Source organism: Quercus lobata, chromosome 1 (assembly GCF_001633185.2).
Source record: "Quercus lobata isolate SW786 chromosome 1, ValleyOak3.0 Primary Assembly, whole genome shotgun sequence".
NCBI classification, from domain to species: Eukaryota; Viridiplantae; Streptophyta; class Magnoliopsida; order Fagales; family Fagaceae; genus Quercus; species Quercus lobata.
Window position 1 is genome coordinate 3,576,570 of NC_044904.1, and position 51,914 is coordinate 3,628,483.

General features: G+C 35.4%; 3 protein-coding genes across 3 annotated transcripts; 1 reads left to right on the forward strand and 2 right to left on the reverse strand.

The window, feature by feature from the left end:
• Positions 1-14,937: 14,937 nt before the first annotated feature.
• On the reverse strand, positions 14,938-19,011 carry LOC115974918. The gene is made up of 2 exons (XM_031095495.1): positions 17,894-19,011; positions 14,938-15,346 (listed from the first exon to the last, which is right to left on the reverse strand). The coding sequence occupies exons 1-2, from the start codon at positions 18,235-18,237 to the stop codon at positions 15,283-15,285; spliced, it is 408 nt and encodes a 135-aa protein (XP_030951355.1). The 5' UTR covers positions 18,238-19,011; the 3' UTR covers positions 14,938-15,282.
• Positions 19,012-21,691: 2,680 nt separating this feature from the next.
• LOC115974926 (lysine--tRNA ligase, chloroplastic/mitochondrial) lies at positions 21,692-32,565 on the reverse strand. Its single transcript, XM_031095506.1, has 14 exons — positions 32,245-32,565; positions 31,691-31,909; positions 30,990-31,101; positions 30,085-30,193; positions 29,273-29,330; positions 28,367-28,435; positions 28,154-28,261; positions 26,893-26,985; positions 26,609-26,713; positions 25,911-26,117; positions 25,402-25,496; positions 24,251-24,341; positions 23,469-23,645; positions 21,692-22,151 (listed from the first exon to the last, which is right to left on the reverse strand). The coding sequence occupies exons 1-14, from the start codon at positions 32,473-32,475 to the stop codon at positions 22,059-22,061; spliced, it is 1,767 nt and encodes a 588-aa protein (XP_030951366.1). The 5' UTR covers positions 32,476-32,565; the 3' UTR covers positions 21,692-22,058.
• Positions 32,566-36,781: 4,216 nt separating this feature from the next.
• On the forward strand, positions 36,782-39,465 carry LOC115974934. Its single transcript, XM_031095518.1, has 2 exons — positions 36,782-37,227; positions 38,999-39,465. Exon 1 carries the CDS (start codon positions 36,888-36,890, stop codon positions 37,197-37,199), a length of 312 nt encoding a protein of 103 aa, XP_030951378.1. The 5' UTR covers positions 36,782-36,887; the 3' UTR covers positions 37,200-37,227; positions 38,999-39,465.
• The last annotated feature ends 12,449 nt before the right edge of the window (positions 39,466-51,914 follow it).

A 51,914-nucleotide genomic window follows, 5' to 3' on the forward strand; every position in this document is an offset into this window, starting at 1 on the left:
TCGACGGTTAGATCCAAATCGAACGGTAGGGGGCTTCTCTTGTTCTGTGAGCGGGAATTTCGCCGCTCACAATCTTCACATGACTATAAAGGCGTTCCCAGATTAAACCTGTACCTTACCCTTAATGGTTACGCGGTTCCAAGGCCTATACACTGAACCTGCCTTCTTCCTGTCTTCACTGTTCTCCTGGCGACTACAAATAACCGTACGTTGTCCGAGGCTCTTCCTTTGAACCTGTAAGTCCTCTCGAAGCTTTTACCATTTTTATTCAAAATCAAAAAGTTTTTTCTCTACTAAGTTTCTTTAGAAAAAAAGAAAAAGAAAAAATGGGGAAGCAGAGGAATCCCTTTCGGTGTCTCGTCGACTCCGAGGAGGGTATTAGAAACTTCCGCATGAAGTACAGTATCCCACCAACGGTAGGGATGAGGTATGCGGCCCAAGGGGAGTGGGTTGACGCCAGGCAAACTGGGGAAGTGGTTATCCCCATGATCGCCTTTATTGAAGGAGGGATGACCATCCCCATGGGTAGTATCACCAGGGGTTACCTTAATTTCTTTAGGCTATCCCCCACCCAATGTGCCCCCAATATGCTTAGGATTCTGGGAAGTATAGACGCTCTGAATCAGAGAATGGGTCTAGATCTATCCCATCACGACGTGAATTGGGTGTACAGCCTTCACCGCTTAGCTGACCAGGACTACTATCTCAAGTCGAGATATCCTGAAGTAAGGTTGATTCAGTGCCTTCCTACTTCAAATAAGCACCTAAAAGAAGATTTCCTCATTTTTTCTGGGGAATGGCATGATGGTCTATCTTGCCCGACTGTGGAGGGAACGCCAGGTGGGTGCGAAGTTATAGACCTATGCTACTTAGCTCATAATCACATTTTAATCACCTTTACTATTTTCGCGTCTCGCAACTTTTAACTTTAAAATCAACGGTCTTGCAGATAGACGCTACACAAAGCCCAATCTCAGATTGGTCAATAAAGCGAGCCTAGACAGATTATTGAGAGCTGAAATATACGTGAACGAGGCTGATGGTCAATTACGAGCAGCACATTTAATTCTCGGATATACCCCCCTTTCTTTTGGCTTTCAGGCGCCGAAGTGCGTGATTAGGGCACGCGATCCTCGGCTTCGCCGTATCAGTGTTGCCTACGAAGGATTCATTGTCCCCGAGGGTATTCCACTTCCCGAACACACACCTCTCACAGAACCTCTTTCCGTGGCCAGCGTCTCAGCGGGGCTTTCTTTACCCTCACCTTCCCTCAAGAAAAGGGGCACCAATAGGAGAAGGAAAAGGGAAAAAAGCAAGCAAACCGTTGTAACAGTATCGGAATCTACGGACAATTTTGAGATTTTCGATCAGCCCACAAACCCCGAGGAAAGTTCTGACGAGATAGGGGTAAAAAGGATACCCCAAAAAAGCCTAATGGAGCTGATAGGAGGTCAACAGGGAAAGTCTGCACCTGCCCAAACAGTACCATCCCAGGTTTCATCTCTTCCAGCCAGGTCTCCTCCTCCAGTCACCCGCCACCCTCCTCAATCATCCTCGCAAACAGCACCGCCAAGCATTGCCGAGCCAGAGAAGCGCAGAGAGCAAAAAAGTAAGGGGGTGGCAGATGCGAGCAGATCCCGCCCCACTCGAGAGGAAGATGTCCAACGAGCGGCGAAACAGCAGAAAACCAAACAATCTTCTACGCGGGGCCAAGAGAAATCCGATTCCCCACATCCCGATTCACAAGCATGGCTGCCAGTTCCTATGCTCGGTGGGGAACCCCTGCGAAACGACGCCTCTGTAAGGGATTATAACGGCGGCATAGGGTGTCATGTGGCCTCGGCCATAGAGGAGGCCTTGTTGCTCCCAAAGGATATGGCTGAGCTAAAGAATGTGAGGAAGAATCAACTCATCCTTGACAATAAACGATATTTGGGCATGGTGGGAAGCTATCTTTTATACTGCTTCATTCTGTGACTGCTACTCGCTAATGCGTATTTTTCATTAACTATAACACTAACTCACCCCCCCCTTTTTATTTTTTACAGATCATCCAAAATACCTTCAAGCTAGATGAGATGCTTAATGCTTGTTCTAACCAGCTAGATGGTGAAAGGAAAAGAAGGGTAATGGCTGTTCAGACCTTGTCCAAATCTGAACAGGATCTAACCGTCGCAAGGAAAAAGCTACTGGTCGAGGAAGAAGCTCGCAAGAATGCTGAATCGTCATCAGAAGGCTACCAGAAGCAGGCCGAGGAACAGGCCAAGCTTCTGCGCGAGGCGAATGCCGAGCTGAAGAAGACTCAGGAGCAAGTTCTTGTTTTTAAGAAGCATCTAGAAGAAACTCAGAGGTTAAGGGAGAGAGCTGAAAAGCTTAAAGAACAAGCCGAGAAAGCAAAAATCGAGTCTGAGAAGGCAAAGGATGAAGCCGAGCAGAGGGGCTACGAAATCGGGATAGCTGAAACTGAGAAAGCGTTAAGAGCCGAAGTTCCAGAGGTTTGCCGTACTTTCTGTGCGAGAACCTGGAGCGAGGCTCTTAACCGCGCTGGGGTTGAAGCCTCATCTGAACTACGTAAGCCAGAGAACGTATACTACCCCGAAGCGATACGCCCCTCCGCTCCTCAACCACACCAAGCTGATATTCCAGCCCCAGCCATTAACCCCGGCGAGGAGGTTTTACCTCACACCTCCTCTCCAGGAGCTTCCCCAAGCAAATCCATCACTGCTTCGAAGACCTATACGGTCTCACAGGGTTTTCAACAAGAATTGGACTCTACAGTTCAATCGGCTGGGGGCATCATCAAAAAGTAAAAAGATAGAAACTGCTTTGTAATTTTAGTTTAGACACTTAATGGAGGACTTTCTTGCTTACTTTCTTATCATTCTAATGGTTCTAAGTTATCTTTACACTTACTTACTTTGTCGTCGTAATTTTGGATGGATTTATTTCAGACGCCTCTTTCATTGTACGCCAATCTTGCATTTGAAGCTCTCTCTTTCTGACTCCTTAACGAATGTTCATAAGGCATTACTTTTACTAGGATTATGATTTAGAAAAACTCATCACCACTTTTTCTGCCGTTTAATAATTCAATGCACAACTTAACAGGTAGGTTTCTACCGAATTAGTGGTCTAAGAATTTGACATAACATAGTTTCTGTTTAGCAATTCAGTATGAATGACAGGATGTTAATTTCCACTAAGTTTGCGGTCCTGGGACCTGGCATAACTCGGTTTCTGTTTAACGATTAAGTATGAATGATAGGATGTTAATTTCCACTAAGTTTGCGATCCAAGGACCTGGCATAACTCAGTTTCTGTTTAACAATTCAATATGAATGATAGGATGTTAATTTCCACTAAGTTTGCGATCCAAGGACCTGGCATAACTCAGTTTCTGTTTAACAATTCAGTATGATAGGATGTTAATTTCCACTAAGTTTTGCGATCCGAGGACCCGGCATAACTCAGTTTCTGTTTAACAATTCAGTATGATAGGATGTTAATTTCCACTAAGTTTTGCGATCCGAGGACCCGGCATAACTCAGTTTCTGTTTAACAATTCAGTATGATAGGATGTTAATTTCCACTAAGTTTTGCGATCCGAGGACCCGGCATAACTCAGTTTCTGTTTAACAATTCAGTATGATAGGATGTTAATTTCCACTAAGTCTGCGATCCGAGGACCTGGCATAACTCAGTTTCTGTTTAACAATTCAGTATGATAGGATGTTAATTTCCACTAAGTCTGCGATCCGAGGACCTGGTATAACTCAGTTTCTGTTTAACAATTCAGTATGATATGACAGGATGCGGAAATCATAGAATGCATATTTGACGTAAGTTAAAAGAGAATATTTGAATTAAAACTTCTTTACTAATAATAATACCTTCTGAGATTATTTACATTCCAAGGATGGAGTACAGGTTTTTCGTCTAGATCCTCTAGATAATAAGCCCCTATTCCAGCTACAGAAGTAATTCGATATGGTCCCTCCCAATTGGGTCCCAGTTTTCCCCAGCTTGGATTCTTAGTGGCCCCCAGGACCTTTCTTAGCACCAGGTCGCCTATGGCTAATGGCCTCATCCTCACATTGCTATCGTAGCACTGCTTGAGTTTGTGCTGGTAGTAAGCTAGCCGAACCATCGCGCTTTCCCTCTGTTCTTCAATCAGGTCTAAACTTTTTTCCAACATCGCATCATTATTACTCGAAGAGAATGCACTGGTCTTTAATGTCGGGAATCCAGTTTTCAGCGGAATAACGGCCTCGGCTCCATAGGTCATGGAGAAAGGAGTTTCTCCCGTCGAACGCCTGGGCGTTGTCCGATACGTCCAAAGCACATGTGGGAGTTCCTCCACCCATCTTCCTTTCGCGTCGTCTAGTCTCTTCTTAAGCCCATGGACAATGACTTTGTTAACAGCTTCAGCCTGCCCATTGCCTTGCGGATAAGCTGGAGTGGAATATCTGTTTCTTATTCCCAGTTCTGAACAGTAATTCCTAAAGGCATTGCTATCGAACTGGAGCCCGTTGTCCGAAACAAGAGCTCTTGGGATTCCAAATCACGTAACAATGTTCTTCCAGACAAACTTCTTCACATCTATGTCCCGGATGTTCGCCAAGGGTTCAGCCTCAACCCATTTGGTGAAGTAGTCTGTGCCGACCAGCAGGTACTTCTTGTTTCCTATAGCTTTAGGAAAAGGGCCGACGATGTCTAGCCCCCATTGTGCAAAGGGCCAAGGACTTGAGAGAGGGTTAAGAACTCCTCCAGGTTAGTGGATATTCGGAGCATATCTTTGACACTGATCGCACTTCTTAACGTACTCCTGCGCTTCTTTCTGCATATTCGGCCACCAATAACCTTGCGTCAGTGCTCGGGATGACAGGGATCTTCCTCCTGTGTGGCTTCCACAAATACCCTCATGCAATTCTTCCAGGATTAATTCTGCTGCCTCGGGAGACACGCAGAGCAAGTATGGCCCAGAGAAGGACCGTCTATATAGCTTTTTATCTTCGGATAACCAGTACCGAGGTGCACTCCTTCGTATTTTCTCAGCTTCTACCTTATCTTCGGGCAGCACATCACTGTCGAGAAATTTTAATATAGGGTCAATCCAGCACGGCGTCAAACTAGCTTGACGAACTTGGCAAATCTCCTTTTCTGGTGAAGTGGGAGTATGCAAGTCTTCCACGATAATTACCCGAGGGAAATTTCGTGCTGAGGAGGTGGCAAGGGTTGCTAAGGAGTCCGCGTGGGTATTCTCGCCTCGTGGAATATGTAATACGTCGAACGACTCGAACTCTGTTCGCATATGCCTAACCCGGTTCAGATACCCTTGCATTCTCGGGTCTCTGGCCTCCAACTCTCCAGTCACCTGGCCAACGACCAGCTTCGAGTCCGAGAACAGTTTTACTGCCTTTCCACCCATTTTACGGACCATACTCATTCCCATTATCAGAGTTTCGTACTCTGATTCATTGTTAGTAGCTGAGAACCCCAGCCTTAGCGACTTCTCAATGATGACCTCTTCGGGAGATATCAGGACCAATCCCAGTCCAGCTCCCCGTTGGTTTGCGGCCCCATCCACATATGCCCTCCATACCGGCCCTCCTGGCGCGGATATTATGCCAACCGATTTTTCATCCATGTGTTCTTGACTCCTACTAACTTCTTCAGGGCACTCAGCGAATTCCGCTACTAGATCGGCGAGTACTTGACCCTTCACAGAAGTGCGGGGCATGTATTTGATGTCAAAAGCACCCAGAATCGTTCCCCACTTGGCAATTCTGCCGGTATAGTCAGCACTTCTAAGTATGGATTTGAGAGGCAATTGGGTCAAAACAACTACAGTGTGAGCTTGAAAATAGTGTGGGAGTTTACGTGTCGCATGGACGACCGCCAGTATGGCCTTCTCCAACGACAGATATCTCACCTTCGCTTCATGGAGGGATTTACTTACATAATATACCGGCCTCTGGACGCCATTGTCTTCTCGCATCAAGACAAAACTGACCGCGTGTGGAGCTACCGCCAGATAGGCATACAATATCTCATCCACTTCAGGGCTAGACATGATCGGCGGTTTGGATAAATAATTTTTCAACTGCTGGAACGCCTCAACACACTCCTCGGTCCATTCGAATCCCTGCCACTTATGTAACAGACGGAAGAAAGGACGACACCTTTCGGCTGACCTGGAAATGAATCGGTTTAACGCAGCTGTCATCCCCGTCAACCTCTGCACTTCCTTTGGATTCCGGGGCGCTTGCAAACTGTTAATAGCCCTAATCTGATCTGGATTAACCTCAATTCCCCTATGGGTCACCATGTACCCCAAGAATTTTCCTGAGCCTACTCCAAAGGAGCACTTCGAAGCATTCAGGCGCAACCTGTGTTCTCTCAGTATCCCGAAGATGCTAGTGAGGTCCTCCACATGTTCAGTCACTACATTGCTTTTCACCACCATGTCATCAATATAAACTTCAATACTTCTGCCCAGCTGTGGCTCGAACATTTTCGTCATCATGCGTTGGTAGGTAGATCCAGCATTTTTCAGACCGAAAGGCATCACCTTGTAATGGTAGTTCCCAACCGGGGTCACGAAAGCAGTCTTTTCTTGATCATCGGTGGCTAACGGTATTTGGTGATACCCTTGAAAGGCATCCAAGAAGCTCATTCTAGGGTGGCCCACGGTCGCGTCCACCAGCTGGTCAATCTTTGGCATAGGAAATGGGTCTTTGGGACATGCCTTATTAAGATCCGTGAAATCCACGCACACTCGCCACTTCCCCGTCTTCTTCTTCACTACCACCGTATTGGCCAGCCATTGGGGGTAAAAGACTTCTTTGATAGCCCCAGCCTGTTTGAGCTTGGCAACTTCACTTCGGAATGCCTCGGCATGCTCTTTCGATGGTCGTCGAGGAGTTTGCCTTCTAGGGGGAACGGCAGGGTTTACATTGAGTCGATGACAAATAAAATTTGGGTCTACTCCTGGAGCCTCATACGGGTCCCATGCAAAGACGTCCACATTAGTTCGAAGGAACTCCAGCAAACTCGCTTTCTCTTCCAGAGGCAACTTGGCCCCAACCCGAAAGAATTTCTCTGGATCATCAGCAACGGTCACCTTCTCCAGATCTTCACACTCTACCCCATTGGTTGGTACGTCTAAACCTAATGCTGGGGTCTTTAATTGCTATGACTCATTATCGGCTGTAGCCGAGGTTTCTTCCTCAGGCCGATGCAGTATAGCCGCTACCTGGCATTGCCGAGCAACCGCTTGGTTCCCTACTATCTCCAGCACTTGGTCTCCGGACGGATACTTCACCTTCTGATGCAGGGTAGATGAAACCGCTTTAAGTGTGTGAAGCCAGGGTCTGCCCAGGATAGCCGTATACGGAGAAAAAACATCTACGACAATAAAATCCACCTCCACCACCTCCGTGCCTGACTGTACGGGCAACCTGATTAGTCCCATGGGAATGACTAATCTTCCCTCAAAACTGACCAGAGGGGAATTATAGGTTGTCAAGTCCTGCTGCTTCAAACCAAGCCCCTTGTACAAATCCGGATACATCACATCCGCTGCACTTCCCTGATCAACCATCACCCTTCGGACATCGTACCCACTGATCCTCAGCGTTACCACCAAGGCATCCTCATGGGGTTGTATGGTTCCCTCCAAATCTTCGTCTGAAAAACCCAAAACCAAGGGGACACGCTTCTTGGCTCTCTTCCATGCTTGAGAACGATCCTCAGCCGGGGATCGGGACACCGATAACACTCTGGTGGGGCAAGATCCAGTCCTCCCTGGGGCCGCAAAGATGACGTTGATTGTTCCCCGAGGGAGCCTTGATGAAGCATCCCCACGCACCTCGGAACCTGCTTGGCTCACCCTTCCACTAGAGTGATGCAAGAGCTGCCTTAATTTTCCTTCCCGGACCAATTGCTCCAAATGGTCCCATAAATTTCTGCAGTTGTCTGTCGTGTGTCCATGGTCCTGATGGTAATGGCAATACAAACTCGGGTTACGTTTTGTAGGCTCTCCTGCCATCCTGTTAGGCCATTTGAAAAATGGCTCGTCCTTTATCTTCTCCAAAACCTGCTGAACAGGCTCCCGAAATACCGCATTAACGACCTGGGCATCTGCCGAGACCGACTGGCCAACAAAGTCCCGCCTTGGTCGGTTGTTATTATAACGATCCGACCTGAAATCCCTCCTCTCCTGAGGGATCATCTTGGCCTTTCCTTTCCCCTGAAACTGATCCTCCTCTATCCTTTTGTACTTCTCTATTCTGTCCATCAGTTGGCGCACACTGGTAACAGGTTTACCCGTCAAGGATTTCCTCAAGTCGTGATCAGCTGGGAGGCCGGCTTTGAAAGTAGTTATGGCCACAGCGTCATTCTTCCCTCCTATTTCGTTGAACATCTCCCAGTACCTATCCGAATAACTCTTGAGAGTCTCGCCCTCTCGCATAGACAAGGTCAACAAGGACCCCAGCGGCAAAGGAGTCCTGCTGCATGTAATAAAACGAGCACCAAAAGCCTGGGTCAGTGCTTTGAAAGATCCAATAGAGTTGGCCCTTAAGCCATTGAACCACCTCATCGCCGTCGGACCCAAGCTCGACGGAAAAATCTTGCACATCAGGGCATCATCCCTGGAATGAATAGCCATCTTCTGGCTGTAATAGCTTACATGTTCCACCGGATCCGAATGGCCATCATACAGAGAGAACGTAGGTTGACTGAATCGCCGAGGATGGGTAGCATCATCTATGCTTCTTGTAAAGGGTGACCTGGAAATTTGACTCAAGGCTTTGTTCATGGCATCGTTTCCCACGCCCCTACTGGTTGGACTTTTACGCCTACGCCTATGGCGACGCTCCTCTTCGTAGGAGAAAGTCTCACTCCGCGGAGTTCTCGATCTCCGCCTGTAACTAGTTCCATCCGACTCCCCGGATGATAGTTCGGAGCGAGGTGGGGAACGCTCCCGCCGTGCATGACGTAACTCTCTCTTCAAGTCCGCAATTTCTCGTTGCAGATCCCCATCATGCTTCACGTGGGAAACGTGACTCTTCCCGCGTGTACGGGTTCTCGTGGTGTGAGTAGTATGTATGCTCCCCTCTTGGACCTCCCTCCGTTCGGGACTTTTTCGAGGACCATCATGCTGAGAGCCCCTTGACTCCGCCTGATGCGGGCTGATATCACCCTGATGCAGCCCCGCTGCGGGGTGAGGCAATTCCACTCCTTCCATCGAAAACGTTGTGTCGGAGGTTGTACAAGCTAACACAAGCTCTTCCCACAGACGGCGCCAATTGTAAGGACACGATTTGGTGACGAACCTAAACAGTATTGGGTTCGTACGTAAAAGGCCCAGACAATATGATTTGTAGAGCGTGGGTGTAAAGAGCTAGATTAACGGTGGTATCTACCTCCAAAATTTTCTTTCAAGCCCATACCATGTTTTCCTTCTCTTTTGTTGGTATAATCAACGTCTTTTCTTAAATCCCTAGTGTTACTCTCTCTCCTTCTCTTCTTCCTTTTTTCTCTTCAGTTTTATGTGTGTTCTCCTTTTTTTCTCGATCCCCTTCTCCATGCTCCTCTTTTAGTTTATATACTCCCCTGCGCGATCCATCTTCACCGAACACGTGTAGATTGTGCCCAGGGGATTTCTTTCTGTCCCATCTGGCGCCTCCTGGAACTTCCTATGGGCAGCTGTAAGGCTGCTTTCCTGCTGCTCAGGTATCACCTCCACATTAATGCGGCCAGAGAGTTGGTTGAGAGGTCATTAATGCGGAGGCAGCTATAGTTTTAGATATTTGTTGGCCTTATCTCTTTCATCTTTAGTCGGCTACTCTACCCCTTGAGATGACCTACTTCTGAGGTCTGATCGTGGTGATACCACGTCCTGATCGTCTTCGGACGCGATCATCCTCGGACGCATACTGCCGAGGAGGATGGCGTCCTCGGACGGGTGCACGACCTCGGATGGGCCACTGGCCCAACAATCCTCAACCAATTCTGAACCCTATGGGCCTATCGACCGAATGATCCCCACAGTTCTTTAGTTAAAATCATAATCATTTAGTTTTCTTTAATTGGACTTGTTACCATTTAATCAAACTTATTAATTTTTTCAATTTATTGTGTGCCTTTGCACATGATATATGTTGCTATTAACATCATATAGGTAGGAATTATTTTGAGCTAAAACCAATATTAAAAAACCATTGTCGAAGAATATGTAAGCTGCATTTCTGACTTTCCAAATAGGTCTACTGATTTTCTAAAAATACATTTCAAAATAATATTAAATATAACATAATGAACGATAGTCCATGTTTATTTATTCCTCATAAATTGTACATGATTTAAATTTTTATAGTAATAAAAATCATAAATTAATTTTTAGATTTTATTTTTCATAACGTGTGATACAAAAATTATTCATGTACAAAATAAATAAATAAATAAATACATAAATTTTGAGTTAAAAAAAAAAAAAAAAAAAAAAAATCAAATTTGAGTGAATCCATTGCGGGCTACTAAATTTAACAAAAATTTCAAGTTTGCTAACCTTGGGTAAGGTTTCAGGATCAGATTGGTTTTTAAGCCTCAATGGAAGTAGAAGCTTTTTACGTTTGGAGTTGACTCTGGATTCCAAGTACATATTTTTAATCACGTTGGTTGTTGTTCTATGCATTTTGTGTTTTTGTAAGAGATGAAAAAAAAATCTCCTTGAATAATCATGTGGTCAATATCAAGTCGGACTTGTAGAAGCCAACTATATAGCATAAAGTTTCAATGGAAAAAACACATATTTTGATATGTTGGGCGTACCTTGTATGTGCTAGTCTACTATTTCCAAAACATAAACTTAAATTGGAAGAGGTATTGAACAGATAAAAATAATAGTGCTATTTCATATAAGAACATTATAATTAAAACTAAAAAACTAGATATTGAAAATAATGTTTATGTTTTCTTCACACAAACATATTTATATAATCATATTTATGTTTACACATGCATTGCATATTATGTAAATTTATATACTAGTTAAAATAATTAGCTCTATGTTTACACTTTTAACCCTTACAATTTGGGCTTATTACCATTTTGAAACTTATGTTTAAAATTTTTCATTTTGCCATTCATATTTGATTCTGTTTTTATATTAGCTCTTTACATTTCAAAATTTTCATTTTGGCTCCTCATGAAAATGAAAATTTTGGAACGTAAAGGGCATATGAATACAAATTAAACATGAATACCAAAATAAAAATTTTGGAACGTAAAGGGCATATGAATACAAATTAAACATGAAAATAATCACAAATTGCAAGGGTCAAAAACATATTTTATTCAAATAATGAATTAACCTAAGATTTATTTTTCTAAAACATGTTGTGTAGCATTTAATGTTACTACACTCCTGTTGAACCATTTCATCAGCATTTTTTTATTGATTTGTTCATCTAATTTGTTGACAATATTAAATATAAGGAAAAGTTGACTAATGCTCTAAGAGTATTAGTTTAGGAAATATTTTTATAAATTTTTTATGGGAAAATAAAAAAGCAATTAATTTTTATGACATTTTTTTATATTTTCTATGAAAATAACGTCAAAACTTTCTTTAAATTGTTTATTAATAATTGGACTAAGGACATCTATTAATGAAACCCTTAAATATATTAACCAACTTCAACACATTCATCTTAGATGATTTCTTTTTCTATTAATAACTTGGGTGGTTTAACTTCATATATGGAGTACTTTGTCTTTATAAATTCATGATCTACTTTAATTTAGAAAAATCTATTTCCACACTTTTCTTTTTCTTCATTACTCTTACTTCAATTCATTGCTTCTCCCTCTCTTTTGACTCTTTCTCTACCCATTAAACCCGAATGACCATTCAGAATTGAGGTTCTTCAATAGCTACTCCCTAGGATTAAAATTTAAAATTCCACCGATTTTTTTTTCTATTAGATTTTTAAATGCCCTCTTTGTCATCTTGCCTCTCCCATTCATTGAACCAATAGAATCCTAAAGTGAGTTTCTTTCTTTTTGGTCCACTTTGGTCCATTCATTGATAAGTTGGATACTAAATTCTTTTAATTACTCAATTTTATATTTAAAATTTAAATTTATGGTAGATAAAGATGACATTTATTTATATAAATTAGAACATTTCAAGTTGTTTGCATGTTAAATAAGCCATATTATTATTATTATTATTATTATTATTATTATTATTATTATTTTGAGGGAGTTTCAACCTATTGATCTACTCTTTAATCGTGTTAAAAGCTACTCATCTATATCTATATATTACTAAAAGCTAAAGTGTGGCATTTATTGTCGTTGAACTCCTGTTGCGCCACCTCATCACCATGCCATTCACCACATAATTATTATTTATTATTTATTCCTTTTTTATTTTAAAAAAAAACATATATATATATATATATAGATTATTGACTTTACATATTCATCTTTGATGGTTTTAACATCTATATATATATATATATATATATCTTTTTTATTTCCAATTTTCCTATAATTTTTTTTACATTCACTTATTTTTTAAATATTTACACTTTCTTCAACATTTTTTCTTCCCTTACCTTTACATCTCCCCACTACCCTCTACTTTAATATTGCTATTCATATTTCCCTTCATCTTCCTTTATTTGTCTCTTCTCATCCGTTCTCTCTCTCTCTCTCTCTCTCTCTCTCTCTCTCTCTCTCTCTCTCTCTCTCTCTCTCTCTCTCTCAATGTTTTGGTGGATTTTTATTTTTTATTGCATCTCCGCTTTAGGTTGATAAATTTTTGTGTTTTTAAAAACTCTAATTTAGGTTGATACGATTTAGTTTTGTATTTTAAGTTATTATTATTATTATTTTGCTTTTTTATTGTTAAATTTTATCTGATTACATTATAAAAAATTAAAGATAGTAGATAAAAATAAAATAGTATTCCATTACATAGCATAATTTGGATAATTTAGTGTTTATTATTATATCTTTTAATTTTTCTTATTTTTTTCTTCTCTTCTATTTTACTCAATATTGAAATTCAACCACATCCTCCTATCATTATATTATTTATATTTTCTCTCTCTTTTTGTTTTAAAAAATAAAAAATGTAATATTTTACTTAAATTCAAATAAAAGAAAATTGTGCTCATCAAATTGTACTCATTTTTTTTAACATTTACACTTTCTCTAACCTTTCTCCTTCTTTTTACCTTTTCATCTCCCTAAACATTCTACCTTGATATTACTCTTCCTCTTTCCTTTTATCTTCCTTTATTTTGTTTCTTTTTATTATCATCATGTTAGTATAAATTTGTCATTCACTATTCCATTCTTTACATAATTTTTTCTCACAAAAAAGTGGTTATTTCCCACTCTTTCTCCCTTAATTTTTTGGTGGATTTTTTATTTTTTTTATGACTTTTATTGTTAAATATTATCATATTGCATTATAAATAATTGAAAATAGCATATAAGAATGTACTATTATTATATTACATAGAATTATTTGGATAAGTTAGTGTTTATTGTTACGTATTTTTTTTTTTCTCATATCATTTTATTTAACATTTAAATTCAGCCACATCCCCCATATATATCATTAAATTATTTATATTTCCACTCCTTTTTATTTTAAAATTTTTAAAATATAATATTTTTCCTAAATTAAATAAATAAAATTGTCCACATTAAGTGGAGTAATGCTAGGGAAACACTCATTCTCACACCCAATGCATCAAAGGAAGAATGAAATACAAAACAAATCAAGTTATAGAAACACTAAATTAAAAAATTAAAAAGAAAACTAATAATGCATATTTAATGTCCTAGAATCATCATCAAATTTTGGAAAATGATAGAATGCCAATGGAGAGAGAGAGAGAGAGAGAGAGATGGTAAAGAAAAAAAAATCAATACAAAGTAATAAAGAGTAGGTAAAGAAAAAAAACCAAATGTCAATTAATAATTGTTGATTGGAAAACAAAGAGGTTGTAAGGAAAAGTAAAAAATAAAATAGAGATTACCGTGTGGAGAACATTAAAAACTTTACAGTATAGTAATATAAACCGTTAAATTCACTTAAAAAATTAAATCAACAATCAACAATCAACAATTAAATACAATCATAGTACTAAATTTAAATTTAAAACTAATTAAACTCTAACTATGGAAACCATATTAATCATAACTAAAAAAGAGATGTTCTCTGATAGTAGTAGAAATTATATAAGAAATAAAGTTAGAAAATTTAAAAATTCATTTTTTGATATTTCATATAACCTTATTTATATAATATATATATATATTTATTTATATAATTTTCATACACTATTACTTTCAAAAATCTAATGAATAATGCTACCTCTCATTTATCGTCTTTATCATGCAAATCATTAGTTAGTAAATATATGATAATGGTAAGAACCGTTACAAATGAAATCACTAAAAAATATATATAAAATTAATTAGCCACTATCATTATAGAGTAGTAGTATATAATTTTACACATCAAAAAAAGTGAAATATATAAAGTTTTCTTAAAAGTATGTGTAAAAATTCACTATATTTTTTTTTTTGTGTGTGAAGGTAAAAAAAAGGTATATTTAAGGTTTTTATTAACTTAAAAACTAATGAAAAACCAATGGTTAATAACTAAAATTATAGTATTAATAAAATATTTAATGACACCGTCTTAAAAACATTATCACGCGCAACACGCAGGTATGCGACTAATTTACACTAAACACTATCATACAACATATCAATATTTTTTCATGTCAACTTTTATGTGATGCGGATTGATGTAAGGTGTTTTCATGAACCAAATTTGTTAATAGCTCTAAGAAGTGCTGTGTGTTGAAACCTTGAAATGATGAAACAGTAAGCACAAAAACGGAATAAACCATATTTTGATAAAGATTAGAGCTTCTGCGAAATTCGTAGACAGCTGAAGAAACCAATGTTGTTGTTTAAAAGAAAATAAACAATAGCTTGATATTCTTACAATAGAAAATTAACTATCTAGTGTACAGAATTTTTTTTGGAGTACTCTTGATTAGAGAGCTGATGAGGCAGCACCAAAGTAAATGAAAGTTAAATGTTGAGCCCAACATAGCTCCTTTCCAATTCCATATCCATATGATGAATATACTGAAGTTCAAAACCATTAAACTGTTTTGCCTCCCTTGTCATTGTTGTAGTTGCTGCTGAAATTGTAGAGTAGAAGTTGATTGAACAGGTTCAAAGAATAACACAAACACAGCTTTTATTGTCATCACTGTCATTATCAGTATCTTCAATTTCACTGTCGGGGAAAAAAAGAATGAAATGTAAGCAAATCACAAACACAACCGCATAATGAGCATAAAATGAATATGGATCCCTCAATTAGCAATAGCTAATGTGCAATGTTCCATTGAAAGTCCTTCTTATTGCATTAATTTAAAACATGTGCATATTCATTTAAACATATAAGTAAGCAAACGTTGACTGGCTGAAGACAATGGTGATTGAAGACAAATTTTAAAATCCATATCCCAACTAATCTAAGAAATTTTAACCAAGCTAGATTTGATTTTTATTGCACTTCAAAAAGACATAATTTACAGAAAGTTGAAGCATAATTATGAAATAACAGAAGCATCCAGATCGAGGAGAGAATGGTGTTTAACATCCACAACGCACATTCTAACTTGGATTTGGCCTTAAATACTTGGCCATTGATTGAAAATTGTATCTCAGTTTGAAGAATCAAACTTTAATTGTTATTACACTAATTCTTTGCATGTCATCCATCTCCTCACCCCCCACCACCCCCCCCCCCCCCCACCCCCAAAAAAAATAATAATAATAATAAAGAGTTCACACCTTCAACTTTTGTCAGCAACCAACTTAGCCTCATCTAACTAGTATTTTCATTTCTTCTTTGCATTATTAAGTGCTCACTTGTAATACTGATTGTTGAAATTACTATGCCAAAGGATCCAGTGTTCCCTGATCTTCCTTCTCTTTCATTACATTTTACTGATCGTTGTTAGATGTCACAGCAATGAAGACACACACTTCTACTTCACCATTCTGTTTTAACCTTTAATTCTATGAAAAACTGCCTTAATATACCCTGTCTTAAGTGAAACAAGGTAATGAGAAGAAGATGAAACTTGCTTTCCTTCATCAGCCTTGATTATCATTATGGCACACCTTTCATCGAGGGACTTCGTTTTAAACAAGAATAGTCAGTTCATTCAGAACCAATGCCCAAGGGGGAAAAAATTAAATAAAAGCTAAGCCAAAACCTGTCTCTTTTAAATCTCAGCAACATTAGTTCTGAAGCTATATTACTCCAAACTCCTTCATATTCTTCATGGCATCATCATATTCACAATGCCTTTTTGTGAATCACGAATTACTTGGAACATGTGCTAACTCACATTGAAATGCCAGTATTACCTTTATTCTGCCTTTCTTTCACATCAAAACATGTTATAGCTCACAAAATTGAATTAGTTATTTTACGTCTCTCTGAATCCAGACCAATGGATGCTTGTATGTTCTTCAATACAGTCATCCCAATACTTCTCCTATCCTTTGATCTCATCTCCAATATCTTAAAGAATGGGAAAATCTGAACTAGAAAATTCACGTGAATCCCAAACTTGCATTGAAATTCCTTTCACCCTAAGCGTTTTCACTTTTCACACTCCCTAGGATGAAGCTTCTTGCCAGAAGAGACACCAATAGGTTTAAATTAATGTAAAGGCATCATGATAGTAGTTTTTCACATCCATGCTATACATAAAAATTAATCCTACCATTCAGTGAATGAGAAATAATTTTGAAGGCCTGGCAGAAAAAAGATATATATTGAGCATTTCAATCGCAACAATTATTTCGTTCAGGCTCATAAGGAAAACAAAAAGAACAAAACATGTAAAAATGGAATGCAAAGTTACATCAATCACGTTGTCACATACAAATGATGCTTAGTACAAGATTACTCCCCTCTTAGCATTAGCAGCAGAATGTTTCATCAACACGGAAATAACAACACCCATACAGTTTTATGGCTTCAAGAGTTCAATATTATATGGTGTCCTCATGAATCTTCAAGCACATTCTTTTTGAGGATTGAAATAAATGCCTAAAAGAATCTTTTTCACTTATTATCAATATGAACCGGTTTCCATTTTACCACAATTATCTTCATTATTGAAAATATTTGCCTTCAGTTATTGATTCTCTTTCTTGGACTAGGACATCTTTGGTAGTGTAATACCTATAAAGCCACAAACTCCAATTTGATTGGGTTTTATTTTATGTTAATCATATTCTCATTTTTCTCAAACAAGCATAGCATTTTCATCTTAGCTGCTCAAAACTATTAACAATTATTATTAACTTTTCCGACGTATTTCGAGGTTTCTGCAAAAGACCAGAACATAAAAAATATGACTTTAAGCTATCCATCAAACCCCATTTCTTCTCTAGATTGACATGAACAATTCCTATTCCCTTTACTCATTCACACTACCCCTTTTCTCATAAATATGTTAGCCAATATATTTTTCAATTAATTCAAGGAACCTTATTAATAAAAGAAATACAAGACAATAAATATTCCGAATTTCTCTTAATATGAGCAATCCTCAAGTCCTGCTACTTTCTAAAGTAACAACACATCAAGAACAGTATTAAACAGATAAAGTGACAACTTTATGAATCTTTAGTACTCTATTAGCAACTAACAAAAAGTATATAGCTAATAAGAAATTCCACGCAAACAAAATTGAACAAATGAACATTGAGGCAGAAATGCAAAGGCAGATTGGAGATAGAGAAGAAGAGAGCCTACCTCAATTCAAATTCTCTAATCTGAACAAGTTCTTTTCCAATATAGTCCATCCATTGTACTTTCTTCTTCTGATCCTCTTTCACAGAACCAGACTCTGAAGTCGGCTTCCGGAGACTGCTTTTTAGGCATTTCACAACTGGTTGTTTTTTCCCACCTAAGCTCTCTTCCTTGACCTCAATGGTCTCACCGGGTAACTTATCAGAGGCTTCAGGAACTGAGACAGGTTTTGAAGGCACATGTGGAGAATTTTCCAATTTCAATGGTCCAGCAGTGTATATGTGAGGAGAGGGTTTGCAAAAGCAAATGAAGGACGGACAATGGATCTTGCAGAACAAAAACCTCATGAAATATTTGCCTGATTAACAACTGTTTGCTTCTACAATTAGCCCATCTCTTTACAACTCCAAATAGAACGCATTAATTTAAATTAAATCATGAACGCTTTGATTAAAGTGTATTCACTATTGAGAGAAAAACCAAACATGGGAATTTCACAAGCAAAGTACATTAAATGGTGAGATTTTTGTCAAGTTGGCACTCATCATATGAATATTTTATATAAAAGGACCCAAATAGGCAAGTAGCAAAATCTTACAAAAATAGAACCAAGTTAATGAAAATACTGATTAACAAAAAAATAAAAAATAAAAATAAGGCTTACATTCATTATTGTTTCAGATATTTAGGATTTGATAGAGAAAGAAAGACAAATTTTTGCAGTGAAAGAAGTGAAACCCAGAAAAGAATTTTGAATTTTGGAGGTTTCTGATAATGAAGCCCAATTCTAAGAGAAATTTGTAACTAAGAAACAAGCCTATAACTATCCAGAGACCTCTGTTTCCCCTGTTTCTTTGCAGGAAAAAGACTCCTCTTTTGTATTCTACCAGGTGAGAAACAAGTTACTCCAATGTATGGATTCTAAAAAGACTATCCTACCCTCTTTCAGGATTTCACTTTCATTGTCAATGATGATTGAAGGGAAGAAGAATCCTAATGTAATAACTAAGAAAAGAAAGAACTGAAAGAGAGGAAAACCTTAGCTGGAAGGCCTGGAAAGAGAGTGACCAAATTGGAAGTTTTGAAGACAAATCCAACTGTCCAACATTCTAAATAAGTAACTGTTTGTCCCTCCAAAATCAACTTAAATAGTAACTGCCATAAATATTCTACACTATACAATGAAAGAACTTTTGAACTTTAAAGTATATCTTTCCTTTAACCACTAACATTACTTTAAAATTTTATATAGTAGTATTTTCTTTTATTTAAATAAGGATATTATAAATAATAGCTAGAATGAGAACCTCACTACGATCACATAAGATTTGTGGTCAACGAAATGGTATAAGAAAAGAACATATGCAGAATTTTTGTACTCCATCCACATATTTAAAACCAATATGCAACCTCAACCAAAGCCATTAAAATGTCTGCTTTTTGTTTTAATAAAATTAAATTGTTAATTGTATTTGTATGAGTGATTGTATTGTGTACCTAGGAGCAGTTCTTAACCTACACCTTCAATGAGGATACCCCACTATGCAAGACTTCCCATTACCTATTGTTCCCTTAAGTACCTCATGTTTCCTTTATTTTGCATTATTAGCCACCAAGGCTTCCAAGTTGCCTCACATGTGTGCATATTCTAATGATCTTGCATGAGGATTTCAAGGAATTTGAGAAGATTTAAGCCAAAGCAACCACCTTTGATTTCTTAGGGATTTGGGGATTGACCTTTAAGGCTTTACACTAATTACTAACCCAAATTGTGTTATTCTAATCTTTCTGAACTATGAAATTGTCTGGCCTTTTCCTCAATGGAAGGTCCATCTTGGAAGACCCCACAAGCTTTTTATTTTCCTTTTTCACTTTTGGGTGAGATAACTTGATGGGTATATGACGCAACTTTTTTCTTTATTAGCAATTCTTCTTTTCCTTTTAACCTGTAAAATACCACAAATATATTCAAGATTAAATAGGTATCTCCTTTTTCTCTGTCCTCTTCTATAGGTAATATAACTAATACACGCCATCAGTCCATGCACTTTTCAAGATACTTTAACCACCATCAATCAGTTATCCCCAACTTCTGCAATTGCCTCTTGAAAATGACATTGAATAATGGTACAATGTCAAAGCATCAAAAAATTTTGTTTATTTTATCCTTTTATTGCTGTACTCATATTCCGATTCACAGTAAGAAATTATTAATGCAGACTCTAATACTTCAGGTTAAGCCTCTAAGAGATGTTACCGACAATGAATCTGTCACATCAATAGTGATAATCTGTTAAAAAAAAAAATTAATTAAAAAAAAACAACCATGATTGTTTAGAACCGACCCAACAGTAAAGCACAGCTTCCCAATAGAGGAGCCAAATCCGCAAAGCTTTTGAGTCCATCAAAATCATGATTCCTAAGATAATTATTGTGAATAAATATTCAATTAATATGTAGGCTTGCCATAGGTTAAGATGGGCATGGGACTGGTGGCCCTTCAAACAAATGTACAACATCTGGAAAGCAACATCATTAGAATAGAGAGAAAGCCAATTAAAGCTGATGAGTGGTGATTGAAAACCAGTGTAGTTTTATAAATGAAAATATGGAATAGGGGATGTCAGTTTTAGGCTTTTAGCTTCTTCTTTTGTGTTAAAGAGACAAGCGCATGCCCAAATGTATTTGAGTGTGGGAACAAAGGTCCCTACCCTTTTGCAAATCTGTCTTGCATGATGACAACATGTAATTTCTAGAGTAGAGTTGCATGCAATCATGAAGGTTTACTATTTTGTACATCATTATAACAAGAAGATGTAACCTATAATCTTATGTAAGCAAATTCCTAATTCAGATTTGATTTTCATTTGTTTTTTAATGTTAGATAACATTCTCACAAAGTTTTCCTCCAACCTATCACATGGCAACTCATAAAACCATTGACATGTATCACTTAAGCAGATTACAGGACTCATTAAATAGGTCATGTGACTAAATCTACACAAAAATTTTATCAATTACCATATAGTGAGTGGGATAAATTTTCATCCAACTTTTTCCCTAACACAAAGGCTAAAGGTGATGCCCATTGGTTTCGTAATAAGAGGAAACCGTCTCTTTGTGTTTGTCTGTTTAGGCAGATGAATTCTATCTATATTTAGCCTGATAAAATGATTTTTTCTCAACTCCTTAGTTAATCACCAATTCCCCAAAAAATAAATACACCCTCATCCCAATAATTGAAGTCTGAATCTTGCTCCCCCTCACAACGATGGAAGCTATTGGCTGTATTCATAATAAACTGCAAAAAAAAAAAAATTGAAAAGACATGATAACAGCTGTGAATCAAACATACCACATTGTTGTCTGGCCAAAAAACACATATAGCATAGGTCACGCCAAGAAAACGTGTAACATCATCAATATATCGCATCAAAGTAACAAAGTAAATGTGTAAAGCCATTTTTATTTTATATTTTTGCATAAAAAGCTATTGTTGGGAGACCATTTTGTGGGTCCTTAAATCATGCTTTTTAAAACAACCCACCACCATTGCACATTGGAAAATGCTGAGTTTTCAAAGATACTTGATATAGGCTATAGTTCAAGAGAGATACAACCCCCCCCCCCCCCTCCTCTTTTTTTTCTCACTTTTTCCCCCTTGGAACCAATTTATATTTTTCTTTTAAAACCATAATTCCCACAGTAGTAAAGACCACATAATTTCTGCTAATAAGATGTATGGGCAGGATTTATGGTAAACCAGCAAAGGAAGACAAGGCATGAATCCAGAATCCAGAATAGGCAACACAACTATCATATTCATTCATTTCATTGAAACTGTATTACAGCTCAAGTGTCTCAATCTAGTCATAATTTACAGCCAGCCGCATAATGAGCACCCTGGACTGAAAAAATTAAATAATAATAATAAAATCTGTAATGTGTTTGCGTTAAGAACAAATACTGAAGCTTTTTTCATCCAGGCTACATCACACTCCCCATGCAAGCCAAAATTTTCCTAAAATGATCACAATGTATTGAACAAAACAGCATAGGCTCTAACCACCGAAAGGTCAACATTGGAGACAGCTATAATCCTCTTAAAAACTACAACATAATTACTAATCCAAAGGAATTATCATCCACTAGACCTTTTGCTGCAACGCTACTGCTGAATCTTAAGGACTGGGAAAGCAATTACATCACGGATACTGGCAGAGTTGGTCAAGAGCATCACCAGCCTGTCAATTCCAAGTCCCTGAAAACAAATTCTTTCAATTAAGATTGCTCAGGAAGATTTGTGGCAATAGCAGTTTAATGAGAAATAAAATCATTAATGCTCTCAATCCTTCATTCTCTTTGCAAGAATGAATAGTAGTAGATGCACACATGCAACCACCCACCTATGCACACATTTCTTACAATGTCTTCTTGAATATAAATACTAGAGAATTCAGAGTTGTGAAATTATTTACTATGTGAAATATTGCAATTCAAACTAGTAAATAACAACAGCGGGCATTTCAGTTAGAACTTCAAAGACCATCATGCTAATAAAAGACATATACACCATGCAAGAAAATGAGTTGCCTTATCAGGAAAAAAATAAAACATTGGAAAAGCCATGGGAACACAGCAGGCCCCTCTATATTTCATATTATAAATAATTATCAATTCTGAGTATTTCATAATTTTTTAGGAACCAACTTTATTCAGTAGGTAGGTTATAATGCATATTCTCTTATATTTTTTTTTAATTTATTATCTTTTTTCTGAAGAAAAAAAATCTTAAACTTTCAAAAAAAATTCCTTCATTATATGAATTATCAGAATGTTGATTAACTTTCCAAATATAAATATATACATATATATGTACAAATATAATAGTATATGTTAACATTTAAACATAATTATATCTTTTTTAGTATTATACTAAAAAGAAATTACCAAACATAATACAAGCAGCCCATACTCCGTTTGTAGTAAAAATGTGTGCAGCATAATGCAAACTACAAAAGAGATCTACATAAACCCATTTTTGTATTTTGAAGTTTTCATTAAAAACACACACAAACACACAGGGGGTCTCAAAAAAGGATCAACAAGTTGAAGATTATCAGTTTGAAATAATATTAGTAGCTATTTTAAATTCATAATTTTAGCATCAGATTTCTTTTGCTTAACCTTATATCCTAAGGACTAGTTAAATTGGTCTTTTGTTTGTTACTTTCTTGTTTTTTAATGAACAAAATTAATAGGCACTAGCTTATCTATTTAACGTGGTATATGAGTTTACTTAATGTAATTATTGTTAAGGTTTGTACAAAAGAAAAAAGGTTAGTTGGAAAATACAGATCAATTGTTGAGTAGACTTTGCCCCACAAAATAAAATCAAAAACCATAAATAGAGAGTATGAACAGTTTAATAAAATTGATGCACTTTCTAGATGCATAAAATAGTAAGAGCTCAACCCATTTTCACCCCAACAAATTTGTAGTTAAAGTAATCATTTTTTGAGGATTCCTCCAAAAAATACCCAAGCAAAATTAAGATACAGCAAAAGGACAATCATACCATTCCTGAAGCTGGAGGCATTCCATATTCCAAAGCCGTCAAAAAGTCATCATCAAGAGTCACTTCGTATGAGCCATCCTCATCTTTATTACTTTTTCCTTCCACAGAGTTTGTATCCATAGCAGCTGCTGCTCTCTTCTCATTATGCTGCCTCACTTGCTCTTCCAAGCGTCCTCTCTGCCAAAAGACAAGATTAATGACAACCCCTCTGCTTTCTAGTCAAAACCACTCTATGCACAGTTTTAACAGAACAACAAGAACATCCATAAACAAGTATAAAAAAAATGTACTTAACATCAACTTCGGTACCAGTCAATACTAAATTGACCGGTTTCCCTCATAGTGAGAACCTGGGTTTGAATCCCCCCATCCCCACTTGTTATAGAGGAGAGAGGGGGGGGGGGGGGTGTTGGAGGGAGGAGAGGGGAGAATACCCTACTCATTTAGTTGGTTATGAAAAGCATTCCTAAAACTTCTATAAATTGTAATTGCCTTCTAAGCTCAAGTTAAGGCAATTATCATTGCATTGAAATAAAGGAAGGCCAGATAAAGCAACAAGAAAACTAAAATCACTGACTTTATTTGTTGACTCTAATGGATTCATGAAGTGAATGCAACTGAATTACATTTGAATCCAACCATAACCTACAGACACTTCATAACTCATCCAGAGTAAATATTTCAAAATCAGATGCTCCTTAGTTGTGAATTTGTTGCAAGAAGTTGAAAGTTAGCAAGATAGAAAGCAAATCATGAAATCCAAAAATGTACGATAAGCTCACCTGATCCATAGGATCAGTCAATTCAGAAAACGCATTGGCCAGCTCACGACCACAGATAAAAAGCTCAAATCTTTCAGTTAACCCTGCATGCCTAAGGTTGAAAGATTAAAAATTAGATTATGAAGAACATCCAAAATAACAAATAAGTTATTCTTTCAATCATCTCTCCACAACATGTTCCTTCATTGATGCAAGGCAATGCCTATAAAAGGAACTATTAATTTAAAAAAAAAAAAAACACACAAACACACACAGAATAAACTGGTAGGCAACAAGGAGGAAAGCAAATACATTTACATATGTATAAGGACGGGATCTGTTACTTGGCCATGTGCATAAAGCAAACCTAGGAATAACGCAGTATATGATACATCAAGACAAAACTAGCAGAATCAAGCTGGCCATGTGCAATACTAAGAAGCACGGACACTCCAAAATCCTTGGTTTGTCCATGCCAAACACAGACATACCAAGGACACTCTTGCATGAGCGTCCGTCAAGGGGGGGAAATGATTTTTTTTTAATCTTTGATTTTAGATGTGTTTTTAAAGTTTTACATAGTTGCTATTTATTTTTAAAAATTAAAATAGACATTAAATATGCCTAAAGATATATATAAAATTATAAATTAATTAATTGCTGTATCCCTATTATTCCATGCTTCTTAGGCAATGAAGATTTTCAATGAATGATTTTAAAATAAAAATTAATAAATAAATAAATAAACTTCTATTTTAGATATGTTTTTAATGATTTTGATAGTTGTCATTTATTTTGAAAACTTCAAATAAAAATAAAATATACCCAAAGATATATATTAGTTAATTGTTATATCCCCACCCCATCGTTGTGTTAGAGTCTGTGTCCATGCTTCTTAGGAAATGAATGAAGATCTTCATTCTTCAATGAATGATTCCATGCAAAAAGAAGGCTCTAGAATGCCAGAAGTACAGTAGATATGGAGAAATTCAGGTTTAAATCACAAGATAAACTTGATTCCAAATCGAAGTCATATTTGATGCATAAATGTAATTGACATGGTAATTACATACGAAATACATGTAATAGCAATATTGTACCACATCTTTTAAATTGTTCTTGAAAGTTGTGGCATTGACAACCATATAATCTCATCATGCAACTTCAATTACCTTCTATGTGGTTTTGCCAGAGGAGATATCTCAATAGGATAGTCCAACACAAATGTGGGTTGCAGAAGTTTCGGTTCTACAACAATCTCAAATACCTGGAAAAATTATGGAGGCAAGACTAAATACTGAGAAGGGCTGCATAAAAGAGGAAGTCTGGATAACAAAAAGAAAAGCAAGTATACAAAAAGAAACTCTTCTTTTTCAGCATTATTGTTTTTCATACAGCAGCACTTAAATGGAAAAAAAAAAATTTATATAAGCAAATTACACGAGAATTGCAGATTTAATGAGATTGGAAATAAAGGAAAACAAAGACTAGAAGGGCGGAAAAAAAAGTAGTCCACCAACATTAACAATAATTAAGGAAAATACTCTACGTACATTGCAATTGTTCATAAAAAAAAATTAAAATTAAAAAAAAATATATTTATTATTATAATAAAGAAAAATAAAAATAAAATAAAATAAAACACTAATTCTAGATTCTTGATATATAGATGCTTACTGACCTCGTTAAGGAGGTGGCCAACAGATGGACTTGCTTCAATAGAAGATTTGTCTTTGTTCTCAAGGTCAATTCCAAGGGCCTTCAGAGTTACTTCCTTTGCAGTTTTAAGATCATTTCCCAACTCACTGAAATCAATCCCAGTGGCTTCTTTTACAAGATTGTGCATGGTTTCCCTCCTCCAAGGTCGCTCAAGACATATCTCCACACCCTGCATAGATGTATTGCAGCAGCTTAGCAGATTAAAACATCAATCATTGCCATATATTACTAACGGGAGGTGTCATTCTAATTTGTTTCTTCAACAGCAATTCCAAGCATGTGAAGCAACCAGTCCCATGCTCACATACGAAACTACAGAAGCAACCAAAGCTTCTTCCAAATTTAACATTTTGCTTACCAAGAACTTTTAGGTAATCATACTTTGGGCAAGGTGCATGCCTAAATTGTGACCAATTTCAATACCAAGATTGCCTTTAACACAGTACACAGGCCAGGATTATTAAAGCTCAATTGGGGGGAAAAAAGACCTAATCTTATAAGCAAGGTTGAAATGAAAAGAGGCGATGTTCAGTTAAATTTTAATTCACAGTGACTACTTTTTGTGTTTCACTTATTTGGCAATAAATCCAATTCCAGAATATTCCACTTAAGCGCAGGTATTTGTTGGTGCTACAGAACTGCAAGTAAGAAAACAATTACCTGGTAGTCAATTGTAAGCTTCCCATGAACTGCAACAGCACATCGACTAACAATTTCCTCCGCCATGTTCATCATGCTCTGGTAGTCTGAATATGCTTCATACATCTATGATCAAACTAATACCAATAATAATAAGAGCTTCATTTAATAGATTGAAACGTCAACAACATATATTATTACAGGCAATCAACAGTTAAGCTCACATAGAGTGCATTGACATTAATTATGTACTAGGTCCAACAAAAGAAAAAACTTTAACCCAAAAAAAAAAAAAAAAAAATTACCTCTATTGTGGTAAATTCAGGATTATGACGAGTTGAAATGCCTTCATTTCTGAATATTCTCCCAATCTCGTATACTTTTTCAAACCCCCCAACCTGTCATCCACAGGCACAGGTTTTATTGAAGATATAAATTAGTAAAAACCAATTCAAAACTTACATTGGAAGAAAACATAGCTATTTTATTGTTACGAGACCAGCAATTACGCATGTGAAAAGTTTCGGCAATCATAAAATATATGTATAGGACAAGAAGATAGTAGTGACATTTAAGCACCCAAAAAGAGACCATAATGTTGATCGGGTCATATTCATAGGAGAGCATGAATACACTAAAAGAAAGGATTATTTTGGTTCAGAATGAAGGCTCTACACTAGCAATGATAGGGCCAAAAGAGAGTGAATTGAGTTGGTCAAAAAAAATCCTCTTCATATTAAAGAAAATGAAATCCACTAAACAAAGAAAGGGAGAGAAACAAGAAGGAAACTGATATTCGTTAGAGGACACAACTCAAGCAAGACAACAGGTTTATATTAAAATTTGAGAGAGAGAGAGTGCAAGAGTATGAAACTATAAAAAGAAGATACTAAATCTCCCAACACTATTTCATAGAAGCTGTTCTACTGGCTAAAGAATCACCGTCAACTTTATTGGTTCCAAAACTCCAAGGGAAGGTTTTACATATCTCGCACAAGTGACAGAATCCCAAAGGACAAGGATGCCAGTTGTGGGGGGAAATTTCCCAAGATTTTACATATTGGCTTAACAGAATAGATACATGAAGTGACACCATTTGAATTAGTTGCAGGAGAACTTCCAGCAATGTACGGTGTCGGATAATAACACCTATATTTTTTGTGGGCATACATCCGATATTCAGGAGTAATAAGTGTTCAACGCTAAATTAGTTGAGCTGAATAATTTACTTATCTCCTTGTTGTTAAGATAGAATATGGAAAAATTTTGTAGATTAAAAAAAGATGAAAACCATAAACTCTAAGTAACCTCAACCATCATAGTTGATGAACTTTGTAATGAATTATTCCTCAAAAGCTATTGGTAATGAATTTTACAGCAGAAGTCAACTGTATACCACATAATGTCCCTTAAAATTAACGATACCTGATCAGTGATTACTTTGAGAATGGTGTGCCTTATCTTGCAAACTAGCAGTTTATTAATGAACAGTAGATAGGCATTGACAAGACCACTCATAAGTCATAACTTACTAGAATAGGGAAAGTATGACATGTAAATTCTCACCAGCATTCTCTTTAAGTGAAGCTCCGTCGCTATTCTCAAATAAAGGTCCCTTCCCAGTGAATTATGGTGTGTAACAAATGGCCTAGCTTCCGCTCCACCAGCTGCTCCCTAGTTAATAAAATCAATTAAAACCAAGCTCAAGGCATGAAATTCATGCACATTATGGTATTGTGCACTTTATAAAGGGAAAAAACTTCAAAGATATTAACAAACCTGTAAAACTGGAGTTTCAACTTCAACAAAGCCTAATGATTCCACTGTCTTACGTATCTCTGACACGATCTGGTCAGAAAGTTTAGCTTTTAATTGCTCAGGCCTTAAAAAAAGAACAGGACAATCTAATGAAAAGCAATCTGTGATACCACATTGGGACTGGGTTGGAAAACCCAGCCATACAAAAAGATTATTCAAAATCTCCTTTTAAATTAGAGCCAATCCACCAATTATATAAACAGAAATTTCAAAACCAGTGAAGAATTTTCCACAAAGTTATCATTTAAATATAGTTGATAATTCCAAAGAAACTTTCAATTCAACCAAAATCCATAACAGATGATGTAACAAAATCAGAAACCTTGATTACAGTGCAGGAAGTTGGGAGCTTCATAAATGTCAAATTAACTTCCATTTATTCAATTCCTTAAGCATTTATAGATTACATAGCTTTCATGCCAATCAATTAGAGGTTCTGATTTTGTAGAGAGAACTTAAAAAGTAGACACTGAAAAATATTAGAAAGTCTGCACTACTGAAGTACTTGCTGGCTGAACAGCAATATAGGTGATCTATTGGAGAAAAAGTGAGCACTACTTCAAGATGCCACTTGACATCACAATAATATTAGCAAGTTCATGTTGTGAAATTCTTTGACAATGCTAACTTAACATTGCTATAAAGATGTTTAACATTAAATGTTGGGGGAAAAAGTTATATTCTATTGATGGTATCAAGAGATATAAAACAGCTGCATGAAACCTATATACAGAAATATCACACAGCTGGCAATTTTACAGTTAAATTATACAAAAAAACTTATATTTAGAAAAGAAAATGATAACTTGAGAGCTCCATAAGGTCCTTTGTTACTTTTTGGGAAGAGGGGAAAGGAAGATGACTTACCTTTGCTCTATTCCGGAATATATCAGCTACTTCAGGATTTGCAATCATATCTACATACCTAAACATAGATAAGATACATACAGATATAGTTAGGCATCAGAACTTAACCAATTTGCCAGAGACTAAAAATAGAATCAATCTTTAAGGAAAATAAGTATGACCATGGAGATAATTGAAAATAGATTCCAATGGCGGATGGATGAGTAACGAGTTGCACCCAAAAGAAATTGAAACAATGAAGTAGGATACATATGTAAGTGTTCCACCAAAGAAAGCTCATTTGAAAAGTTTGGAAGTAGAACCTGTTGGTTACCTAGACAAACACACAAGAGAGCCTATGTATACATCTGGAGAAAAAGCAATCAAGAGAGTAGAAGTAACTCAAAGAGAAAGTACTCAACAGAAATGTGAACACCGGACATAGTTACTTAGTTACATTATTTTACTAGTGCTCGAGACTTGAAATTGAGTTTGTGCTTGATAAATATATATAGATAGATAGATAGATATATCCACAAGTTATTTTGCCAAATGCATGCCATTCAGAATTTATATAAAATTTTGACTAGCTAGAAGAGCGTCAATGCAACTTGAAACCAGAATATCTCCTACATCAGTGACTACCTTCATAAAAATATTATCAAAATCACATCCTTCATATATAATACAATTACCTACATTAGAAATCATCTTAATGAAGTCACTCTTTTTTCACATGATTCACTTGCATTGCATTTCCCAAAAGTGCAAACTTTTTTTTTGGTAAGTAAAAAATGCACACACGCACAACAACATCAACAATATGAACTCACCTTTGGCGGTAGCGCTTATCCACATCAGTTAGACCATGAAATTTGTCCGGCAGTGGGAGTAGAGATTTAGTAAGAATGGCGAATGAATTCACATAAACAGAAAGCTCTCCTGAAGTTGAACCAAGGAGAAAAGAACTTAGGTCTAAGCTGATGTTCCAAAATGTCATAATAAAATATTAGGAAAGAAAGTGGCATGGTTACAACCAAGGCATTTTTTATATTCCTGACTGGAATGAAAATATGGTTGATATAAAACAGGTTATGTTGGATGCCCTGAACTAATCAGGTAACATTAGTGTCACCCCCAACAGCCACATCTATATCAGTACAGAGGGTAAACTCAGAATCACAGTATTAATATTCTTTTTATTTGCTCTGATATGTAATATTACATTAGAAGAAGGAAACGGGTTGGTACACATGCAGCATACAAGGACCCCAACTAAACAAATATAAAAAAATTAAAAAATAAATAAAAAATAAATAAAAAAAAAGAAGTAAATTATAGCCAATACAAAGCAAGAAAGCTGAGCTAAGGAAAAGGGTCTCTGCAAGCCCCCTCACTCAATTTAAAACTTCCAATAATCAAAAAAGATAGCCTTTTGTTATAAGAAGTAATTTCTTTCTAGGTGGCCCATCCGAACTGATCTAGATTTTAGAAGTAGTTGTTTATACAAAATGATGGAAAAAAAAGTTCCAAAATGACTACTTTGTATGCCTTGATTTTACATTCAGCTACTATTTAGTTAACATGGATGTTTAAAATGTCCCCAAACACCATGCATACATACATATTATCAGCAGCTATTCAAGGGTATAATAGTTAAAGAAATCTGATTCTAGCTTTCTCTACCCAGATTGTTTTTAAAAGAAAACTACAAATCATGATATCATGCAAGACTTACCTTTCTCTGTCCTCTTAATTGAACCACTTGCACCAAGTATATCACCAATATCAACGAGCGTCTTTAACTGGTCAAATTGATCATTTACAAGCCTCTCCTTCTCGCAGTAAAGCTGATACCAATAATTTCATTACTTCAGTGGGTGACCTGTTATAGTAATTTGCAGCAGAAAATGCTGGCACTTTTAATAACATCATCCATAATTTTTTTGTAGCAAGTAAGCTTTGGCCCAAAGCGAAGGCAAAAGGGGAGATTTCAAGTTTGAACTAGTGAGCTCCGCTTCATGAGACGCCATCCCCAATCAATTCTGCTACCCTAGGGGTATATATACACCTAGAAGATATATAATGTAGCACCAAAATAAACTCAACAAAGAACTGATAATCTTTTAAGTGAAATTTTAATTATATATAGACCCGATTCTATGCATCACCACTTAATCTATAGAATAAAATCGCTTAAACCACATGCTTCTACACACTTAATTAAAAGATCTGAAACGTTTCACTTGATCTTTTGGAACCCACTAGACTTTCAACTACAACTTTAAGAGAGAGCCCATATTAGCCGTCACCATCTGGCACATTCACGAAAATGCAGGGAATATGAACTTGTACCAACATAACAAGTATTGAACCAGTGAATAAATCGTGAAGTCAAATATCTCAATGCTAAACCAAAAACAAAGAAACTTTGCAAACCTGAATCGTCCCAGAATCATCACGTAGCGTAAAGAAGGCAAGCTTCCCAAATGCTCTGCGAGCCACAATTCTTCCCGCGATTGAAACATGATCACTCTCACTATTCGACTCCTCACCATTCCCTAGATGTCTATAGATATCTTGAAGCTGATTAGCAGTGTGAGTCCTATCCCACTTATAAGCATACGGGTCCAACCCCTTGCTCCTCAATTCTTCAACCTACAAAACAAGCATTTTTGCCCCTCAAATTCTGTTTTTGATTTCAAAGTTCCAAAAAATAAAAATCCTACATTTTCCCACTCTTTCTCAGCAACCAAACAAAGAGTATAAAAAATCAAAATCAAAACTTTTGCAAGTTGGACAAATACTATTAGATAAATCAATCTGATTGCTTTCTTCTCTGCCTTGAAATACAATTCAAAATCCACAGATTCAACATTTAACTTCCTATGTCTCCAAGTAACAATCCACAACTACAATTCAAATTCCACAAGTTCAACATTTGAATTTCCATTCTTCCCTCACATAAACCAAAACGATAACTATAAGATTACCTTCTTCAAGCGAATGGCGCGAACGGCGTCTTTGTCGGAAGTGGAAGAGGAAGAAGACGAAGAAGAAGATCGACGGTTACGGCCTCCGGTGGTGGTGGTAGCGGCGGTGGAGGAGCACCTGAGAACGAATCTGACAGAGTTGGTGGTGGTGGTGGTGGTAGCGGTTGCGAGGCGAAAGAGGTGCTTCAACGGCTGCGACGTCGTTAGGCTCCACACTCTCAGTGCCTCCATTGCTTTGCCTTTCTTTGTTTTCTTCTTCTTCTTTGCTAAGCTAAAGAAGGGGTTTATGTGTGTATGTGTTTGTGGGTTTATCCACTAGTGTGCTACCTATGAGTTTGGACCTCAAATGGCCTTGGCCTCTTTTTTTTCTTTTCCTTTTTGTTCTTTTTTTTTTTCCATTTTTTCAAAACTAAATGAAACAATTTTGAATCTTTTTATACAAATTTTTGTGATTTAAAAAAATTATTAGCCTTGAATATTCAAGAAATAAATAGAAAGAAGAAGAAAAATGAAATTTGCATTAGATTTAATCCAATTTTTTGTCAAGAGTAATGGTAAGAGCACCCTTTGTTTTTTTGTAACTTGCAAATTTGATAAGTTGTGATAGGAATGACATTATTTTTGTATGATCTTGCTACTATATTACTTTTTATTATGACACATCAATGTTAATTTTGAAAAAAAAAAAAAAATTATGGCATTAGACTTTTTGTCTTGATAATTTTATGAAGCAGCTTGTACTTTCTAGGTTGCTTTTGTACCAAATTTATATCATAAAATCGCTACAAAAAAAAAAAAGTCATTACTCATTGTTTTATTAATTTGTAAGAAGATTGTTGTAACCAATTGCCCTATAGTCTTTTGGATGATACAATATTTATAGGAAAAGCAAATTAACACTCAACTTTGTTTGTATCAAAAAAAAAAAAAAAACACCCAACTTTGTTGCCAAGAGTCTTGTTACTCAACTCGTTGGCACCTTATGCTTCCAAGACATTAGTTGATTATGGCTCTATTGCCCTCTAGTCTCTTTCTTTTTTGCTAAGAGATAAATTATTTTTGAGATTTTTTGTGGTGTAAAATTTAATTTTTATGGTCCGTTGAGAATGTAATATTCTGGAAAACATGTTTCAATCTATTGGTTTGTTTTCTGTTGACTTGAGTTTTCCATTGTAACACCCCCCGAAAAAAAAAAAAAAATGGATATATGAATAAATAAATGGAAATTAGGCTACAGTTAAAATCTGTGTTTCAAGCCTCAAATAGCATGATGAAACCTTTATCCTGTCATTTGGATTATTAAGAAGTTCTTGATCCAATGATAAGATTATAGTTTTGAAATTGATAGCATAATCTTCTTTAAAAATAAAAGAGCTAGTGACAGGTTCATTATGAGACAATCCCATTGCAATTTTTTTCTTTTTACAAAAGAAACTTGATTAAGAGATATATAATCATATTTGTTGAGCACTTGGGCAAAGAATGCATTCAGCACCCCTTTTTTAAAAAATAAAAAATTAGGGGGTTTATATTAATTTGAGAATTAATGTATTCTCACAACTGTACATGCACGAGCTCATGGGTTCCTTGGCCAAAGAGTGTCCTTTCATTAACTCATTTGAATTAAATTAGATTCGGATCATCGAAAACTGAAAAAGCATAAATAATGAAAAAGTGTGAAAATGGAAAATATATCATTTTTTATTCACTTGAAATCATCCAATTCATTTTGTGGCAAACAAAAAATACATCATGCTTTCATATTATGTATTTGTGACGAAAATTATGAACTCCGATCAGACATCAGTGTAATGTGATGTGTTTATTTATCTAGATATATGCATACTCATCGCTAACATAGACTTGCATTTGTTCAAAAACTATTTAGAAACAGAAATACATTAATAAAAACTCACTTTTTGGTCCAATCACAAATTGTTACAAATCACCATTCCCGAATCATAAAAACAAAACCAGATATATAGTTTGCAAGAACCTCAAAATCAATTATCCTTTGCAGGTGAATACACAATTCCTTTACCTTGTAACTGTTTGCAACCAAGAAAACAAGCAGGGTCACAAGCTGGCTTTGTTGCACCATCTAAACTCATGCACAGAGGTGTGCAATCTTTGATGCAGATTGCGAATCTTTCTGCTTTATTATCTACTTTTTTATCAGCATTGGTCGCCACCACCCACATAGAGATCAATATCAGCATGGCTAAATGCTTGTAACCCATATTTTTTTTTTTAATATTTTGTGAGCTCTTTCTGGATTTGGTGTTGATAGAATAAGAAAATGGTGGAAAATGCAGCGTAAAATTGTGTAAACCGATGGGTGTGCAGATATCAAAGGGATTTGGTTGATGGGAAATAATTGGTCAATGGTGAATTATCTGGCTTTATCTTTCTGTTAACTTAATTCTAATTTATAGCTCTTGATTAGTAAAAGATACGATCACCTTTTGTGGTCTAAATGGTGATAACCCAATGGAAAAATGGTGAAATGATGAATATAGGTTTTATTTGCTTAAAAAGAAAATAAAACTTCTAATGGATTCTCCTAAAATATTTTCTAACAATTCGAGGATTACCTTGTTAATGGTGACTATTTGACCTATTTGACCTTACGGCATCATAAACCAACTAGAAACCTAACTTTAGTTTACTTAAGGTATGTAAAGTAATGTTTATAGTATTTAAATTTTTCATTTTTTTTTCTATTTATCATTTTTTAATTATTATTATATTCTAACCGTAGAATCTCTAAATTCTTTAACAAAAAAATATTGATCTAAATTGTTTAAAGAGTAATTATAGTTATCAATATGATCTAAGATATAGCTAACAGTTACAAATCAATTGGATGAATATATATACACACACATAATATACATATATGTGTTTACGTGAGTCATAGGTTATTATTTGAATTTAATTTTTTCATGATATATTTAGTTTAGCCTTCCATAGAAAAAATTGATGTCCTCGACTCCTCGCCAGTATTCACACAACCCTCTTTCCTATTACTTATCAAAAATAAAAAAATAAAATAAAAATAACCCCTCTTTCCTATGTTTATGTAGAGCACGTATTTTGTTGGTTGTTGAGTGAGCAAATGTTTACCCTTAAAATTTCTTGAGAACATTTTTTTGCCCATGAGCATGTGAATATTGAAACACCAATTTTATTCCTGCCTTGAATTCTCAATATATTACTCTGTTTATGTTTAGTGTTATTTATTTTATTCACAATCAATCTGAAGAAAAAGATGAGAGTTGTTGTAAGCTGACAGTCATCATAAAATATAGTAACTCTATTATGAATATATTCACCATGAATAGTTGTTGTGGCATTCCTTGTATATGTGATCAACTCTAATTAATTTATTAAGAATTCATAATAGATTCCAAAAATTTGAGATTACTGCATTTTTATTGCTGTTTGAATTCTCAATATATATTTGAGAAATGAGATGTCTTCGCCAAGGAATTCCTTGCTGGTTCTTAAAGGATTGGACAATGGAACAATCTCGCATAGCATGAGTTTGAAGTCTCCCATCACTCCACACAAAGGGACAAAGAGATAGGTTATCATTATATAAAGGATAGGAAAAGTGCCTTCACCTTTGCGGCTGTATAACAACTATTGGCCTAACTTTAGGTGTAATCTAGGGAAATACATAATAGGTTACAGTGTTGCCGACATAAGTCAACAGTCAATACTAAAATAAAAGTGAAATAACTCTTACGGAAAATGTAAAAGACCCACATGTTGGTTGTTGGAAAAGAGTTTGAGGAAAGTCTAAGGATCCACAACTTTTTTTTTTTTTTTTTTTTAGAGTGAGTTTCAATTTATGGTCTTTGCTCTTGATGATAGCTCTTTTATCATCAGACCAAGATACCGATCAGTTTTTTGGTGTAAACAAGAATTGAACCCTAGATTTTTTATACGAAATATCATAGATTTTACCAGTTGAGTTGACTAAAATCCACAACTTAAGTGTTGGAGAGGAGTTTTTTTTTTTTTTTGTGAATTGTGTGATAAAAATTAAGAACTCTTTCCTCTTTTGTTTTCCCTTTACAAAATAAAGAGTAGAATAACAATTTTATTTTTTAAAGGAAGAGAGGAGAGGACAACAAACTAAAGCCAATAAAATACTCCAATTGTATAAAAATCTTATAGGTAATGAAATATGTATATAGGCTTATATCTCCGTAAGACACTATAAGCATAACATAAATCCAAAAGCCGAAGCGATTAAATTCAATCCGTATAAATTTATGAAATTTCGAAATATTTTATAGATAAGAATGGTGAAAGGCTGTAATATTATTTTCTTATATAAAAATAAATAGATAAAGACATTGACTCATTCAACCAAAAAGCAATCAAACAAAAATAGAGACTTTTTACATTTTTGAAACATCACGACCAATTGAACAAACAAACCAAATCAAACGCCAAACCATAATTTAAGACAAAAATATAAACTTATAAAAATTAAAAATATAAAGAGTGTGAGAAACGGCATTTGGTGCCTTGCCTTTGCTTGTATTTCAGACAGAGAGAAACGGAGAGGAAACAAAGCAAAACAGGCCAAAAAAACAGAGAGAAAGAAACAGAGCAAAACAGGGCCAAAAATGGTTTTCAACAGTTTGATGGTGCTGTCAGTGGCTCACGTATCGGCAGACGCATGGCAATACATAGCTTGCAACCCAGAGAGGCTGAGCAGCCATCAGCTATTGGATCTAATCTGCTGCTTCCCTTTGCAGCAATTGGGTCGCCTTGCTCTCTGCCTCTGGACCTTCCTCTGTCTCCCTCCTCCTGATTCCTTCTACTCCTACGCCTATTACTCTTCCTCTTCATCTTCTGATGATGATGACGATGATGATGACTCTTCCTCCACTCTCAATTACAACAACGGATACTATTATCATTCCCATTCAGATTGATACTCTCTCTCATTGGGATTCATGCACAGTAATTCTCTCTCTCTCTCCTGTTCTCTCTTTCAATTTGTTGCTTTTTTTTTTATTGTCTTTGTAATGTGGGGTTTGTGCTAATTTTCTGCCTGATTAATCTTTTGGTTGACCTTTTTAGCTGAATCATGGGGATATATGAATTGGGTTGCTTGCAAGGTTTTTTTTTTTTTTTTTTTTTTTTTTTTTTAAAGCTAAATTATGGGGATATACGAATTGGGTTGGTTGCAAATTTGGTTTTTTAGCTGAATTATGGGGATATACGAATTGGGTTGTTTGCAAAATCTTTTCTTTTTCAAGTTTGTAATTTTGGGTTTATGAAGACTTGTGATGTTCAGAGGGTGGAACTTTGTTTTGGTTGATGTTTTGAGTACTTTGTTTGAATTGATGAATTGGGTTGTCTGGAATAATTAGTGCTGCGCCCTTCGAAAGTTTGAGATAACAAAGTGTTCCTTTAACTAAGAAAGATGAAATTGAAAGGATCGTGCTGGTGGGAAGCTACACCTTTTGGCAAATTTCAGCTACCACTTATTGTGGTTCATATTTGCTACCACTTATTGTGGTTCATATTTGCTGCCACTTATTATTAGTTAATACCTAGGTCAACTCTGGAGTAGCTACTATATATATATATATATATATATCCTAGTTGAGGGAACGAAAAAAGGTTGAGGAAGACCAAAAATCACATTAGTAGAAGTAATAAAAAAACGACATATTAATTAAGGGAGTAATAGAAAATATGGCTTTCAATAGAGTAGAATGGAGGCAAAGAATACATATGATTGATCCTAACTAATATGTTGAGGATCCGTAGCTGACCCCAAAATTTTGGGACCAAGACTTTGTTTGTCGTTGTTGTATTTAGTTGCTTTTTAGACCAAAGCATTTATAGGTTTGAACATAGGAATTATAGAGATTATTGGTAGAAAAGCAATGAGTCTGACATAAAGCAAGCATGTAAATTGCAACATAAGCAAAATCACAATCCAATAGGATGAGTTAGTGGCAAAGATTGGTCAAAGGGAACCACAATGGTGATGTGAGATGATAGTTCATGGTCTTGACAGCAAAGCAAGTCCAGAGAATATTCACTGAATTTGATCAATGATAAATACTTTTAAGAATCCATTGCCAATAGCTCTAAGCTTATTCTTAGGATAAATTGATGAGATTGTTCATGGAGTTAAAAAAGTTGGGTTTCATGGGGATACGCTTATGGGTGTTAGGTCAGTTACTGGCGTGTTCAGTTGAACTTATGATATTTTACGGATAGAGTATGGGTTTGCCTTATAAAGCAAATTTTGCTAGCCTAGAAATCTTTTATTGGTAAGAACTAAGATGAGGATGATGCACTGGACAGTTGAAGGTTTAACAGTAGAGAATTTCCATTCTTAAGTAATGGAGGTAGAGCCATTGCAGTGTTTGGGATGTGTGGATCAAGATTTCCACACTAAGTTATTTTCTTCTCTAGCTGATGATTAGCTTCACAGGTTTTCAAGTTTTAAACCTTACAGTTGTATGCTTATGTTTTATGATTTGCATACACTGGACTGGTTCCTCAGAGTTCCCTCCAGGGTTGCTGCTGCTTCTAGAAGTGTTGGCTTCTAGTTGGGGAGTTGAGTTAGGGAGAGGTCATGGGAAGGTCACTTTTATAACTTGCCTAGTCATTAAGTAACTTAGATGTTTTGCACGTTGATTTTGAAAAAGTGTATGTGTTGAATCATGATTTGACATCTTCATTGGCTTATGGAGTTTAATAATTTTTGTAGGAACTTGCAGGATGGATAGAGATAGATTCTTTGTTTGGATTCTTGGCCATGTGATAGAATTGTGGGGGTTGACGGAGAAGTGACCAGGGATCATTGCAAAGCAGGATTAGGCTACTTGTTTACTCACTTTTATGGTCATTGCAGGGTAACAAGGAAATTTTTTCCCAGTATGATAATATAGAGGACCCCACTTATTTTTAAACTCTTTCTCTTTGTATAACAGCAGTTGTGAAGTCTTAGATCTTTGCATCTGATTACTGGATCTATAGAGGTTTTTATATTCATTGCAGGGTGATATATGTGACTTAGATAACACTTGTATAGCATGAATAATTTGTGGTCACATATTTTGTTTGAGGTTGTGTCTTTCGCTTTGTTTATACTTGATGATGTAATGAGTATTTATTTTCCTATAGACAAAAGAATGGTAAGATTCTAAATGACAATTCTACCACTGCTTTTCTGGATTTCATAGCCTCTTTACATATTACCCCACGAGTCTGAGCCTCTTTTTTAATTTTCAGTGTTATGCTGTTCTTTCTTTTGCATTTATACTTCCCATATTTTTTTTATTTTTTATTTTTTGAATTTTAATGCTATCACATTACTAATAAAAATAAAACAAATAAAATAATCTAAATGAGGATTCTGATAGTTTTGAAGAAGTCTAACATAAATCATGTAAAATTCACCTTTAGAAGTATTGAAATCAATAATGTAATAGATTAATGAGAATGATGGAATTGTGAGATGAGGACTTAAGACCTTGACTTGCCATGTTTATGAAAAATCGAGTGAACTAAACCTTTTATAAAGTAAGGGAGAGCTACTTTTCATTGTTTAGGACGTGTGCAATAGAGCAACACAATGCAAATGTGTGTTGAAGTCTACAGTAGCAGAGGAGAATATTGAACAATACTGTTACTGGAAATAGGGTTTTGATGAGGAATAGGATATATGCTGATGTATAGTTGTTGACATGAAATGTATGGTGGCTTTGTAAAACTTTTAAAAAAAAAAAAAAAAATGGTGAATTCTTTTCTTTCTCCAGTAGAAGCTACAGATATGTATCGAATTAAAAAAAAGTTGCAGATATGTGGGTCTTATTTTCTCTTTGGCTTGATTTAGTGGTTCCAAGAGAAAAGGAAAATGAACAAGACTTAAGATATCCAATTTTCTTGCCAAGGAAATACCATCAAGCTTTACGAAATTAAGAATTTGTAACAACTCATTTTGGGTTTTTTGGTATTTACATACCTGACAGGATTCCTAAGAAATATCAGCAAGACCCTTCTGCTCTTAAAGAGTTAGCTTCTTGTTGAGAAATGTGGGTAGGATACAGCTGGAGGAAGATAGTTGCTCTTCTAATTTGCGTTTCTGCTTAGAAGTTGGATCTCTTTTTTTCCTCTGTATAGAGAAATAGTGCAACTATGCATGATGATCTGATTTCTTAAGGCATTATCTGGTTGAGTACCATAATGTTTGTAGGAACTTGAAGGATAGGAGGTTGATCTCATAACCTCTTGGCCATGTTTTATAGTTGTAGAGTTAAACTTCCAGGGAACTGGCTGAGATGATTGCAAGGCTAGTCTTGGTTTTATTTTTTCTTTTTTTGATAAATAAAAATTTTATGATGAGAAAGAACTACCTCGTGTATATCAGATCTATACGTAAGGTGGCCTAAAATAATACAATGTATATATGGTTGGTCTTTGTTTTCTTGCCTAGTAACTGCTACATATACTTTCTTGGTATTGACAAAAGGCCTTTTACTCTAAGATTATTTTAAAAACCTTTCATCTTGCATTCTTTGTACAACAATAGCTTTAGAGATTCTTAGATCCTTACAAGTGATTATTTGATGATATTTAGGAATCACAATTTTCCTGCTTGGGTTGATGTTTACGAGTCATGTCATATTTGAAAAAATTTAATCAGCCTCATCATCATCACTAATATACAATGGACATTAAAAAAAGCAAGAAAAGCGAGTTCCTCCTAGGATTTCATTTTAGGTCAGGGTATAAAGAACTAACTATGGTTATTTGGTTCACAATTTTGACACAGTATAGGTAAAGAAAGAGAGAAATATTAACCAGACATATGTATAATAACAGTGATGGGCAACGTAACTGGCAGCCTCTAAAGACTTATAAGAGGTGGGGATGGCAGGTTCTAGCGCTCAAGCACTAGTTTGGAATGTTGCAAATGATGGAGAGCTCTCTTGGGACCTTGCTTAGTCATTTTAAAGCTGAATAGAGTCTTTCTTTCTTTTTTTTGTTTATTTGCCGCTGGATCAGTTTTATTAAGTTTTACTAGAGTAAGGGCACTTTGGTAATTTCAAGATTTCCAGAATGGGCTGTCCCTTGGATTTATCAAAGGATGGGAGTAAATAGTGTGTCCAGTATATACAATCATCCTCTCACATAGGAGTGGGTCTCATGCTTGTGGGATCCGTTCTTATGTGAGAGGGTGGTTACATATGCCAGATACATTATATTCTTTTTTTGGGCCAAAGGCCCATGAATCTTATTTTATGTTTCAAGTACTTTTCCGTTTTGATTTAGAAGCTTTGAAGTACTTTTTCTTTGTTATTAGTAATCCTAGTTTTCCTAGGAATAAGTTACTTAGGAGTCGTATTCCTTCTAGGAAAGGACTTAGCTATAGCCTATATAAAGGTTTATTGTAGTCAATTACACTCATTGTGAGATTGATTCTAATAAAATTCCAGCAGCTTATTTTAAGCTTTGAGGGTATGATTGCCTTCTCCTACCTAAGTGTGATTGCTTAGGAAAACCTGGGTGTAATTGCTTAGTGTTTACCTTTCTTTATTTTTTGTTCTATTCACTGCTTAAACACCAAACAGCCATCTAAATATTCAAGATTCAATCTTTTCTTTACCTGAACCCTTAAACATCAATCCTTATCCATAAAACCTTCTAGAACTCATCAAGAAATCTTAGTACTAAATCCCTAATGATCCTACATAACAGAGGCATAGACCATCTTTTGTAAATGCAGCTCAAACTTTTAATAGAATGATATAAAAACAAAACTGAATGACTTCGATGGTAGTGGAATACAAACATGAAAAATGCTGGTCAATTGGATAAGCCAATCGCCATCTATTCATGATGCGGAATGAATGCCAATGGAAATGCAAATGAATCACTAGTATCTATTTATTAGCAATGAAGAATTTTTTTTCTTATTAATATAATACTGATAATGTGTTATGGCTTTGATAATAGGTTGTGGTTTATGGACATCACATTAGATCCAAATACCATGAGCAACCATATTTAAATCTTCAGTATGTCCAAGTCGGTTTCATAAAGAATGGGATTTTAATCTCTTAAAGTTTCACTTGCATTGATGCCTATGAGATTATTGCACTCACCCCAACCTATTATCAAAGCCATTGGTTCTGTTCACATACATGTGTGAGATTTGATTATATGAACTTCTGTTACCTTAGTTCCTTTTTCAAATTTCAGTTATCTATTTTTAAGTAAATAGTTAGAGTTTATTTGCTCTTGAGAATTTCTGTTTAGTGATTTTAAAGAGCTCAGTATGATTGCTAAAATACAAAAAGCTGTACATTACCACTCCATTTAACAAAGCACAATCTTCACACCCTTATATGAGCATTGCTTCATGATAGTTAAAGCACAACCTCTATTCAACAATTTAGCTGTCTGACATGAGCTTTTACAACCTTTCGTTCAATGGTGTGATCCTCTGTGTTGCTTCCTTTGACCTTCTTAAATTGCTGTATTGCTGAGTCTGCAGTTAATATGTGACCTCTGGCAACTATTGCCTGTATATTAGTTCAATTCCTTTCCTCAAGAAGGTAAGCGACAATTATTGAAGGTAGATTGGTAGGATGGAAGGATGTATTATTCAGCTAGGAATTGGCTTTTGCTACGGTGGTAGGGATTATTTGCTTGTACTATGGCAGTAGAGAATATCGGCTTGTGCTATGTTGTTAGAGAATATCAACTTGTTTTGTGGTGGTAGAGAATAGAACATATGCAGATGCCAAACTGGAGGGATGCTGCTACGCAAGTAAAAGATTCTTCTAGTATTTTTCTAGCTAATGAGATGCTTTGATAATTAAGAATTGAAAGAATTAACTCATAGCGCAACCCAATGCTTTGTGATTGAGAAAATTGAAATTAAGGTTTTCAGTAACTTGAGAAACAAAAGGTTCATATCATGATTTTGTAACTTCGATTCATCCCATCATTTTGTTTGACTATAGGTATGTTTGAGATCCGCTTATTTTACTGAAATTGAAATTTTTTTGCCGAAAATACTATAGATAAAGATAAATGTTAATTGAAATAGTACAGTAAGACCCATGAATAGTACAAAAAAGTGCAGTGGAACCTATAAATAGTATCACAAATAAGTTGAAAGTAAAACAAGTTGGCAAAAAATAAGCTAGCCAAACAGACACTATATCAAGGATAGATTGGAAAATATGCTCTTCAGGCCTATCTCAAAGCTTGATTGATACAAAGAAAATGGCTCAGGGGTCAGGGCTGAGAACTTTCCCCCGGCACTGACAGAATCACTAAAGACTCCTCAACTTGTGATATCTTTAGCATTCTCAGCTGTTTTAGCTTCACTCAGGTCTTTAAGAACCTGCTGGCCATGTTCTAAAGCTATTACATCTTCTCTAAAATGATGCACTCTCATGTTGGTGATGATTCGGCCATTCTTTACTATTACAATGTTAATGGTAGCTACACTATTGGATTTTATTATAATATCGTCAAAACAAGTAAAAGGTAATAATCATCAGCAAGCGTTTTGTTCCCAAGTAACATGCGGTCCATACTTGTCTTCATTAAAAAATGGCACGATTAGGGAACCAAGATTTATTAATGTTTATTCAATTAACTTACCCATGGCCATGGCCACGACATCCCTGGTCTAATGGCATCAACAACACAACAACCAAAAAGACATCAAGAGAATGGACTAACGTTCGACTCTTACATCACAAATCAAATCCTGTTTGAGTGCATTATTAGTTGTGTAAAAGGAGGGGGAAGAAATGCTAGACAGCCGCACCTTAAAAAATGAAACCACGAATCCCTACTATCATATTGAGATGTTAAAAACATTTCACCCCAAATCTCCAACATTTTCTCTCTCTGACTTTTGTTTAACTAAACTTTGATAAATTAATATTAAAAATATCGTGTACTAACTTACCCTTGCAGTTTTTCAAAATTATCCTGTCTTTCATAATTAAAATCCATTATTTTAAATTTTTAATTAAAGATTAATTTAAAATATTTAGTATGACTTTTGTTTGTTCTTCTTTTCCATTTTCTTTCAAAGAGCTGTGGAGAGATTTGTCGTTGCAAGTCTTTTGGTACTTGATAAACTTTGCATTTTGATTCTAAATTTATTAGTTATATTTTTACTAATTATGGTTAAACTTTGGTAAATGGGGAGTGGTATTTTTTTCAAATCTCAAGGTGTTTTTTCCTTTCAGGTTTGAGATTGAGTATCGTTTACTTTTTTTTTTTTTTTATTAGATAATCCCTTTAGAAACATCTCACCATGACATCATTGTCATTGTTGTTAATTGTAAACCAATTTGTGACCCATGAAAAAGAAAAAAAAAAGTGTTCTTTTGGTAGACTCCTTTACAAAATTTCTACCATTCATATAGAGAGAAAAACAAAAATAATTGGAAGTGCTTCAAGCAATCTTAAATTAGCCAAATTTTAAGCATGCCTCCATTTTGATATTGGCCTTGAAAATGAGAGTATCATATCCATGGGTTGGTCTTGTGATCAGTGGCCAGTTCTACTGGACACACTGGGATACAGACGTGCATTCAACTTTAGACACATGTCTACATCACAACGTATAAGATAGAACTAGTAATAATAAAAAGAAGGATCACAAGAATCAGCCAAAGCCTATTGCCGAAGCTTGTGAGTTGCTGTATTTGCCACTATTCATTAAAGGACAAGAAGAAAAGTATTTCATAAGGATTTTTATTTATTGATTTTTAAGCATTTAAGTAATAATGACTGATATATGAATAAAACAAGTTTTTTTTTTTTTTTTTTTTGAGAAGAATGAATAACTTGTAATCAATCATGTTATAAAACCAAATAACCAAATTTCATAACTAAAAACATCTCTAAAATTAGAATTTCAATCAAAATTTGAGTCAAATAATCATCGCAATATGCTGCCTGTCAGTTTTAGTAATCTCCTTTTTACTAGTAATAGATTACAATTGGGCTCTTAACAAGTTAACAATATGATTTTTTCCACTCTTGTCTTTCTCGGAAATCCATTCTAAACTTGCAGTTTTAACTGCAGTAGTCCAATACTTCATGTTGTCCTTCAAAAGCACTGTAAACCGTTACTCACGAATCTTCTCATCTAAGTGCAAGGTTTTTGGTTCCACACTACACCAAGTCAATTACATCAAGTGTTGATGAGAAGCTGAAATAGACAGCAAGGTAGTATAAGAGAATTGTATTTTTTTTTTTTTTAAACATGAAACAGTAAGAAAATCATTCATTTACCAGAAGTAACGAGAGCAGCGAGGATATGTGCTAGTGTAGGTTTTAAGTTATCATTCTCAAATGCACGTGGGGCAAGTAAAGGAGGATCCCTCCGTAACTGTATATTCCCCTGAGTCTACAGACGGCACACAAATCTCAACTCTAGGAGCAATCAAGTCGGGCTGGATAAAATTGAGAGAATAAAGTTCAATCTAACAGAAAAGTGCATTATAAATTGAGATAACTGCAATGAAGTTCAATCTAACATAAAAGTGCATTATGCTTTAAGATAATTGCAATTAGGGGTGTTTGCAGTGCGGTGCGATTTTGGGTCATTTTTAGCATCGCATTTTGCGGTACAGTTTAGCTAAAACCATAACTGCACTACACCTTATTTTTGTAGTCACATGTGCGGTGCGGTGTGGTGCGGTTTAAAGTTTAGACAAAACCATAATCACATCGCACCTCATTTTTGCAGTCACATATGCGGTGCGGTGTATAAGATGCGGTTTGAATGATTTGAAATTGGTATATATTTCAAATTTTGGGCTTTTTCTATCCAGCCCAAAACTAATTTTTCCCTTTATTTTGGTCCAAGTTTTAAACTATTGAGCTAGTATTTCTTTATTTTGGGCTGACTTTCTTAATCAACACTTGCTAGGGTTATCAAACTTTTTTTTTTTTTAATTTTTGAAAAATAGGGTTATTAAACTATTAATAATATATTTAATATTAAAAATAATTAAATATATTAATATATAGAGATGGTGTAATGCGGTGCGGTTTATGCGGTTTTTTTATTATAAAACTGCAAACCACACTGCACCATGTGGTGTGATGCGGTGCGGTGCACTATTACTTGCGGTGCAGTTATACTATTTTACAGGCGGTTTTGGTGCAGTTTTTGTGATTTGTGCGGTTTATGTGGTATGGTGAACACCCTTAATTGCAATTATGTACCTTAACTATCTTTGGTGTAATTGAATTTGGCCCTCTACTAGAGAAGTCAACAACTTGGCATGATTCATTAACCATAACACTTTTAAGGATTTTTGCTGTAACTTTAGTTCTAACATTTTTATATAAAAAAAATTTAAATTAAAAATTAATAAAAATAATAATAACAATAGTATATCTTGAAGTATAATCAACGCTTAATTTAAATTTGAGTTTAGCATAACTTAAATATTTACAAATCTTTCTAATATCTATATAATTGACCCAAACAAACACTACAAAAAAAGGGGCTATCCCAACAGTTTTGATAGCCCCAAAAAGCGCTGGGATAGAGTCAAAATTCCTATCCCGACGTTTTTTTTTCCCAACTCTTCAAACCGCCACCCAGTGACAGTCAATATAGGGTCGTCGGACCTGTATTAGCGCTTTTCAAAAGCGCCGGGAAAGGGCATGCCCTATACTAGCACTTTTGAAAGCGTTGGTATAGGCCTTTTAAATTATATTCATTCAAGACCTATACCAGCGCTTTTGAAAGCGCTGTCATAGATTGTACTTATTCCAGCGCTGTCATAGATTGTACTTATTCCAGCGCTCTCAAAGCACTAGTATAGGTCTTGAATAAATATAATTTAAAAGACCTATACCAGCGCTTTTAAAAGCGCTAGCATAGGCAGTACCTATTCCAACGCTCTAAAAAGCGCTGGTATAGGTTTTGAATGAATAAAATTTAAAAGGCCTATACCAGCGCTTTTGAAAGTGCCGGGATAGGTCATTTTCAAAATTAAAAATAATAATAATAATAATTTTTTTAGCACTTGTAATGTACCTACAATACATATTTTCCAATACCTATTTTATAGTAACTGTAATGAACCACAATTCATATTTTCCAATAGCAAATACAATACCACATTAAACCAAGAAACTAAATATATTTAATTACACTATATCAATAATTACATCTCAAATGTCTAGAATGTTATACACAAAATAATACATCCCCGCCTATTCTAACGCTTCAAAAAGCGCTGGGATAGGCCTTTCCCAAAAAGGAAATCAGTAACCCTATTCCAGTGCAATAAGGCTTCCTGTACTAGTGTTTTTGAAAACCGCCACTATAGGCCTCCTATAGCAGCGATTTGTAAAGCACCGGTTTTGAGTTGCCGTAATAGGGTTTCCTATACCAGGGCTTTCAAAAAGCGCTAGTACAGGCTTATCTATTACAGCGGTTTTTAAAAGCGCCGGGAAAAAAACGCTGGGACATGACGATTTTTTTGCAGTGTAAAGAATCTAAATTACCGTATATGATAATAATATGTTAAATCATTGTATTTATCTCCAAATATATATATATGGTAAAGAATCCGAATTATACCATTCGTATACTTATGGTATGATTTGTGTACCGTATTTAACGAAATATGAGTGTTACTATGCTTGACTAAACAAGTTTTGTGGTACTGTTGTTATGGTATTTAGGATCCAAGTATGATAATGCTAGCATGTTCTTCTCTTGTTTAGAAAATAATCTTATGCTAGATCTTCAATTGTCCTCAAAATTATGTTTGCTCTTGCCAATCCTTTAATCCGTTTATTTTACATTAGTTTTGTGTGTATGAAATGGACAGGATTGTATTCACTATCAATCTACAATCATAAAATTTACAATATTGGTTGCAAGTCATTCAAAGTTCAAACTAGCCAAAAAACTATTACACGTACAGATAAAACAAGCAAATTATTATAGCCACAACAGTCGATTAAGATCCAACAATCTAATCCCACACCACCCAAACATTATGCAAACTAAACTTCCCTAACAATTCTTGGTTGTATTTGCCCAACAAACTAATCCCACACCACCCAACCATTACGCAAACTAAACTTCCCTAACAATTCTTGGTTGTATTTGCCCAACAAACTAATCCCACACCACCCAACCATTACGCAAACTAAACTTCCCTAACAATTCTTGGTTGTATTTGCCCACACAACGACACACATACCATTGAGAATTGGGGCCTAACAGTTTACAAGACATGGGCCACAATCTATGAGAATGGACATAATCCTTGAACTTGGAACCTTCAAAGGTTTTCAGAGTGTACTCAGTACTACTGGGCTTGGCCTCGAATTGAATAAAATACTTTATTCCACTACTGGGCATCAACTGGATCTTCACAAGTCTCACAAATTCAAAATTTGTACCCTACACCAATTGTTCATAATCAAAGAATTAATAAAGAGTTATAAAGCATATATAGATGGATATTAAGAAGAAGAAGAAATAAACCTTAATTTCGTTGTAGCACTCTAACAACGACTGTCCATTGAGAGAAAATACATTTTGTTCCTATTCACAAAGCTAAGAAACAAGCAGACTTAATTGAAAACCTTCTCATAAAAAAGAAAAGAGACACACTCACCCACACAATGTAGCACATACCTGTGTCTAGGGATCCATTTCGGACCTTGGCAAAATTTGATCGGGTCATGAAGTTCAAGGGCAAGGGGGGAGATAGGGGCAAGGGTGGACGTAGGGGGTTGAGGGCAAGAGTAACTGTTTGAGGACAATGAGTGTAGAGAGATACACAAAGGAAACATAACATACAGACATAGAGCACAACACAAAACACATCAACATGTCCAAATGCAAGTCAAAACCAAGTCAGATTGACACACCCAAAATGAAAGAACCCATTTTGAAATCAACCCCAAACCTAGAAATATACCATCATTAACTTGAAACCCCAAAACCCAAATCAAAATACCAAACACACAGAGGATCCACAAACCAATTGTTTTGCACCCAAAAACAAAACCCCAATTTTTCAAACCCTAGCAAGCGGGAAATCCAATCCATGAAGAAGCACTTGGAAAGAGTGGGAGGAAAATACAGAAATTGAAGACAGAAAATAGAATTGGGTTTTGGTATATCATATACGGTCGATCGAAACCCTAATTAGAGAACAACAAGCCAAACAAGAAGAAAAACCATAGGCAAACAATTCACGCTCTACATAGCCATAGCAATAGCCAAATCAATTACAAGGAAGTCATACGAATGAATAAACTAGAGAAAAAGAGAGAGAACCACAACGCAAGGTTGGTGACATGCATAATCATGCAATAAAAGAGAGTGTTTCCTATTCCTATAAATTTAAAAAGAAAAAAGAAATAGGAAACTTGTCCTTCTTGGTAAAGGTTACTGTCATTAGATAATTCTACCATACACTTTTTTTTTTTTTTGGATATGGTATCATTGGTAGGTAACCTGCTATACCAGGTTACTAAAAGAGTTACAAAAGGATTCATAAGAACAGTGTTAAGAGAGTTACAAAAGGATTCGTAAGAATAGTGTTAATAATATATATATATATATATATATATATATATCCAACATTATTAGCATTTAATTACAGTTAATGATACTACAATCTTCAAGAAGAAAAAAAAATGAGAATTGGAATGTAAGAAATTAAATATTACGTGTCTTCAAACTTTATAATTAAGTTCCAAAAGATCGTATAACTCTTTTTAATCTTTAAGCAAGAAAAAAAAATATCTATGATCTATTCTTCTGTGGGCTGCTACAGTATAGGGGGTAAAAGTGGGCCGCTAAAGTATAGGAATTTTATTTTACATATCTATCTTCGTTAGTTGAAAGCTTGTAAGTGAATAGGATGGGGTATTTTAAAACCATAGAAATGAGAAACCCAAACAGGCAAAGGCCCTTAAATAGGCTCTCTTTTTTTTCTTTTTTCTTTTTTCTTTTTTCTTTTTAGTTTAATGTAATTTTTCAATTTGAATTTATTTATTGTTAATGAGGTTACATAGGAAGGGATTTTTAAGAAACTAAAATTTAAGATTTGAAATAGAGCAAACTGCTGGATTTAGTGTGTGCTAGTTTTTAGGAAAAAAATGTATCAAACGTGCATGATATATATTCAAATAAAGAGTGTGCTAATTTTAGAAAAAAAGTTTCTCTAGTATTTTTTTTTAAAAAAATTTTTTGAATTACAATTTTAACCGTGTTTTTTTTATTTTTTAAGAATAAGGATTATCTAATTAGCTTAGGGGTATTTTTGACATTTTTTGAATTCATAACTAACTTTTTGAATCCTCTTAATATATAGAGATTATAGCATTTGATTACAGTTGACATGATAAATGCAAAATAAAAATCTGCCCATTTTATAATTCCATTTTTAGCACATATTCTCGTAAACATATTGTCTACATATTGTTCTTGTAACTAACCAATGAAATAGGAAAGCTTGAGATTACCTTAAGACCCAAAATAAGCAAGGTCGGGAGAACAAGTAGATCAAGAAGCCTCCCTTCAAAGACCAATGTTGCTGGAAAATTTCTTAAGAGGTGTTTGGTTGGCAAGAAAATGCAAGTTAGTACAATCTTCAAGAAGAAAAAAAAAATTGAGAATTGGAATGTAAGAGATTAAATCTTACGTGTCTTCCAATGAAATCATTTCAAAAATCAAAGACACAAACATATACAGAATGAGCTCACCCAAGCCCCAAAACCCAACCAATTTCGAATAGAAATCTTTCGACATTTCGCTATTTAATTGCGCAACCATCTCCTCCATATTTCTCCAATTAGGGCTTCCATCCAATTTGAGGATTTTAGGGATTTAGGGTTTTCAAGTGGGTTTGAATGTAGGGTTTTCTCTTTACCGGTCAACGAGTTTTAGATGATCATATAACTCTTTTCATTTTTCAAGCAAGAAAGAATCACATCTATGATATATACCTTTGTGGGTTGCTAAAGTATAGGGAAAAAGTGGGCTGCTAAAGTATAGGTGCTTTATTTTAGAACAACGAAAATGAGAAACCCAAACAGAGGAAGCCCTTACATAGTAGTAGAGATAGAAGAAAACATGTGTGGGTTTGTGGTCTACTAAAGTATAAGGGTTTTATTTTATGTATTTATCCCCGTTAGTTGAAAACCTGTAAGTGAATAGGATAGGGGCTTTATTTTACGTATTTATCCCGTTATTTGAAAACTTGTAAGTGAATAGGATAGAGTATTTTAAAACCACAGAAATGAGGAACTCAAATAAGAGAAGTCTCTTAAATGGTAATATAGATATATAGAACTAATAGTAATACTAGATTTTTTTGGGTTGAACCCAAATATATCACTAACTAGGTTACTAATCCAAATAGGACTAGGAATAAGGTAATTGGGCTGAACCCAAATATATCACCGACTAGGTTTCTAATTCAAATAAAACTATGATTAGGACTAAGTTATTTGGGTCTGAACTCAAACATTATTTATACTACTTGTAGGGACTAGTGCCCAAAATAATATATTGGATCTTGGGTCTTATCCGAGAACACTAACAAGTCCGAGGAGGAGGAGATAACTATTAAATGACTCCCATTAAAAGT

What these genes read in the sequence shown, in the direction of transcription:
- LOC115974918 (XM_031095495.1), bottom strand. Translation starts at nt 18,237, where the DNA reads ATGAGGTTTTTGTTCTGCAAGATCCATTGTCCGTCCTTCATTTGCTTT. An exon ending in ATTAGAGAATTTGAATTGAG is followed by an intron (nt 15,347 to 17,893) that starts GTAGGCTCTCTT and finishes TTTCCCCGACAG; the next exon opens with TGAAATTGAAGATACTGATA.
- LOC115974926 (XM_031095506.1), bottom strand. Translation starts at nt 32,475, where the DNA reads ATGGAGGCACTGAGAGTGTGGAGCCTAACGACGTCGCAGCCGTTGAAG. An exon ending in TTCACTTAAAGAGAATGCTG is followed by an intron (nt 26,986 to 28,153) that starts GTGAGAATTTAC and finishes TGTGGATGACAG; the next exon opens with GTTGGGGGGTTTGAAAAAGT. An exon ending in CTGGCAAAACCACATAGAAG is followed by an intron (nt 24,342 to 25,401) that starts GTAATTGAAGTT and finishes TTTCAACCTTAG; the next exon opens with GCATGCAGGGTTAACTGAAA.
- LOC115974934 (XM_031095518.1), top strand. Translation starts at nt 36,888, where the DNA reads ATGGTTTTCAACAGTTTGATGGTGCTGTCAGTGGCTCACGTATCGGCA.